We start from the raw sequence: 72,089 nt of genomic DNA, 5'->3' as shown, positions 1-72,089 counted from the left end.
TGATGAAATTATATCAGATTTCCAAGTTGTGCAATTGGGGTAAAGATAAATTAATTTTGAGTAGTTATCCCCAAGTTAAAGGGAGGTTTATGGTGTCTGTAAATTCTCAAATATTGGGATAAATTTACTTTTTTACATTTTTTAAATTAAGTACAGACACCATAAACCTTCCTTTAACTTGGGGATAACTACTCAAAATTAATTTATCTTTACCCCAATTGCACAACTTGGCAATCTGATATAATTTCATCATACTATGGTAGACAAATACCATTAACACGCACAATCCACTTGGTATTCACCACTCCATACAATTCAGACTGGTGGATATAAGCCAGTGAGAACTGATAATAAGCTTATGCTATAAAGGCCAGATTAATAATTAACAGATCTCACAGTTTATTTATCTCAGCAACATATGATAGAGTGATTTTAAATGTTTGTGTTTACCCATCTTTTAAAAGTTCAATAAAAGCTATATTTTAACAAAAATGTACCTTGCCTCTACAATCAGTCTGGGCAAAGAGTGCTATACAAGCATTTCCCTCTAGGGAACCAAATCCCAATTGTCTATACAAGTTTTGCACTAAATGCTAGCACCACATCTCACAAATAGATAACATATTGATACTGACATACAAGGTATCTTAAGTAATAAAGACAATTGAGGAGCTTGCCTTTATAGTGCCCTTGCTATTGTGTGTATAGTTCCTGATTCTGAGCTTTGTCCCAATGTCCCTATTTGCAGAATTCCCCTTAGCCACACCCAGGGAACACCCAGACACGCCCACAATCTGCAAAGACACACCCACAACCCTGCCACTAACCACCCCTCCAAATACAGCTACACCCACAAAACATAAGGTGCCCCATCAACTTTCTAAATATCTGATACCCAGCCACAAATGTTGTAACTTATGTGACCGTGAGGTAATGGAGCTGCTTCACTTTGGAAACAAATGTGCATACATTTAACTCTTTATTTTTAACCTCTTAATGCCTGTTTTATGAAGCAAAGAGGCAGGACATATATCCCTTCAAATGATACAGTTTAAGAAAAGACATTAAGAACCAATGTCAATGCAATGTTTAGAAGTGTGTGTATCTATAATCAATGGCATATAAATATAATGAATTATAATGCAGAGATGCAGCGAATATATCTCTCACAATTATGCATTTTAAGAAAAGACATTGGGCTAGATTACAAGTGAAGCAAAAAAATATAATACTGCTCAAGTTAAATCAATAGCGATTCCATTCTTGCGCTCATATTACAAGTTGAAAGTAAAATGTTAGCGTGCGAGCGAAAAACTCAGGTGCGCTAACATATGGAGGTCGTACAGCGTGGCCGCACTAACTCCCTTTTCCTAAATACTTCTATGAAAAATTATATTTATGCAATATTCATATTTAATAAAGTGTTTAACTATGTATTTACTGTAAATATTTCACATTCCAATGTTTCTGGACATAGCAGAATATGTTCTAAGTATTTTTAAATAGATATTCCTATATATATCTGTATATATTCGTGTGTGTGTATATATATACATTTGGACATTTGGTTTTGTACACCATTGACAAAGGCTCGTGCTTGAGCCGAACGGTCTGGCCTGAGAGTGCTGTCCCCTTTCGTGTTTTGTATATGTCTGGGGAGATTACATAAGCCCGCGCACCCTTCTTTTTCCCCCAGTTTGTTTGACTGTGAGCCTGCATTGTGTGGCTGTTTAGGGACCCAGGTTTTGGAAGAGACCTTGACGTGGTACCTGGGCTTGTCCCATATGGCCAGATGCGGTAACTAACTCTTCCATTGTTACTTTTAATCTTAGTTGTGAGCTTGTAAGTGAGTGCTGGACTTTTTCTGTGTGCTATATTATCGTATATATTTTTTGGGACGTGCACCCAGACCTGTCTGGGGTTAACTGACTGTGGCTCTGTGGACGGTGCAGCTTCCTGAGAGTGCTGTTTTTGGACCCAGGGCTGTGCATGTTGCAGGGTCATGGGATGTGTACCCGGTCTGGCCTGAGAGTGCTGTCCCCTTTCGTGTTTTGTATACACACATATAAATATATATTGTACCAAAAAACATATATATGTAGAAATATGTATTTATGAATAAATAGAACATATACTTGTATGTGAAGAACATTGAAATGTGGAATATTCATATTTTCATGTCGGGTTAGTGCACATGAGAATATGGGATCGGGTTTGCTTGAGAATGTGGTGTTTTTTTTCCCCCACTTTTTTTCACTCCATTGACTTCTATGGTGGAATACGTGAGCACGCACACAAAATTCTAACTTTGACTTTTTGTGCTCGTCGAGTTAGTGCTTGAAAAAAAATCAGTTTACTTTTACCTCATAATACAAGTGCAATCCAAAAAGTGCACTTCTAGTGCAAATAACGCTCGAGCATGAGCGATAATAAGCGCTCCACTTGTAATCTGGGCCACAATATGTTCTAAAATTTAAAATCCATTTGCAAGATTACATATATTTTTTTATATAAAAATAGACCTTTACTCAGACTGGAAGTTTTCAGCTGAAAGTCACCTAGGTAGTTTCTGATGTAATTGAATAGTTTAATTAGATACTACAGCTACTTTACTCTGATATTCTTTTTTTTATATACCCCCAGATCACTGAAGATGAAGGGCACCTTTGCCCTTTGCTGGTCGCTTTTGCTGCTGTTATCTCTTCTAACTCACAGTGTTGTTGCCAAGGGAGGCCGAGGAGGTGCTAGGGGCGGGGCTCGTGGATCCTCTTTAGGAGGATCTCGGTTGAGGTCCAAGACGTCCAAACGCTATGGCTCCTTCAGAGTAGCTGCAGGAGCAGCAGCAGGAGGGGCAGCTGCTGGGGCAGCAAGCAGGTTTGCAGGAAGAAGAAGATGGAATTATGACAGCTCTGAAGTAGACACGCAGGGGGGCAACAGAACCTACAATGGATACTACAGCTACAGGGCTTGGACTTCTGGAGGATGCAACATTCCAAAATGTTTGCCCCTTACCTTGGCCTCTTGTGCCACTGCCTTTCTCAGGTTTTATGTTTAACCATTACTGATGAAATATGGGGCTAAACAACCCAATCAGGATGAGTGTGAACCTTTGTGGCCCTGGAATTCTAATTTTGTTGTTAAATCCTTACTAATCAAATATGGGACCAAACCACCCCATCAGGATGAATGTCTCTGGTCATGGAATTCTCATTTCCTTAGGTTAGAACCACCTGCAGCTTGGATACCACATTGAAGCCTTCAGGAGCTATCACACAGATTCATTGTGTTGTTGTTCCTTTGGGGACGATAAGGATCTGTATCAATGGCTATCATTTAACCTGATTTATAACACATACAATTAACATCATTAAATGTTGACCCACTGTTAGAACTAATACTACATTTCAACAAACCACATGAAATGGTTGCAAATAATTTACTTAGTGTAAATTGCATGCATATCCTTTTGCTTAACATATTTTCTTTAAGTTCTTACTGCCCATATTTCCTTCCAATTATTGAGTGAAAACAGGTGCTGGTTATTACATTCAAAACACAGTTATGCAGAAGAAGCTCAGGATTCATCAATTTAATTAATTTTTCCATGTAACCTTATGTGTTTTCATTATTCTTTCATAAAATATTTGTATGATATTCTTTCTTTGTACCTCCCTTACAATCAAAAACATATTTTGTGGGTACTTCTGCTGCTATTAAAATCAAATATATGGTTTCTAAATGTAATAATAAAAATACATGGTATATGAAAATTCACTTATTCTTGAAGGCCTATCAACAAAACTAATACTAATGTAAGTAAGTTTATTCTTTGTAATGAATTATCCATAATGTAGTATAACGTTTATAAATATAACCCATGAACTAATATGTCCCTATGTTGCATAATATAGTCACTAAGGTATTTTAATATGAACTACATTCCTTAAAGGGCATATGCTTTCCAGTCTTTACAGCTGGGTCTGAAGACAATGTCCTTGCATACATGCCAACATTTTAGAATCTAAAACTGGGTTTAAGGAGTGTAGCCTAATTTCATATGATAGTGGAACTTGAAGGACTATTTAAAGGGGTTGGGTAGGGACCTGCTACAGTGATCACTGCTGCTGACAATACGCTAACTTCATCCAGCAGCCTGTATCTTCTAGCCAGACTACTAAAAGTAGTGAAGATATCTTCCTCTCTGCAATGCTAGGCATATGCAACATAAAGGGAACTGGACTGGACTAAGGTGCCAATATGGACAAACCTGCAAAATTTGGGACTGTTGCGACTCATAATGTTGTTTTCAAAAAGCCTTTTGGGGTTTCTCAGTTAAAGTTGCATAAAACTTGAAGGAAGAAAGTTTTAGTCTTGATAAATTAAAAATGGATATGGTAAAGGATAATGCAAGGGGCCTGTTACACTTTGCATATCATACTGTTATATTTTGCAAATATTACATATATCTTATATGTTGCTTCCATATGCTCTCTTAATAATGTATGCGAGCATTGTTTGGTTGTCACCTTAAAAATATTCTCAATGCACAGAGCAGACAATCATCATACGCAAGCCTCTAAAAATTTGAGTCAAACAATGCAGCAGCTCACAAGTAATAGTGATAGCTAATATCTTCTATTAGAACCACTATGACATAATAACTATTGGAAACAGTTGTCGCACTGCAAATATTTCTTAAAAACAAAAATATTATTCCAAAATGTTTAAAAATAGATACAGGAGGATAAATTTGGTATCTTACGCTTTTGCGCTAGTAACCAGCCCTTAATCATAGATCATAGTGCAAAGTGTGTAAGATGCCAAATATATCTTACTTTATCTGTTTTAGACATCCTGGAATAAAGTTTGTTTTTACAGAATATTTGGAGTAAAATACCAAATAAAGTTTTTGTTTTTAATTAATATTTGAAGTGCGACTCGTTTCTACTATTTGAATTTGATTGTGGTTCCGCCCCTGTAACAGCGAGGAAGTATTCCCTATGGTTCTCCCTCAGGGATATGTGGCAACAGATCTTGTTTGTTTATAATAACAACTGTACCCTTTATCTGCCTCTGGACCCTCTCTCTTTGTGAGTCTTAAATATAGTTGTACACCTGCTTTAGCTGTTGTCTCAAGGAGGTGGAGGCGTTCTGTGGTCCAGTTTTTCACTCAATTAGCACCACAGGGGTGGTTTTTAACCCTGTGCACCCCAGTAAAACTACCACACTAACCCTTTCGCTTTGAGTCAGTAGGTTAGACATATGCAAAAGAGGAAAACTCAACCAGGCCCAAGCATAGAATTTGTATAATCAATTCTGAATTATTCCAGATTTGCTCATTTCATAATTCAGTTTGTCAGAAATCTTTTAAACTAATTGGTGTGTAAACTAATTTTTGTCGCCATTTTTAAACCAGTTCCATTTAGAATTTTCTCTGGATTGATATTTCAAACAGTTCCTTCACTTTACAAGAAACTCTGCACACTGCAAGATACCCCCAGGGCAATCACACTTACAATTTAAGTAATTATAATTATGAAAACATATTTTTTTTTTAAGACAAGGAAAGATCCAAATAAAATGATAAACATGAGATAATTTAAGTACTAATATTAAACAATTGAATCCTCCATCTCTCTTGGAAAAATAAATGAATTATCTAATGCATTTGAATAAGCAAATCTGGAGAAAGTACAAATGAAAAAAGAACACTTACAAAAACAGGGATGTACAAACAACAGGTTAACAGCTGGCCAGTCTCCTAGATCAAGAAAAGCTGCATTTTAAACTCACAAAAAGAAAATGCTTCAGAGTTTTTAAAATTTAATTTTATCCTCTACAGAAGTAAACCAATTCTTAGTGCCAGCTATGATTGGTTAGTACTACCGGTTAGAGAAGGACAATGATCCTAAACCTCATTTGAAAAGTCGAATTGTGAAACAATCACTTTCCTTTTTGCTCTGTCCCTATGAAAATTGATGGAATAAACATATTGAATAATCTTGTTGATTGACAAGTTAAGGTTCTTACTTTGTTCATTCTTTTATTTGTTAAGTTGCAATTGTTGTTTAAAATGAATGCACATGTGTAAGATAGTATATTAAGGGACTTAGCAAAGCAGAGGCTGTATTTTTCAAAGAAACAAGGGGTCATGATGATCTCACGATGAATGGAAGTAGGTTCAGGAGTAATTTGCTGAAGTACTATTTTACAGAAAGGTAGTAAATGAGTACAGCACCTGTTGGTTCCTTAAAGTAGGTTTTAATTCTGTATGATGCCCGTGGAGAAAGGGCTACTGCCACCCTTACAGCAACATAGACAAATGGTATCCACAGCACCAATTAGGTAAAAGAAAATACCTTTATTTTCACATTAAATGCGACGTTTCGGCCTTCACAGCCTTAATCATGCATGATTAAGGCTGTGAAGGCCGAAACGTCGCATTTAATGTGAAAATAAAGGTATTTTCTTTTACCTAATTGGTGCTGTGGATACCATTTGTCTATTTTACAGAAAGGGTAATTGATTCATGGGGGACGATTTAGTAATGTGCCGGCGGACATGATCCGCTGTAGCAGATCATGCCTGTCCCACTTCAATAAATATGCTGTCGGCATTTATCATTGCACAAGCATTTCTAGTAAAAAGCTTGTGCAATGCTGTCCCCTGCACATTCGCAGCCAATCGGCAGATAGCAGGGGGTGTCAATCATCCCGATCGTATCTTAAGACCTCTGCTTCTTAACTTAGGTTGCCGGCGAGCCTGAAGGGTAGTTCAGAAACAGCTGCATTTGCAGCTTCGTAAATCGGCTCCATGGAATAAACTTCCATCAGAGGTGGTAATGACAAACACTGTGGGGGACTTTAAGAATGCCTGGTATAAGCATAAGGCTATCCTGTGAACTAGATTAGTTTATACTTTTAAGAAATGTTGGGCCTATGGTTCTTATCCGCCCTCAAAATCTATGCTTCAATGTTAAATAGGTGTAGTCATCATTCACGCTGTCATTGAGGAAGAAAATGAAAAAATCCCTGTGTCTAGCGGCTATGAAAGACAGTTTTTTTTATTGTTAATCTAGGACAAATGAAAAAAAAATTATGTTTTCTAACATGTATGTTATGTAATTACAAAAAAAGGGTATTTTTAACATCTTAGACAGTAGTGTTTCCTTAAGCCAACTGTGTTGTGAGATATCTTCTTTTACCCAAGTAAATGACGACTGTCTGACCTTTAAATGTTTGTACATGTGAAATTTCCTAATAAAAGTCTGATGGTAACTTTATCTTGTGACAATATAATTATGTGATGAGCACACTGTAAATGATTATTAGCTTTTCACAATGTATAACAGTTCTATTCTGGTTGCTGTTAAAGATGTACAGAACTAGTCGAAATTCAACTTATGTGAATCATAAAAAATGGTCAAATAAAATTTCAAGTTTACTTCCACTATCAATTTTATTTTTAAATACATACCTTGACAACTTTTTAAAAAAATCTAGGAGCCAGAAAATTGTGGCCATCCCTATGATATATATATATATATATATATATATATATATATATATATATATATATATATATATATATATATATATATATGTTTCCATGTTAAGTTAGCACTCTAACATCACTTCTTAGAGCCTAAGTCATAAGTGTGTCTAGGCATACAAAAAATACTCTTCTCTATATATATCTTGGGGGCTCTAAACCAAGGTGCCAGGGTCTAATTTTAAGGCGCCAGTGGTTCCCTGATTGAAAATAGTACAGACATATTACAAACAATTATGGACAAATTATACAAATGCAAATACAGATCATGTAAGACAAACAAATATCCATAGCACATCATATACCACTGATATAAATGCTTACAATTAAACACATTGGACGTTACTCAGTGTTTAGTATGATGTCTGTTAAGTTGACTAACAAAACATAGCAGCTTCTAGTTGAATTTTTAACAAAGACACCAAAGGGGAATACTAACATACTACATTTTACCTATGAAATATCAAAGGCATAAAGACATAATACAAGTGAATAATTAAAAACTTAGAGCCGTTTAATTAGTTCCCCATCTGACATGAGTTAACCTAGTGGCCAATTAAATATGCAATCCGAATACACACCCACAATACGTCCAATCGCTAGATGGGCAAGAAGTGTGGGAGGGGCTGTAGAATACCCGGAGCTCGGATTGGATAGCCACATTTATGTAGAAGTTTAAAAGGACTGAAAAACCGCAATTTCGACTTGTCAGTTTTAGTAAACATTGAGAAAGGCCAGTATTATGGCCGAAATGCATTTGTTTTAAAAGTCTTCATGCTCTACACCCCTGCACCTGAAGCCGACGTATACCAGTTATCGGCCAGGAAACAGCGAGGTGTATCACAATTTTTTATAGGTGGTGGGGTGGGTTAGCAGAGTAACCTGCTTTTATTATACAGATATTATTAAAAGTTAAGTTTTAGCCTATCATAATCCTGATATATGAGGGTGAGTGCTTTAAGCCCCTAGTCTTTCTGTCTCTCCTGTATATGGGAGTGTTTGTTGTTAACTCTCCATCTCACATAAATGGCCACTCTTAAACAAAGGCATTAAACAGTGCAGGAGAGAGGCAAATTATATAACCTTTATTTTAAACTATATTCAGAAAAATAGAAACCAAATTAATAACTTCTATATTAAAGAGATATCAAACCTAAACATTTATATATATATATATGGACCTTGCCCTTACCCAAGATGGCTGTTGTAATAGTTGTATTGAGGAAGAGAAATGCCATCTGGGAAGGGGGAGGAGTTGTTAGTTCTGAGGAGATTTTCTGAGGTGTTAAGAGAAGTGTGGAGTTTTGCACAGACTTGGAGATGGGGGAAGAAAATTTCTGTTTCCAAGCTGAAAAGTTATTCAGACTAATGCATGGATTCCAGAGACAGTTCAGACATTGCTACATGTGGCTGCTGCAGACATAAGTTGGAACCTTTTATTTGTACAGTGAGTGTGTCAGCCATTATCTGCTGTTTTAAGATCTCCATAACTTCATGTTAACTAAATGCAAGAGAAAAGATATACTAGTCATATCTGATGTGCTGCAGAGTTGTTGTATATTAAAGAGATAACCCAGAGAATATTCTAGAAGTTATTCTGCTTGAACAATTTGCATAAATACACTAAATGGATTGCACAGCTGCATTACATAAGGAAGTAACTGAGTGTGATGTGCTGCAGAGTTGCTGTATATTAAAGAGATAACCAAGAGAATATTCTAGAAGTCATTCTGCCTGAACAGTTTGCATAAATACACTAAATGGATTGCACAGCTGCATTACATAAGGAAGTAACTGAGTGTGATGTATATTAAAGAGATAACCCAGAGAATATTCTAGAAGTTATTCTGCCTAAACAGTTTGCATAAATACACTAAATGTATTGCACAGCTGCATTACATAAGGAAGTAACTGAGTGTGATGTATATTAAAGAGATAACCCAGAGAATATCCTATAAGTTATTCTGCCTGAACAGTTTGCACAAATACACTGACTGGATTTATAAAGCTACATTACATAAGGGCATAACTATGAGTTTTTTCTGCAGCTGTTTGTAGTAAAAGAGTGACTGACTTTGCAGTATAAGGCAAGTGGATTGCTGAAATTCAGTAATAAGGTAGAGACTTATGTTATTCAGTATTTCTGAGGAGTTTTTTTGAGCACTGCATCGATCACAAGCAGCGCTCTCTAGCTTCGTTCACAAGCAGCAAGGGATAATTACCTCAACTAAATTCTATTAAGTATATGAAATTGCATTGTACAGCACCGCCTCAAAGTATTTTACAACAACAGTTATGTTTATTATTTCATGAGCTCATGAAGGACTTCTGAGTTAAAAAAAAGGTATACTGATTTCATAAGAAGATATTGTGATTAATATTATTATTTGTATATGTTACACTGTATGTTATTGGTTAAACACTTTATAATAATCAAAGCAACATTTTATTTGAAGATTTCTTGTGTGGTTATTACTTGTTTTCTTTTTGTACTAAAATCTTATAGGACCCCACACCCTATTATTCTAGGGTGTCCCCTATAGGTGGAGGCACTGCGTCATACAGGCATCCCTTATATACCTGATTTCAACCCCCCTCCTACTCCCACTCTGCGGAGGCTTAGTTCTCATACACGAAACAGGTAGACAGCATTACACTATCACCCACCTCATGGAAGGTCAGGAAAGGGTGTTACAGATGGAGGCACTGCTGAGATCGAGAGGCGGGGCAAAATCAGAAGAGATGCATCTTTTAAAACTAGAAGAGGTGAGAGAGTGGGCAATGCAGAAAAAAGTACCAATTGAGCAGGCAGTATATGAAATTGCATTGTACAGCACCGCCTCAAAGTATTTTACAACAACAGTTATGTTTATTATTTCATGAGCTCATGAAGGACTTCTGAGTTAAAAAAAAGTATACTGATTTCATAAGAAGATATTGTGATTAATATTATTATTTGTATATGTTACACTGTATGTTATTGGTTAAACACTTTATAATAATCAAAGCAACATTTTATTTGAAGATTTCTTGTGTGGTTATTACTTGTTTTCTTTTTGTACTAAAATCTTATAGGACCCCACACCCTATTATTCTAGGGTGTCCCCTATAGGTGGAGGCACTGCGTCATACAGGCATCCCTTATATACCTGATTTCAACCCCCCTCCTACTCCCACTCTGCGGAGGCTTAGTTCTCATACACGAAACAGGTAGACAGCATTACACTATCACCCACCTCAGGGAAGGTCAGGAAAGGGTGTTACAGATGGAGGCACTGCTCAGATCGAGAGGCGGGGCAAAATCAGAAGAGATGCATCTTTTAAAACTAGAAGAGGTGAGAGAGTGGGCAATGCAGAAAAAAGTACCAATTGAGCAGGCAGTGGCTGTGACTTGGATACCAGTAGGAACCAGTCGAGATAAACTATGTGAGTCACTCCAGAGAGCACTTCAACTAAGAGAGTACCCTAAGGTAGTAGCATTCAAAAGAGTACCAGATGACACTTGGGGTAGCATATTAATAGACACCAACCAATGTTTCTTAGAAGTACCCAACCCCTCTGAGCTACAGCTACTAGGGCTACCTTCAGTCAGACTACCCCTCATTTATGCCATAAAATGAGAACTGCATATAGTCAAGGAAAATGAAGTTCAGGGTGTTAGAGGATCTCAAAATGAATCTAATATGGAGTCTAGTCTATCTGAAGTTCTGAAGATGTTGGCTACAAGGATCACAGACAGCTCACATACATACAGTTACCGGAAACTAAAGATATTTTCAGGAAACCTTCCTGTACCCTTAGGAGAGGAGGGTATTGCGGCATGGTGTGATCATGCTAACATGGTGCTGCAAGAATGGAGCTGCCCAGAGACAGTGAAGCGTGTCCGCCTCTTAGAAAGTGTTAGGCCACCAGCACAAGTATTGTTGCAACACCATAGAGAGGAACACCCTGAAGCTACTGCTGTAGAGTTAATCTCTTTCTTAAAGACCTTATATAGTCTATTTGAAGATCCAGAAGATCTCTTGTATAAGTTTCGGTTACTTAAGCAGCGAGAGACAGAGAAGATGTCTGACTTTCTATTAAGATTACATGAGCAGCTTGTATTATTGGTTCGAAAAGGGGTAGTGACCCGACAATATATGAATGAGGCAAGATCAGTTCCTTCGTGGCATTATACCAGACCACCCAATAGCCATCTTTCTTAGAGCCCAATTGCACTCTCAAGCACCAAAAGAATTGGAGGCCATTATGCCTATGATAAGGACTCAAGAAGAGGAAATGAGTTTCCACACTGTACGTAAGTCTGGCGAAGCTTGCATAGGTAAAAGTGAGACTAAAAAAAAATTAGAAGACTCCAGAAATGCAGATTCTTTGTTGAAAGAGCTTATGGAGAATGGACTGCCTGACCAAGTAAAGGCTGAGTTGGAGAGAGCAAAATTATCTGTAAAACTCCAAAATACTACTCGACCAAAAGGGAGTTGTTTCACTTGTGGAGAGATAGGCCATTTCTCAAAGGATTGCCCCAGCAAAATACACTCATATGCTGGTGATTTTTTGGGAAGCCTTACAGTCCCTCAGAAGAAGGGAATGACTGATATTTCCTTTGATTTATCTGAAGATGATGTAGCTGGGCCAAGGGCTTTTATTGGAGTAAAAGTTTGTAACATTTCTACACAGGCGCTGTTGGACACTGGATCTCAGTGCACCATAATCTATCGTAGTTTTTATGATACTTACCTTAAACATCTTAAAATCAAGCCTCCCTCTCAAATTGATTTAAGAGGTGTGGGTGGAAATAGGTGTGCTGTTGATGGAGTTGTCACTGTAGTCATTAGTATAGTCCAGTTACATACTAGTATGATATACCCCATGAAAGTGAAGGCTTTAATCTGCCCAGAAACCTGCAAAGATTCCGAAGCCCCTATAATTCTAGGGACCAACACAAAATATGTACAATCTTTGCTACGGAAATTCATGATGGAGGTTGGGGGGCAAGACATAGACAAGTCATTACACCCAACTTTACGTCAGGAGGTTGAAAAGATATCTTTGAGACAATATGCTGGTCACTGCTACAACCGTTCTGCCGGAGTGACTTACATTTCCCCAGGAGGGATGAAAGAGTTAAAATGTTTGGTGGTGTACCCTGACGGCAGACCCAAAGAGGACTGTTTTATTCTTGAAACGCCAGATGAAGAAGCAACCAAGCAGGGAGGATTTTGGTACCTGAAATCTTACACAGAAGAAAGGATGGCCTCCACCACAGTAGCTAAGTGTTAAGGTCCAAAATTTGGCCCCATACCCTGTTGGTATTGATTTTAATCAGACTTTGGGATATCTTTATCCAGTAGTAGACTCATCATTGGCTATTCGTAAATGTTTCTCTCTCTCAAAAACAGAAACAGAAAAACTACAATTTAACTTTGAAGGATCTACAATGCCTAAGGAGGCATGTGAGCGGTTGCAGAAGGCTATGAAGGCCCGTGCCGGAGTTTTTTCTGCCGCAGAAATGGATGTAGGACGTTCAAAACATATGCTTCATACCATTCGCCTAACAGATTCTGCCCATTTTAGGGAACGCTCTAGGAGATTGCCTCCTCGTGATGTTGAGGATGTTCGTGCCATTTTGGCTGAGATGGAAAAAGCTGGAATAATTGTTCTTTCTCGCAGTCCATGGGCTTCACCCATTGTAGTGGTTAGAAAGAAGAATGGGTCTATACGTTTGTGCATTGACTATCGGACTCTCAATCGAAGAACTATACCTGACCAATATGACCTACCTCGAATTGAAGAGATTTTACATTGTCTTAATGGCAGCCGCTGGTTCAGTGTTCTGGATCTGAGATCCGGCTATTTTCAGGTAGGGATGACTGAAGAAGACCAAGAGAAGACAGCTTTTATTTGTCCACTAGGATTCTATCAGTTTACACTGATGCCACAAGGGATCTGTGGAGCTCCAGCCACATTCCAAAGGCTAATGGAACGTACTGTTGGAGATATGAATGGACGTGAGTGTCTTGTCTATCTAGATGACCTTATTGTATTCGGTAGTACTTTGGAAGAACATGAGACAAGGTTGCTGAAAGTATTGGATCGTCTTCACGAAGAAGGCCTAAAGTTAAGTCCGGAGAAATGTAGATTTGGGCAATCATCTGTGACCTATGTAGGTCATGTGGTCTCGGCAGAAGGGGTGTCTACAGATCCTGCTAAGGTGGAAGCAGTAACCGCATGGCCACAGCCTAACAACATTGGTGAACTCCGATCATTTCTTGGATTTTGTGGATACTATCGAAGATTTGTGAAAGGATACTCCCAGTTAGCTCGACCCCTAAACGACTTGCTGAAACATAGTGAAGATGATCCTAAAAAGCCACTAAATGCAAAAACTCCTTTGGGAACTCGGTGGACACCAGAGTGCTCCAAAGCGTTTGAGAATTTAAAGAAAAATTTAACTGAGGCACCTGTCTTGGCCTATGCAGATCCGGAGAAACCTTATGTGCTACATATAGATGCTAGCTATGTGGGTTTGGGGGCAGTTTTACACCAAGAGTACCCTGGAGGGTTGAGACCTGTTGTTTATCTAAGTAGGAGTTTGTCTAAGAGTGAACAGAATTATCCAGTCCAAAAGCTTGAGTTCTTGGCTCTGAAATGGGCAGTAGTGGATAAACTCTACGATTACCTTTATGGAGTAGAATTTGAAGTTCGAACAGATAATAATCCACTTACCTACATCTTGACTACAGCAAAGTTGGATGCAACCAGTCATCGGTGGTTGGCTGCACTATGTAATTACACTTTTAAGTTACGTTACAAGCCAGGGCCTAAGAATATAGGGGCTGGTGCAATGTCCCGACGACCAGGACTACCAGAACAAACAGGTGATTCTCAATGGGAAGAAATTCCTTCACTTGGTGTGAGAGCATTCTGCCAAACCAGTGTCTTCAAAGACGAAACCTCTGTTTTTTCAGATTTGAGAGCAGTAGATTCATTAGGATGTCATCCACAAGCTCTGCCTGTATATTATTGTAAACCATCTGTAGTGGAATTAGCCAGATGGTCTCGAATACCTCCTGAAAAATTAATAAATGCACAGGAACAAGATCCTTTAATTGGACTACTTCGAAAAGCTGTTCAAACTGATAGCCCACACTTACTGAAGAGAATTCCTAGGGAATGATCTGGTCCACTAAATAGAGAGTGGGATAAGTTTCAAATTCAAGATGGACTTCTGTTTCGAGTAGTTAAATACCACAATCATCCAGATCGAAGACAATTGGTGTTACCTGCCAAACTAAGAAAACTTGTTCTGTCATCCTTGCATGATCAGCACGGACATCTTGGGATAGAAAAAACATTTGGCCTCTTGCAGGATAGATGTTATTGGCCAAAGATGAGAGAGTATGTAGAAGACTACATTCATAAATGTTTTAGATGTGTACAGAGGAAAACTCTTCCAACTCGAGCTGCCTCTATGGGTCATCTGAAAAGTGAAGGCCCCATGGATCTTGTTTGCATGGATTTTTTGTGCATTGAGCCAGATTCTCATGGCATTGGAAATGTTCTTATTGTAACAGATCACTATACCCGTTATGCTGAAGCCTTCCCAACAAAGGACCAGAAGGCTAGTACAGTGGCTAGAGTTCTTTGGGAAAGGTTTTTCATTCATTATGGTCTTCCTAAGAAACTGCATTCTGATCAAGGTAGAGACTTTGAGAGTCGCCTTATTAAAGAAATGATGAATGTTTTGGGAATTAAGAATACAAGAACTTCTCCCTATCATCCAGAAGGAGATGCTTTGCCTGAGAGGTTTAACAGAACTTTGCTAAATATGTTAGGGACCCTGCCAGAGTCTGAAAAGAGAACTTGGAGTCGTCAAGTAGAAGCACTAGTTCATGCCTACAACTGCACCCGACATGATTCCACAGGTTATTCACCATACTTCCTTATGTTTGGGAGAGAAGCGAGACTACCTATAGATCTCCAGTTAGGGGTGTCATCAGATGGAGTTTCTCATAAGAGTCACTATCAGTATGTCAGGCGATTGCAGGAGAGTTTACAAACAGCTTATAAGTTGGCTGAAGAAGCTACTGCTCGATTAAATGAGGCTAATAAGCAACGATATGACAAGAGAATAAAACATCAGGATTTGCAACCAGGAGACCGTGTCCTTTTACGGAATTTAGGGATACCAGGCAAGCACAAGTTAGCTCCTAGATGGAGGAATAGTATCTATAGAATAGTCAGACAATTGCCAGGTCTTCCAGTTTTTCAGATAGCAGATGAAAATGGTGTTGTGAAGACATGGCATCGGAATCATTTGTTGCCTATACCTCAATTCCAGCATGATGTTACATATCATGAGGACCAAGGCCCAAGCATGTCAATTAATAATGAATATAGTATCCCACATGAAGACTCATCAATTCAATCGGACCCTGAAATGAGATCTCCATTGCAAAGAGAGACCTATAATGATGAGCATGCCTCCTCTGTTGCCCCAACCTCTGAACATGATATGCCATCCTTCCCTAACAGTCCTATACCAGATAGGGAATCTCCAAACCCTATACATTATGATAGTAGAAGTCCCTATAGAGAGAAAAGACCAGCAAGAAAGAGACATCCCCCAAAGAAATTGACATATGATACACTAGGAAACCCTGGTTATAATGTTGAACCCTTGTTGCCTGCTCTAACATCTGCTGTACGATGTGTTTTGAAAGATGTATACCCTAACCATAATTTGACTCATGGTGAATATGTGATTTTGTTAGTAGACTTGCTAAAGAAAATGTATTGATGTGTTGCTCTTGTACCCCTTTTTTTTTGGGGGGGGGAGTATGTAAGGACCTTGCCCTTACCCAAGATGGCTGTTGTAATAGTTGTATTGAGGAAGAGAAATGCCATCTGGGAAGGGGGAGGAGTTGTTAGTTCTGAGGAGATTTTCTGAGGTGTTAAGAGAAGTGTGGAGTTTTGCACAGACTTGGAGATGGGGGAAGAAAGTTGCTGTTTCCCAGCTGAAAGAAGTTTTTCAGACTAATGCATGGATTCCAGAGACAGTTCAGACATTGCTACATGTGGCTGCTGCAGACAGAAGTTGGAACCTTTTATTTGTACAGTGAGTGTGTCAGCCATTATCTGCTGTTTTAAGATCTCCATAACTTCATGTTAACTAAATGCAAGAGAAAAGATATACTTGTCATGTCTGATGTGCTGCAGAGTTGTTGTATATTAAAGAGATAACCCAGAGAATATTCTAGAAGTTATTCTGCTTGAACAGTTTGCATAAATACACTAAATGGATTGCACAGCTGCATTACATAAGGAAGTAACTGAGTGTGATGTGCTGCAGAGTTGTTGTATATTAAAGAGATAACCCAGAGAATATTCTAGAAGTTATTCTGCCTGAACAGTTTGCATAAATACACTAAATGGATTGCACAGCTGCATTACATAAGGAAGTAACTGAGTGTGATGTATATTAAAGAGATAACCCAGAGAATATTCTAGAAGTTATTCTGCCTGAACAGTTTGCACAAATACACTGACTGGATTTATAAAGCGACATTACATAAAGGCATAACTGAGTTTTTTCTGCAGCTGTTTGTAGTAAAAGAGTGACTGACTTTGCAGTATAACGCAAGTGGATTGCTGAAATTCAGTAATAAGGTAGAGACTTATGTATTCAGTATTTCTGAGGAGAAGTTTTTTTGAGCACTGCATCGATCACAAGCAGCGCTCTATAGCTTTGTTCACAAGCAGCAAGGGATAATTACCTCAACTAAACAGCACCACCTCAAAGTATTTTACAACAACAGTTATGTTTATTATTTCATGAGCTCATGAAGGACTTCTGAGTTAAAAAAAAAGGTATACTGATTTCATAAGAAGATACTGTGATTAATATTATTATTTGTATATGTTACACTGTATGTTATTAGTTAAACACTTTATAATAATCAAAGCAACATTTTATTTGAAGATTTCTTGTGTGGTTATTACTTGTTTTCTTTTTGTACTAAAATTCTAGGGTGTCCCCTATAGGTGGAGGCACTGCGTCATACAGGCATCCCTTATATACCTGATTTCAACCCCCCTCCTACTCCCACTCTGCGGAGGCTTAGTTCTCATACACGAAACAGGTAGACAGCATTACACTATCACCCACCTCAGGGAAGGTCAGGAAAGGGTGTTACATATATATATATATATATATATATATATATATATATATATATATATATATATATATATATATATATATATATATATAGGTAATATTCCAAATACACACACGGCCTTAGTGTGTCTGGTATCCGGAAAAAAGCAGGCAACACAGGGAGTTCAATCAATAAGCCTTCTATTCCAATACAAGGAAAAAACAGCAGGGCCTTAACCCATAACGTTTCGGTCTACACTTAGACCTTTATCAAATGGAGCCCATGTGAGAGATACAGAGCCTAAAATGTGACCCAACATATATACACACAGTGATGACAATATTTACATAATTCGCGCCAAACCGTATACTAGCGATCCGCCCAGTTCAGTGGAAGTCCCAAATTCGGCAGAGACAACGTGATGATGTCATGCGTAACAAGGGCCAAAACAAGGCCATGTGGGAGTCATGGTTACGGTAAACATAAGACCGTGTACCAAGGGACAGAGTGAGGCGGAGTGCGAGGGGTATGTGCACAAGAGAGTATGCACATCGGGAAGGCAGGGAAACAAACATATAAAACTGGACATGTGAAAATGCAGAAACTTAAAAATATCAAAAAGATCCTAATCATAAATAAATTGAGAAACTAACGCAAGTGACAATGTCATACAGATGCTAGGCAGCATACATAATAAACCAAGTATATAGATGCTACCACAGACAGGTAGTCAATTACATGTTATAATTACACAACCAATCTATACAGTAAAAGTATCAATGGAAGACTACTAAAGATGCAAATAAGACATGAAATGCCAATACATTTAAACAGAGCTTGTTCTAAGTTTTGTGATCAAAGGAACCATGATGAAACGATAGGATTCACCCGATTTGATAGCCTGACGTATGGCTGATTTGTGATTGGCTAGTCTTTCCTTGAAGGTGGTGACTGTTTTGCCAATATAGTACAGAGAACACGGACAAATTATGGCATAAATCACAAACTCTGATGTACATGTCAATCTGTGATTGATCTTGTATCTCCTGTTTGTATGAGGGTGATGGAAGGTATTTGCAGTCATCAAGTGGTTACAAGTGACGCAATTTCCACATCTGTAGCATCCCAATTTGGCCTAAGGTAGCCAAGTCTGTCGTTAGTAGCAGTGCACCGGGTCGTTCAAGACCAGGAGGTCACGCAGATTTTTAGACCTTTTTTAGACCATACGTGGTGGCGGGAGGTCATAGAACGGAAGGCTAGTATCTTTAGCCACAATTTTCCAATTGTCTCTGATGGTGTTAGATATCACCTCTGAAAGTGGAGTGTATGTGGTAACAAAGTTCATTTGTAGATCTTCTTCTTTTTCCTTGTTCCGTACCATAAGATTATCACGGGTTTGATGCTCAGCAACCAGAAGCTGTTTTTTGATCAGTTGTGAGGGGTAACCACGTTGGAGAAACTTTTCTGCCATTTCGGTCAGTTGCACCTTTTTGTGATGCTCATCAGTGTTATTCCGAACTACTCTCAGGAGCTGCGAGGAGCTGACACCATTTTTCTTAGTGTGAGGATGGAAGCTGTTGTAGTGTAGTATGGAGTTTTTGTCAGTGTCTTTATGAAATAAGGTGGTATGTAAAATATCAGTACCCATAGAGTCGGTTTTGTAGATCTCTAGATCGAGAAAATTAATTTTCTCTACATTCCATTCAATTTTAAATTTGATTGTCAAGTCTAACTCGTTAAGGGCTTTAAACCAATCAATCAGTGATGCCGGGGTGCCTCTCCAAAAAAGGAACACGTCCTCTATGTAGAAACGGTAGAATCTGATGGAGCTGTGCTTAGGGTTGAATACATGATATTTTTCAAATTGAGCCATGTATAAATTGGTGTACACAGGTGCCATGCTTGACCCCATGGCCATACCAAGTATTTGCAGAAAAAATTCATTTTCCAAACGGAAATTTTTTTTTTCTAAGCACAGCCCCAACAGATTCATCAAAAATTCAATAGGTGGGCCCGTATAATGCTTACTGTTGATCAGACACTCTTGGATAATTTTTTTGCCATGGTCGTGTGGAATCACGGTGTAAAGGCTAACCACATCCATAGTTACCAATAAATCAAGTTGCTTATCCACCTCCAAAGTTTTTAGGAGGTTGATAAGCTCAAAGGAGTCTTTTAGATAGGAATTTGTGGCCTGAACAACAGGCTGCAGAAAAAAATCAATATATTCAGCCAAAGGCTGTAGCAAAGAACCCCTGGCAGAAACAATTGGTCTGCCAGGGGGGTTATCTAAGGACTTATGGATTTTAGGGAGCAGATACAAAATAGGACAAATAGGTTTGTCCACAGTCAGAAATAACCAAGTGTCATCATCAATTATGTTAGCAGTCTGTGCTAAACATAATAAGTCATCCACGTCCTTTTTGAACCCCATGGTTGGATTACCTATGAGTTTGGAATATGTCACACCATCATATAATTGTCTGCGTGCTTCAGTCCTATATGCCTCATAGTCAAGAATGACTATGGCCCCACCCTTGTCAGACGGCCTTATGACTATACTGGGGTCTTGAGAGAGTGTTTTTATGGCAATTCTCTCCTGTTTAGTGAAATTATCCCGAGTCTTATCAGTGGGTGGTTGGATTTCAGAAATACTGGAAAGGCACGCTTGATGGAAGTTTTGATGGAAGTATGGGTATTAGGTGGTTCAAATGTGCTATGTCCTCTAAATTGTTTCCTAGTGAAGTCACCTTTGTCCTTAAAAAAATCTTTAAGTTTTAATTGTCGTTGAAATCTACCAAAATCGACGTGAACATCAAACAAAGTGTTATGAAAGCATGGCACAAATGAAAGACCTTTGTTGAGGACACTATTTTCCTCGGGGCTCAAGGGGCGTGTACTTAAATTGAATACTATTGTTCCAATTTTTTGTTGGTGGCTTTCTTTCTTGTGTCGCCCCCCCCTCCTGAAGTGTCGGTGCCTGGGGCCTGTGATAAAGGGGGTTTCTGGGAAGATCTAGTACTGACGCCTTTTTGTCAGTTAGACTCGACAATCAAATTTAAAATTGAATGGAATGTAGAGAAAATTCATTTTCTCGATCTAGAGATCTACAAAACCGACTCTATGGGTACTGATATTTTACATACCACCTTATTTCATAAAGACACTGACAAAAACTCCATACTACACTACAACAGCTTCCATCCTCACACTCAGAAAAATGGTGTCAGCTCCTCGCAGCTCCTGAGAGTAGCTCGGAATAACACTGATGAGCATCACAAAAAGGTGCAACTGACCGAAATAGCAGAAAAGTTTCTCCAACGTGGTTACCCCTCACAACTGATCGAAAAACAGCATCTGGTTGCCGAGCATCAAACCCGTGATAATCTTATGGTACGGAACAAGGAAAAAGAAGAAGATCTACGAATGAACTTTGTTACCACATAAACTCCACTTTCAGAGGTGATATCTAACACCATCAGAGACAATTGGAAAATTGTGGCTAAAGATACTAGCCTTCCGTTCTATGACCTCCCGCCACCACGTATGGTCTATAGAAGGTCTAAAATTCTGCGAGACCTTCTGGTCTTGAACGACCCGGTGCACTGCTACGAACGACGGACTTGGCACCTAAGGCCAAATTGGGATGCTACAGATGTGGAAATTGCGTCACTTGTAACCACTTGATGACTGCAAATACCTTCCATCACCCTCATACAAACAGGAGATACAAGATCAATCACAGATTGACATGTACATCAGAGTTCCTGATTTATGCCATAATTTGTCCGTGTTCTCTGTACTATATTGGCAAAACAGTCACCACCTTCAAGGAAAGACTAGCCAATCACAAATCAGCCATATGTCAGGCTATCAAATCGGGTGAATCCGAGCAACCAGTTGCGAGACACTTTGCACAAGCAGGACATTCATTGTCCTCACTGAGGGTGATTCTGATTGACCATGTACCACGACCATGGCGTGGTGGGGACAGAGCATTGACTTTATTACGTCTGGAGGACAGGTGGATATTTAAACAACACCATGGCTCCTAAAAGGTCTTAATTCCACCATTGATTTTGGTTGTTGCTACAAATGACTGTTCAGATTATCCTTTTACCTATGTTATATTTATGCATAGGTATCTGTTTGCTAATTCCTACCTATGTCCCCTGTTTCTATCGTTTCATCATGGTTCCTATGATCACAAAACTTAGAACAGGCTCTGTTTAAATGTATTGGCATTTCATGTCTTATTTGCATCTTTAGTAGTCTTCCATTGATACTTTTACTGTATAGATTGGTTGTGTAATTATAGCATGTAATTGACTACCTGTCTTTGGTAGCATCTATATACTTGGTTTATTATGTATGCTGCCTAGCATCTGTATGACATTGTCACTTGCGTTAGTTTCTCAATTTATTTATGATTAGGATCTTTTTGATATTTTTAAGTTTCTGCATTTTCACATGTCAAGTTGTATATGTTTGCTTCCCTGCCTTCCCGATGTGCATACTCTCTTGTGCACGTACCCCCTAGCACTCCGCCTCGCTCTGTCCCTTGGTACACGGTCTTATGTTTACCGTTACCATGACTCCCACATGGCCTCGTTTTGGCCCTTGTTACGCGTGACGTCATCACGTTGTCTCTGCCGCATTTGGGACTTCCACTGAACCGGGCGGATCGCTAGTATACGGTTTTGCGAGAATTATGTAAATATTGTCATCACTGTGTGTATATATGTTGGGTCACATTTTAGGCTCTGTATCTCTCACATGGGCTCCATTTGATAAAGGTCTAAGTGTAGACCGAAACGTTATGGGTTAAGAACCTGCTGTTTTTTCCTTGTATTGGAATAAAAGGCTTGTTGATTGAACTCCCTGTGTTGCCTGCTTTTTTCCTGATACCAGACACACTAAGGCCGTGTGTGTATTTGGAATATTACCTCTATGCAATACTTTATCCTGAAGTGCACCGGGTAGCTGCTATATTGGTGTGTGCCACTGTACCTACATTTGTATATATATGTATATATATATATATTGGGTTCTCCGAAGAGAGAAGCGCTTTACCAGGAACGAACAACAGCTCATTAGCTAGTTCTATGGCGATTTACCACCCGGAAGTAGCCTCTTTTAGACCAGTGTGCTTTTCACAGAGGAAAACTTTCCTGAAGTATATCAGTCTGATCCCGCCATGCACGGTCAGTCCAGCCCCGAAATACCAGGCAATTCTCCTCTGAACAAGGAACATGACAACCCCAGACGAACGTTTCGGCCTCCTATGGGCCTCGTCAGTAAGGTGCAGCCACACTAATCTAGGCACACTGGGCAGGGAGTCCACGTGTGATTTCCCGCATCACCCATAAGGAGACCTCCCCAGGGTGATTTATAATTTGCATATTGGGTTCTCCGAAGAGAGAAGCACTCTACCAGGAACGAACAACAGCTCATTAGCTAGTTCTATGGCGATTTACCACTCGGAAGCAGCCTCTTTTAGACCAGTGTGCTTTTCACAGAGGAAAACTTTCCTGAAGTATATCAGTCTGATCCCGCCAAGCAAGGTCAGTCCAGCCCCGAAATACCAAGCAATTCTCCTCTGAACAAGGAACATAACAACCCCAGATGATCATTTCGTCCTTCTATGGGCCTCATCAGTGAGGTGCAGCCACACTCCTCTAGGCACACTGGGCAGGGAGTCCACGTCTGGTTTCCCCCATCACCCATAGGGAGACCTCCCCAGGGTGATTTATAATTTGCATATTGGGTTCTATGAAGAGAGAAGCGCTCTACCAGGAACGAACAACAGCTCATTAGCTAGTTCTATGGCGATTTACCACCCGGAAGCAGCCTCTTTTAGACCAGTGTGCTTTTCACAGAGGAAAACTTTCCTGAAGTATATCAGTCTGATCCCGCAATGCAAGGTCAGTCCAGCCCCGAAATACCAGGCAATTCTCCTCTGAACAAGGAACAGGACAACCCCAGATGATCATTTCGGCCTCCTATGGGCCTCGTCAGTGAGGTGCAGCCACACTCCTCTAGGCACACTGGGCAGGGAGTCCACGTCTGGTTTCCCCCATCACCCATAGGGAGACCTCCCCAGGGTGATTTATAATTTGCATATTGGGTTCTCCGAAGAGAGAAGCGCTCTACCGGAACGAACAACAGCCCATTAGCTAGATCTATGGCGATTTACTACCCGGAAGCAGCCTCTTTTAGACCAGTGTGCTTTTCACAGAGGAAAACTTTCCTGAAGTATATCAGTCCAGCCCCGAAATACCAGGCAATTCTCCTCTGAACAAGGAACATGACAACCCCAGACGATCGTTTCAGCCTCCTATGGGCCTCGTCAGTGAGGTGCAGCCACACTCCTCTAGGCACACTGCGCAGGGAGTCCACGTCTGGTTTCCCCCATCACCCATAGGGAGACCTCCCCAGGGTGATTTATAATTTGCATATAGGGTTCTCCGAAGAGAGAAGCGCTCTACCAGGAACGAACAACAGCTCATTAGCTAGTTCTATGGCGATTTACCACCCGGAAGCAGCCTCTTTTAGACCAGTGTGCTTTTCACAGAGGAAAACTTTCCTGAGGTATATCAGTCCAGCCCCAAAATACCAGGCAATTCTCCTCTGAACAAGGAACATGACAACCCCAGACGAACGTTTCGGCCTCCTATGGGCCTCGTCAGTAAGGTGCAGCCACACTAATCTAGGCACACTGGGCAGGGAGTCCACGTGTGATTTCCCGCATCACCCATAAGGAGACCTCCCCAGGGTGATTTATAATTTGCATATTGGGTTCTCCGAAGAGAGAAGCACTCTACCAGGAACGAACAACAGCTCATTAGCTAGTTCTATGGCGATTTACCACTCGGAAGCAGCCTCTTTTAGACCAGTGTGCTTTTCACAGAGGAAAACTTTCCTGAAGTATATCAGTCTGATCCCGCCAAGCAAGGTCAGTCCAGCCCCGAAATACCAAGCAATTCTCCTCTGAACAAGGAACATAACAACCCCAGATGATCATTTCGTCCTTCTATGGGCCTCATCAGTGAGGTGCAGCCACACTCCTCTAGGCACACTGGGCAGGGAGTCCACGTCTGGTTTCCCCCATCACCCATAGGGAGACCTCCCCAGGGTGATTTATAATTTGCATATTGGGTTCTATGAAGAGAGAAGCGCTCTACCAGGAACGAACAACAGCTCATTAGCTAGTTCTATGGCGATTTACCACCCGGAAGCAGCCTCTTTTAGACCAGTGTGCTTTTCACAGAGGAAAACTTTCCTGAAGTATATCAGTCTGATCCCGCAATGCAAGGTCAGTCCAGCCCCGAAATACCAGGCAATTCTCCTCTGAACAAGGAACAGGACAACCCCAGATGATCATTTCGGCCTCCTATGGGCCTCGTCAGTGAGGTGCAGCCACACTCCTCTAGGCACACTGGGCAGGGAGTCCACGTCTGGTTTCCCCCATCACCCATAGGGAGACCTCCCCAGGGTGATTTATAATTTGCATATTGGGTTCTCCGAAGAGAGAAGCGCTCTACCGGAACGAACAACAGCCCATTAGCTAGATCTATGGCGATTTACTACCCGGAAGCAGCCTCTTTTAGACCAGTGTGCTTTTCACAGAGGAAAACTTTCCTGAAGTATATCAGTCCAGCCCCGAAATACCAGGCAATTCTCCTCTGAACAAGGAACATGACAACCCCAGACGATCGTTTCAGCCTCCTATGGGCCTCGTCAGTGAGGTGCAGCCACACTCCTCTAGGCACACTGCGCAGGGAGTCCACGTCTGGTTTCCCCCATCACCCATAGGGAGACCTCCCCAGGGTGATTTATAATTTGCATATAGGGTTCTCCGAAGAGAGAAGCGCTCTACCAGGAACGAACAACAGCTCATTAGCTAGTTCTATGGCGATTTACCACCCGAAAGCAGCCTCTTTTAGACCAGTGTGCTTTTCACAGAGGAAAAAACTTTCCTGAAGTATATCAGTCTGATCCCTCCATGCAAGGTCAGTCCAGCCCCGAAATACCAGGCAATTCTCTTCTGAACAAGGAACATGACAACCCCAGACGATCGTTTCGGCCTCCTATGGGCCTCGTCAGTGAGGTGCAGCCACACTCCTCTAGGCACACTGGGCATGGAGTCCACGTCTGGTTTCCCCCATAACCCATAGGGAGACCTCCCCAAGCTGATTTATAATTTGCATATTGGGTTCTCCGAAGAGAGAAGCGCTCTACCAGGAACGAACAACAGCCCATTAGCTAGTTCTATGGCGATTTACTACCCGGAAGCAGCCTCTTTTAGACCAGTGTGCTTTTCACAGAGGAAAACTTTCCTGAAGTATATCAGTCTGATCCCGCCATGCAAGGTCAGTCCAGCCCAGAAATACCATGCAATTCTCCTCTGAACAAGGAACATGACAACCCCAGACGATTGTTTCGGCCTCCTATGGGCCTCGTCAGTGAGGTGCAGCCACACTCCTCTAGGCACACTGGGCAGGGAGTCCACGTCTGGTTTCCCCCATAACCCATAGTGAGACCTCCCCAAGCTGATTTATAATTTGCATATTGGGTTCTCCGAAGAGAGAAGCGCTCTACCAGGAACGAACAACAGCTCATTAGCTAGTTCTATGGCGATTTACCACCCGGAAGCAGCCTCTTTTAGACCAGTGTGCTTTTCACAGAAGAAAACTTTCCTGAAGTATATCAGTCTGATCCCGCCATGCACGGTCAGTCCAGCCCCAAAATACCAGGTAATTCTCCTCTGAACAAGGAACATGACAACCCCAGACGATCGTATCGGCCTCCTATGGGCCTCGTCAGTGAGGTGCAACCACACTCCTCTAGGCACACTGGGCAGGGAGTCCACATCTGATTTCCTGCATCACCCATAGGGAGACCTCCCCAGGGTGATTTATAATTTGCATATTGGGTTCTCCGAAGAGAGAAGCGCTCTACCGGAACGAACAACAGCCCACTAGCTAGTTCTATGGCGATTTACTACCCGGAAGCAGCCTCTTTTAGACCAGTGTGCTTTTCACAGAGGAAAACATTCCTGAAGTATATCAGTCTGATCCCGCCATGCAAGGTCAGTCCAGCCCAGAAATACCATGCAATTCTCCTCTGAACAAGGAACATGACAACCCCAGACAATCGTTTTGGCCTCCTATGGGCCTCGTCAGTGAGGTGCAGCCACACTCCTCTAGGCACACTGGGCAGGGAGTCCACGTCTGGTTTCCCCCATCACCCATAGGGAGACCTCCCCAGGGTGATTTATAATTTGCATATTGGGTTCTCCGAAGAGAGAAGCGCTCTACCAGGAACGAACAACAGCTCATTAGCTAGTTCTATGGCGATTTACCACCCGGAAGCAGCCTCTTTTAGACCAGTGTGCTCTTCACAGAGGAAAACTTTCCTGAAGTATATCAGTCCAGCCCGAAATACCAGGCAATTCTCCTCTGAACAAGGAACATGACAACCCCAGACGATCATTTCGGATTCCTATGGGCCTCATCAGTGAGGTGCAGCCACACTCCTCTAGGCACACTGGGCAGGGAGTCCACGTCTGGTTTCCCCCATCACCCATAGGGAGACCTCCCCAGGGTGATTTATAATTTGCATATTGGGTTCTATGAAGAGAGAAGCGCTCTACCAGGAACGAACAACAGCTCATTAGCTAGTTCTATGGCGATTTACCACCCGGAAGCAGCCTCTTTTAGACCAGTGTGCTTTTCACAGAGGAAAACTTTCCTGAGGTATATCAGTCCAGCCCCAAAATACCAGGCAATTCTCCTCTGAACAAGGAACATGACAACCCCAGACGATCGTATCGGCCTCCTATGGGCCTCGTCAGTGAGGTGCAACCACACTCCTCTAGGCACACTGGGCAGGGAGTCCACATCTGATTTCCTGCATCACCCATAGGGAGACCTCCCCAGGGTGATTTATAATTTGCATATTGGGTTCTCCGAAGAGAGAAGCGCTCTACCGGAACGAACAACAGCCCACTAGCTAGTTCTATGGCGATTTACTACCCGGAAGCAGCCTCTTTTAGACCAGTGTGCTTTTCACAGAGGAAAACTTTCCTGAAGTATATCAGTCTGATCCCGCCATGCAAGGTCAGTCCAGCACCTAAATACCAGGCAATTCTCCTCTGAACAAGGAACATGACAACCCCAGACGATCGTTTCGGCCTCCTATGGGCCTCGTTAGTGAGGTGTTGTTCGTTCCTGGTAGAGCGCTTCTCTCTTCGGAGAACCCAATATGCAAATTATAAATCACCCTGGGGAGGTCTCCCTATGTGTGATGGGGGAAACCAGACGTGGACTCCCTGCCCAGTGTGCCTAGAGGAATGTGGCTGCACCTCAATGATGAGGCCGAAACGATCGTCTGGGGTTGTCATGTTTTCTTGTTCAGAGAAGAATTGCCTGGTATTTCGGGGCTGGACTGACCTTGGATGGCGGGATCAGACTGATGTACTTCAGGAAAGTTTTCCTCTGTGAAAAGCACACTGGTCTAAAAGAGGCTGCTTCCGGGTGGTAAATCGCCATAGAACAAGCTAATGAGATGTTGTTCGTTCCTGGTAGAGCGCTTCCCTCTTCGGAGAACCCAATATGCAAATTATAAATCACCCTGGGGAGGTCTCCCTGTATTATATTGGCAAAACAGTCACCACCTTCAAGGAAAGACTAGCCAATCACAAATCAGCCATACGTCAGGCTATCAAATCGGGTGAATCCGAGCAACCAGTTGCGAGACACTTTGTACAAGCAGGAGATTCATTGTCCTCACTGAGGGTGATTCTGATTGACCATGTACCACGACTACGGCGTGGTGGGGACAGAACATTGACCTTATTACGTCTGAAGGCCAGGTGGATATTTAACCTCAACACCATGGCTCCTAAAAGGTCGTAATTCCACCATTGATTTTGGTTGTTGCTACAAATGACTGTTCAGATTATCCTTTTACCTATGTTATATTTATGCATAGGTATCTGTTTGCTAATTCCTACCTATGTCCCCTGTTTCTATCGTTTGATCATGGTTCCTATGATCACAAAACTTAGAACAAGCTCTGTTTAAATGTATTGGCATTTCATGTCTTATTTGCATCTTTAGTAGTCTTCCATTGATACTTTTACTGTATAGATTGGTTGTGTAATTATAACATGTAATTGACTACCTGTCTTGGTAGCATCTATATACTTGTTTTATTATGTATGCTGCCTAGCATCTGTATGACATTGTCACTTGCGTTAGTTTCTCAATTTATTTATGATTAGGATCTTTTTGATTTTTTTAAGTTTCTGCATTTTCACATGTCCAGTTTTATATGTTTGTTTCCCTGCCTTCCCGATGTGCATACTCTCTTATGCACGTACCCCCTAGCACTCCACCTCGCTCTGTCCCTTGGTATACGGTCTTATGTTTACCGTTACCATGACTCCCACATGGCCTCGTTTTGGCCCTTGTTACGCGTGACGTCATCACATTGTCTCTGCCGCATTTGGGACTTCCACTGAACCGGGCGGATCGCTAGTATACGGTTTGGCGCAAATTATGTAAATATTGTCATCACTGTGTGTATATATGTTGGGTCACATTTTAGGCTCTGTATCTCTCACATTGGCTCCATTTGATAAAGGTCTAAGTGTAGACCGAAACTTTATGGGTAAAGGCCCTGCTGTTTTTTCCTTGTATTGGAATAAAAGGCTTGTTAATTGAACTCCCTGTGTTGCCTGTTTTTTTCCGGATACCAGACACATTAAGGCCGTGTGTGTATTTGGAATATTACCTCTATGCAATACTTTATCCTGCAGTGCACCGGGTAGCTGCTATATTGGTGTGTGCCACTTTACCTACATTTGTATATATATATATATATATATATATATATATATATATATATATATATATATATATATATATATATATATATATATATATATATATATATATTGGGTTCTCTGAAGAGAGAAGCGATCTACCAGGAACGAACAACAGCTCATTAGCTAGTTCTATGGCGATTTACCACCCGGAAGAAGCCTCTTTTAGACCAGTGTGCTTTTCACAGAGGAAAACTTTCCTGAAGTATATCAGTCTGATCCCGAAATACCAGGCAATTCTCCTCTGAACAAGGAACATGACAACCCCAAACAATCGTTTCAGCCTCCTATGGGCCTCGTCAGTGAGGTGCAGCCACACTCCTCTAGGCACACTGGGCAGGGAGTCCACGTCTGGTTTCCCCCATCACCCATAGGGAGACCTCCCCAAGGTGATTTATAATTTGCATATTGGGTTCTCAGTCTGGAACCAAAAATGGGCTGAATTTAAATGGCCGGCTTTTATGCTTACATTCCTGCTTTTTCAAACAAAGATAGCCAGAGAATGAAGAAAAATTTAAAATAGGAGTAAAATAGAAAGTTGCTTAAAATTGCATGCTCTATCTGAATCATGAAAGAAAAAAAATTGGGTTTTGTATCCCTTTAAATTCAGTTTTCAAATTTTCAAAAGTTCTAATATTTCTGTCCTGTAGACTTATTAACTGAGAAATTAAGGTTAACCCCTTCTTTTCCCAGACCTTAAAATGATTTGAAATTAACCCTTCAGAGAATTCTGGGTTACCTCTGATTGGTAAATAATGAGAAACTGCATAATTTTCCTGCAGTTTCAAGAATAACTTTTGCCAAGCTTTTATCGTGTGGAAAACAGTCCAGAGGTGCTTAATTTTCTGCAACAATGTCTTAGCCTGTATATGTACAACTGCTGAAACAGAGAAGATGGATCATATTCTCTTCTATCTCCAGTAGAGAGTAATAAGGTAATTTTAGAAGCCATTTTACTACGCATTTAGATAAACATATTAAGTTATAAGATTCCATGCACAGGAGGCCAAAACCCTGAAACTCTACTGGGAGGGAGAGGTTCCTCAAGGTTATTCATGATTTTTTACCTCTCCATAAAAAATTACCAATTATTCAGTTAAAACTAATAATTTCTTTTTTTTTATAAAAGTTGGGAAATTCTGCATTAAATAAAGCATCTTAGGTAGGACAATCATTTTAATTAAGTTCACCTTAGTTCACTCTCTTAAATCTTCTGAAAGCTTGTTAATCAAGGGGATATAATTAAATTCATACATTTTCTCCATTGTTGTTGCTATCTGAATGCATGAATGTATCTAATCAATTTGGTTACTGCTTTGAAAGTCTCTTTCTTATAAGAGTCTACTGTTTTTACTATCTATATAATCTCAGACTTATTAGTATTTATCTTGTAACCATAAAAAGAACTAAACTATATAATCTTCAAGATAATGGGGATATTATATGTAGTGCCACTCACAAACAATAAAAGTTCATCTGCATACAGTGATACTTTTAGTTCAACGTTACCTATTCTAATCTTCTCAATTATTCCTCTTAAAATGATAGCCAGGGATTCTCAAGCCAGATCAAACAACATGTGAGATTGGGGACAACCCTGCCTTGTTTCCCTGCCCAGAGTAAGATTATCTGTTCAATTCCCATTGAATATTAATGCCATAGTGGGATAGTTATAGATATTTTTTACTGCATGCAATATGTTTCTCTTGAAGCCAAACTCCTCTAGGGATGTAAAAAGATGGTCCCAAGACAAGGAGTCGAAGGCTTTTTCCCCATGAAGTGAGATGATTGCCTTATCTAAACTATCATCAACTTCTCCTTTCAATAGGTTAAGATTATCTGTGACCCACTAGGTATCAATCACATGTCAACCACGTGATATGCGTAGCAGGCAGGCGGAAAGTCGGAAACCAAAACAAAATTTTAAAAAAATCATTTTAAATTCAAAACAATTTGTGCTGAAGCAGGGACACACCTACATACTGCCGCCGACAATCTAACATGTCACGACACACAGTTTGGAAAGCACTGTCTTAGAGCTTATCCAGTGGAGGATGCCATGTAACCTCCTGTTGTCAGATATATGAAGAGTAGGAACTTAAAGGACCACTCAATGCAGTAGAATTGTATAATTAAGAAGTGCATAATAAAAAGACAATATAATAACACTCTGAATTTAAATAAGCAGTAGATTTTTTTTTCTTACAAATTCATTTTTTCTCCCATTTTCCGGCCCCCTGTATTATGTGACAGACATCAGCCAATCACAGACTAATATACGTATACCCTGTGAGCTTGTGCACCTGCTCAGTATGATCTTGTTCCCCAGAAAGTGTGTAGATAAAAAGACTATGCAAAATTTGATAAATGGAAGTAAATTGGAAAGTATCTTAACACTACTGCTCTATTTGAATTATAAAAGTTTATTTTGACTTGAGTGTCCCTTTAACACTCCAAGAATCTTAATTATCCCATAATAAGGAATATTGTATTTCAGCTTAATTGGTCATCCCATCGTTACTATTAGTTTATGACTTATAAAATATTAAATATTCTCAAAATTTTCTACAGTTTGATTGCTCTTACCATAAATAAATGTTTACGTTGCTGGAGATTAAATGTCCTTTCCACTAGCCTTAAAGGGACAGTCAACACAAAGATTGTTTTTGTTTAAAGAGATAGATAATGTCTTTACTACCCATTCCCCAACTTTGCACAACCAACATTGTTATATTAATATACTTTATAACTTTTAAACCTCTAATGTTCTTCCTGTTTCTAAGCAACTAAAGACAGCCTCTTATCACATGCTTTTTTATTAGCTTTTCACAACAGGAGACTGCTAGTTCTTGTAAGCCATATAGATAACATTGTGCGGACACCTGTGGTTTGTGCACAATACAGCACTAATTAGCTTAAATGCAAGTCAGTAGATAATAAATAAAAAGTAATGTGATCAGGGGGCAGTCAGAAGAGGCTTGCGATGGTGCTGATCGCTGGTGGGTGGGAGCCATAGCAGGGAGGCGGGTGGGCGGCCCATTGCTGTATCACTTCCTGATACGGCGTACGCAAGTGGTTGGGAGCGCGCAGGGGGTGCATGCGCGCTTACACTTTAAAAGAAAATAAATTAATTGAAGGTGATGGGATGGAGGGAGAGAGAAAGGGAGGTTAATAAATGTTAAGAAAGTGATCTGGGAGGGAGAGGGGTAGGCTATTAAAGGAGGGGGCAGCTACATTACAGAAAATTAGCTTTTTTGCCAAAAAAAACCCAAAAAACTAAACTTTGTTTTTTTTTTAGCAAACTGGGTACTGGCAAACAATTGTGAGATGGGGAGGGAAGAGAGCTGTTTGAGGGGAGTCAAGGAGGGATCAGGAGGTGGGATATGTCAGGTGGGAGGCTGATCTCTACACTAAAGCTAAAATTAATCTTACAAGCTACCTAATTAACCCCTTAACTGCTGGGCTTAATACAAGTGTGGTGTGCAGCAGCATTTAGCGACCTTCTAATTACCAAAAAGCAACACCAAAGCCATATATGTCTGTTATTTCTGAACAAAAGGGATCCCAAAGAAGCATTTACAACCATTTGTGCCATAATTGCACAAGCTGTTTGTAAATAATTTCAGTGAGAAACCAAAAGTTAGTGAAAAAGTTAACGATTTTTTTTATTTGATCGCATTTGGAGGTGAAATGGTGGCATGACATATACCAAAATAGGCCTAGATCAATACTGTGGGTTGTCTACTTCCCTAAAGCTAAAATTAACCATACAAGCTCCCTACAAGCTACCTAATTAACCACTTCACTGCTGGGCATAATAAGAGTGTGGTGCGCAGCTGCATTTATCAGCCTTCTAATTACCAAAAAGTAATGCCAAAGCCATAAATGTCTGCTATTTCTGAACAAAGGGGATTCCAGAGAAGCATTTACAACCATTTGTGCCATAATTGCACAAGCTGTTTGTAAATAAAGTTTGTGAAAAAGTTAACTATTTATTTTTATTTAATCGCATTTAGCGGTGAAATGGTTGCATGAAATATACCAAAATGGGCCTAGATCAACAGTTTGGCTTGTCTACTAAAAAAAATATATACATGTGATGGGATATTCAGGGATTCCTGACAGATATCAGTGTTATAATGCAACTATTATAAATTCACCCTTAAGTCCTACAGCTCTGCGCTCAGCCTGGCCAAACAAGTCTATTTCTCCTCCCTTGTGTCATCTCACGCATCCAACCCCAGAAAACTGTTCTCAACCTTTAACTCCCTTCTACGTCCGCCTGCCCCCCTGCCCACTACCAACCTCACTGCTCAAATTATTGCTGATCACTTCAAAAATAAAATTGACACCATTAGAAAAGAGATCTGCACCTCGCACCCCGCAAACCCAGCGATCCTACCCACCCCTTCTATTAACAAAAATCTATGGTACTTCCCTCCTGTAACAGAGGAAGAAGTCTCTGCACTCCTATCCTTGGCTCATCTCACAACCTGCCCACTTGACCCTATTCCTTCACGACTTATTCCCTCTCTCTCTGCTTCACTAACCCCTACCCTAACTCATCTCTTTAACCAATCTCTCACTGCTGGCACATTTCCTGACACATTCAAGCATGCGTCAATCATACCAATCCTAAAAAAGCCCTCGCTTGACCCCTCCACGCCTTCTAACTATCGACCGGTCTCCTTACTTCCCTTTGCTTCAAAATTATTGGAACGACTAGTCTATAATCGGCTAACTCAATTTCTCACAACTAACTCCTTACTTGATCCACTACAATCTGGTTTCCACCCTAAACACTCAACAGAAACCGCTCTTGCTAAAGTAACAAATGACATGTTATCAGCTAAAGCAAAAGGCCATTACTCCTTACTAATTCTTCTTGATCTGTCTGCAGCTTTTGACACAGTTGACCATCCTCTCCTCCTAAAAATACTACATTCATTTGGCATCCGAGACACAGCCCTCTCCTGGTTTGCATCATATCTTTCAAACCGCTTGTTTTCAGTTTCCTTTAACAACATATCTTGTGATCCTACGCCTCTCTCAGTTGGAGTACCGCAAGGCTCTGTCTTGGGCCCCTTGCTTTTCTCTCTTTACACATCCTGCCTTGGAAAACTTATAGCCTCCTTTGGATTCCAGTACCACCTATATGCTGATGATACCCAAATCTATCTTTCCTCTCCTGATATCTCTCCCTCTTTACTCAACCAGATTTCTGACTGCCTCTCTGCAATTTTCTCTTGGATGTCTTCACACTACCTCCAACTCAATCTGTCCAAAACTGAGCTGCTTCTAATCCCCCCCTCTTCGAGACATCCAACACCTGACATTTCTCTGATGATTGGAGACTCTATTCTCAACACCTCACCCCAGGTCCGCTGCCTTGGGGTCACACTAGACTTAGAGCTCACATTCAACCCACATATACAAGCGCTTACCAAATCCTGCCGTTAACACCTACGCAACATTTCCAGAATTCGTCCCTTCCTTACTCAAAAAACTACAAAAATACTTATTCATTCCCTCATTTTGTCACGCATTGATTATTGCAATTTTACTCCTAAATGGCCTTCCAAAACTCTGCCTCTCCTCCCTCCAATCTATTATGAATGCTTCTGCTAGACTCATCCACCTAAGTCGACGATCTACATCAGCTGCTCCGCTCTGCCAGTCTCTACACTGGCTCCCAATACACTCCTGAATACAATTTAATGTATTAGCCTTAACCTACAAAGCACTCAACAGTCTAACTCCCAACTATATTTCCTCTCTCATCGTGAAATATTCCCCATCACATCCTCTTCGATCAACCACTGACCTACGTCTCTACACTCCTATTATGTCTACGTCCCACTCCCGCCACCAAGACTTCGTACGTGCTGATCCTTTCCTCTGGAACTCTCTACCCCGCTCCATTAGACTGTCTCCAACCTTGTATAGCTTCAGACGATCCTTGAAAACCCACCTATTCAGAGAGGCTTACCATCTCTCCTCCATCCCGCATCCGAACCAAACTAATACATGAACTGCCTGACTCACTTCTGCAAATACAACCGATGTAACAAGCTACCCCAACCTTATGTCTCTGCACCCTAAACCTATAGACTGTGAGCTCTCCGGAGCAGGGCCCTCTTCCTCCTGTACTAGATATGTTTTGTTTTGTATTTTATCACAAATCTTTGTCATTGTATACCCCTATCACTGTACCCAGCTCTACGGAATTTGGCGGCGCTATACAGATAAATGATAATAATAATAATAATAATAATAATAATAACTATCGCTAATTTTGAGAAAAAAAATGGTTTCGAAATAGCAAAGTGCTACTTGTACTTATTAGCCTATAACTTGCAAAAAAAGCAAACAACAAGTAAACATTGGGTATTTCTAAACTCAGGACAAAATTTAGAAACTATTTAGCATGGGTGTTTTTGGTGGTTGTAGATATGTAACAGATTTTGGGGGTCAAAGTTAGAAAAAAGTGTGTTTTTTTCAATTTTTTCATCATATTTTGTAATTTTTTTATAGTAAATTATAAGATATGAGGAAAATAATGGCATCATTAGAAAGTCCATTTAATGGCGAGGAAAACTGTATATAATATGTGTGGGTACAGTAAACGAGTAAGAGGAAAATTACAGTTAAACACAAACACTGCAGAAATGTAAATATAGCCCTGGTCCCAAACGGTAAGAAACTTGAAAAGTGCTGTGGTCACAAAGGGGTTAAACAATATTTTTTTGAGTTAACTGTCGCTTTAAATTGTTTATGGGCCTTGAATATATGTATACATATTACATTTCAAGCGCCTTTTTTCTAGAGTAAGCAGACCCAATTTGGCTAACCTAAACTCAAAGCTTAAATTATTCATTGCCCTTGTTAGTTTTGTTCTGAACTTTTTTTAATTGTGCAATATCCCTTTTTAAAATTGGTCCCCAGGACTGTACTTTCGCATAGATTAGATTTGTTTAACATAATCTCTTACTCATAAAACCATGCTGATTTTAATTTATAATCTTGTTTTCCTGAATACAATCCTTTATAATCCTTTCCAGTATCTTCCCCACTACTAATGTCAGGCTTACTGATCTACAGCTTCCTGGATCAGCTCTGCTTCCCTTTTTAAAAAGTGGCATCACATCAACTTTACGCCAGTACTGAGGTACTATGCCTGAGGATGAGTCTTGACAGGATGAGTCTATGACAGTGCCAAGTTCCCTTAAAACCCTTGGGTGTATTCCCTCTGGGCCTAAAGCTTTATTTACATTGATATTATCCATTTTTTTCCTGATGCCATCTAGAGAAAATCCTGTTATTGTTATGGGCCTGTATGTTCTAGTTTGTTTCAATGTCTCTGCCATTGGTTCCTCTCTTATGTATGCTGAAGAAAAGAAAAGGTTTAGCACCTCAGCCTTTTCACAGTCTCTGTCAAAGTGAAAGTCAGCCCTAGCATTTCACAAACACTATGATTGACTAATGAAATAAATAATGGGCACTTTAATTTATAAAGTATAAAATACTTCATGAAGAAAGCTCCTTTATATGTTTCAAGCGATCGCTTCTCTGAGCTACTACGGCAGCCCATGGCTTGCCTCTTAGCCAATAGCCGTGCAATAAATCCGGCTTGATGCCTGTGGGCGGCAGATTTCCCGCAGGCTATTTGCTAAGAGGTGAAAATGTCACCTCTCAACAAAACAGTGATCTGCCGTGGGCTGCCGTAGCAGCTCAAAGAAGCGATCGCATGAAACAAATAAAGGAGCTTTCTTCATGAAGTATTTTATACTTCATGAATGAAAGTCCCCTTTATTTGTATCAATAGTCAATCCTAGCCTTTGTGAAACGCTAGGGTTGACTTTTACTTTAATCATGCTACCCTTCAGACATTTTAATCCTATACTATAAAAAGCCAGGTATGTTTGTCCGATGCAGTCATGCAGCCCGAGACAAACATACCTGACCATAAGGAAGGATCAGTCAGTGAGGATTGGACAGCAGAGAGGGGGTCACGCAGGGGGGGGGGGCGGGAGCGGGAAACCATGAGGGGGGTGGGAGCGGGTCACGAGCGGGGGGGGTGGTGGCGCTGCATTACAGAAAAAAAAAGTTGAGAGCGGCAGGGAGGAGGGAGAGGGGATCAGAGTGGATGGGGATTTTGGCCTGTGTACACGAGCTTTAGGACTAATCTAACTATGTTTTCCTTCTTAGAAATCTGAAAGTAAACTCATGAATCATATACAAGATTCAATTTTAATAAATGTTACAATTGAATTTTTTTCATACTGCTTTGTTCACACCCAATTGTGTTTTCAACCATAAAGAACCTTAGGCTCTCTGAGCAAGTGCTGGTGCACGTTGCATAATTAAATACAATTTTAAAACATTAATAGCTTTTATTAGAAGCATTTTTGCTAACACACGTATATATTACAAAAAAGCTTCTATTCAAAACTGAAATGCATCCATTTAGTAACATTTATAAGTGACAGAAAATGTTATAATATTACAAAGTATTACACTGCCCCCACACGGCTACTTCACAATGTAACCGGACTGGCAACATTTTCTGTGGAGAACACTGATAATAATAATGTCCCTCTCCTCCTAACATTAACCCTTTCCTGCTGAGGATAAAGTGTCTACATCGGAACAACTGTTCCGATGTAGACAAATTGAAATAATTTCAATTAATGGATCGGGTCTGGGGGGCGTCCCTATAATGCTAGCAACGCCCTCCAGACCGAGATCAAATCCAGGAAGCTCAGAAGGCTTCAGGACAGCCGTTAGCTATGACATTGTATTCCGTCATAACGGCGCTAAAGCCCAACGCTGTTTGGACGAAATACAACGGCATAACGGCAGCAAAAGGTTAATAACCTCATATTACTTTTGAGTCAGACAGTTTAAAAATATTTGTCAGGTGGCTGCTTCCAATTTGTTTCATTGTTCAATTGGTGAGCTTTTTCATCATCTTATACTGACATCTAGTGGTATTACTCAAGATTACAGCAGGTTATTTTTGCCTTCATATACCATTTCTAAAAGGCTTATCGAGTCAAAACCAAAACTGTATTGGCATCCAGTTAAAGGACCACTAATCACAGAATAACATAAAATAAATGCATAAAATAGACAATGCAAAAGCACTTAGGTTGAATAGTAGATTTATATATATATATATATATATATATATATATATATATATATATATATATATATATATATATATATATAGGCACCACATTTATAGACATATATCTATATCTTTTTTTTTTTTTTTTTAAAGCAGGAATGTAAGCTTAGGAGCCAGTCAATTTTTATTTCTGCACCCTGGGTAACGCTTGATGATTGTGGCTACATTTAGCCACCAAAGGGGTTAAAGGGTTTTTCCTACAATTAATTCTTATCTGCTGCTTGTCTGAGAAGACTGTCCCTTTAACTAGGAAAAGTTCTAAAAAAGACTACAATAATAAAAACATTTCACTTTCTGTTTTTAAAAAATCATGAAACAATGCCAAAACCACCTAAAAAGAATGCAAACTCCTCTTTGTCCAATCGCAAAAAAAATCAATCTGTATAATACATTTATGTAATACAAAAAACAAAATGTACCTTTTATAGGGCATAAAACGTACTAGGTCATTGCTATTTGTATTTGCGCGAGTCTGTGTATGTTTTACCTCTACGCATGCGCGAACGGTTTGTACTGCTGACTTCTCAGATCTACGCGTGCGTGTAAAGGTCAAGATGGCGGCGCTGTGCAGGAACATAATTCGGGTTTCTCTGCCAATATGTCATATTCGTCCTCAACTTTATCGGGGCTACAGCGCCGGTATAGTGAAAAGAGGGGATAACGGGGAAACAGCACTCACGTACAGAGTAATACGGGTTATGTAGCTAGAACACGTACAATACCCGTCTGGCTGCCTCATAGTCTTTCGGTATGCGTTGTGACAGACAAAAGGGGGTTCTGTGGTTATAGTCCACCATGGCAGCCAAGTGGTTAATTGGAGGCATTACTCTGTCAGCTGTGTTTGGCAATTGTTTAATTAATAAGTATATTGTTGTGGTTTTAACCTGGGAATTAATATTGTAGCCCACGATGACACCGAAAGGGTTAAGGCAAAGGCAATGCAGATAATATATTATATCATTGCTGCTGTGTATTACAGACAGGGACATTCAGCTGTGCAGTGCATTTTAGAAACCATCAAAACAATTACATTTTAATGACTAGCACATTGTAGAAACCATCAAAACAAACACAATTTAATGACCAAAATAATTAAACATAATATTTCTGTTTAGACACTTAGAAGGCATAAAATTGCAACATAAAAAAAGCAAACCTTAAAAGTTAGTGGTCTTGACTAATCAGACATTATTCGATTTTTAAGCAAGAGGAAGGTGGTAAAGTTCATGATACTAGAGTTGGAAATGTTTCTTAGGTCCAGTTGTTAGGATATGGACCGAGACCCAGTTTAAATGATTTATTGTTAGGCAGAGCTGTTCTTAAAACCTTGCCTCTTGGTTGTGTCATCACAACTAAAGTAAAGAAATGCTGCTATTTCCCCCCAACCACCAGAAATAAACACACACTCTCACAAATTGTAACCTAGACACTTTGGCAGCATTACATTTCTTTACTGTAGCTAACTCCACTGATTTGTCTTTGGAAATTCAGGGTTTCTACCAACCTTGAATATGTTAGCACTCTTGTGACATATTTAGTGCTATTGATTTTTTTCTTTTTCAAAATAAAGCTTTATTGAGTGACCAGCATTGTAAAACAAACATTGAAAAATCAACAGTAACTTCAAAGCAAGCATCATGAAGACATTAAACTGTATACATAGTGCAATTATAGTATATCTCTAACAGCGCTTAAAGATTATATTTCTGGTACACTGTTTACATTCAGGAGCGTGATAATATACAGCATGGCTGCATATCATCAAAGTATTACATTTTCATGGGTATTAAGGCATACCCTATATGGGTGGTGGAAAATAAGAAGAAACAGGAAGAAGAGTTAAAGTAAGTATAGGAAGGAGAAAAGGCCGGTTGGGGAGTGGAGAGAGGGAAGGGTGAGAGAAAAAAAAAAAAGGGGGGGGGGGTGGGGGTTCAGAAGGAGAGAGGGTGGTGGAGGGAGTTTTGAAGGGGGGGCTTGAGGGGGCTAAGGTAAACAAGGGTAGAGGGGCAGTGATCAGCACTGTAGGCGATCAGTTTTCAAAACTGGGGTAAATCCAGGGTTATAGTCTAAACGGTCTCTCTAATCTCATTTCCCCTCCTGAACGGCTTATTATGTGCACCCCCAGGACACGCCATCCCAGGTAATCCAGATTGGTTTAGATCCTTTTAGGCTTTCATACATTTTTACCTTCCCAGATCATTAACATATGTTCATGTATTGCAAGTTTTCCAGTCTTGAGGTAGTGAAACCCCTCCAAACCAAGCAGGTCCCTGACCCCATGTTTCCATTCATTCAGGCTCGGCACATTGACAGATTTCCAATATTTTGGTATTAAGCTCTTGGCACCGTTTAACATTAGTAAGAACAGCCTATGCTTCGCTTCCACCAACATTCTGGGAAGAGCATGATATATCAGATTGTTTGGGTTTGGAGGCAATATTATCTCGAGAAGCCGGCTGCATTCGGCATAAATTCTTATCCAAAATTCCTGAATCCGCGGACACGTCCACCAGATATGCATTATTGAGCCGGACTCTCCACAGCCCCTCCAACAGTCCCCACTCATTTGTGGGTAGATTTTACTTAGCCTTTGTGGAGTCATGTACCATCGGCTCAGAAATTTAAAGTGCATTTCTTGTAATCTCATCGAGACTGAGGTTTTTTTTGCTTTATTGAAAATCTGTAACCAATCTTTTGAGGTAATGTCTAGGTTAAGGTCTGTACTCCACGCTTTCGTATAAGAGGGCAGGAGTTCATCACTGCTTGTGAGCAATAATTTGTACAGGCGTGATATTAAATGACCAGGCACCTGGGACATAGTGCAGATGTGCTCCAGAGGTGTTTTTTCTCTCATAAAGAGGGATTTATCCTTATGCCCATTTACATAATGATGAAACTGCGCTACTCTAAACCAAGAGGAGAATAGCCATGCATCCCACTCTTGTAGTTTTTCCTGGTTCTGTATCTTGCCTTGATGAAAAGCATTAGATATGGCGGCTTCTGCCAGCGTATATGTATATCTCTGGGGCTGTATTCTGTTTGCTAAGGCATTTTCTGCGTTATCAAACACTGGTGTCACCGGTGAAGGAATAGAAGAGATATATTTGTCCTGCTTGATCGATGAGTCCCATACGCAGAACACATCTTTTAATAATGGGTATTGCTCGATCAGGGGTGTTCGGTGTTCTGCTAACATCCAGGCAAGAGCGCCTACATTTCTTCTCTGCAGAAGTTCTCGGTCCAGTTCTACCCAAGCTTTATCTGATTGATTGTGGCACCAATGGACCAATCTCTGTACTATAATTGCTTTAAAGTATGTTTTAAGTAAGGGAACTCCAGCTCCTCCCCTATCTCTGGGTAGGTACATTGTTTGTTTCCTGACTCTCGGTTTTATATCTTTCCAGATGTATGTCTCTATTTCTGATTGTATCTGATGGATGAAGGGTAGTGCTGATGTGAGAGGGAGTGCTTGCATGATATAGAGAATCCTTGGTAGGACATTCATTTTAACCGCATGGATACGACCCATCCATGAGATGGATTTGTTCCTCCATCTGGCCATATCATCTGTCACTGCGTCTCTAATCAGCTTATAATTCATATCAACCATATCAGGGATCTTCGGGTTCAGAAAGATCCCGAGATACTTTAAACGATGTTTCGCGACGCTAAGTGGGCAATTATCACATGCTTCTCTAAAGTCGTCTGTCGGTATAGAGATGTTCATGATTTCAGACTTGGAAAGGTTAAGCTGGAAATTCGAAGCCCGTCCAAACTCTGCGAATTCAGTCAATAGGGCTGGAAGCGAGGTAGATAAATCTGACAACGTCACTAGAACGTCGTCCGCATACATGGCCAACTTATGTTCTTTGTGCCCGACAACCAGTCCCATTATGTTAGGATTACTACGTATCCTACAAGCTAAAGTCTCGATTACTAAGGCGAATAGCAGGGGTGACAATGGGCACCCCTGTCTCGTCCCGTTAGAGATCCGGAAAGGTCTCGAGAGCATTCCATTAACGCGCACCTTAGCACTAGGCGTCGAGTATAGCGCGAAGATCGTTCTTATAATACTGTCACCGAATCCCAGTTTTGTCAGGGTATGTCGCATAAATAACCAATTCACCCGGTCAAATGCTTTCTCAGCATCCGTGGACACAAGTGCCAACGGAGCCGAGTTATATCCTACGTGAGAAATCAATTGTAATATTCTAAGGGTATTATCCCGGGCTTCTCTGCCCGGAACAAATCCCACTTGATCTGTAGAGATCAATTGCGGCAACAGTCTGGCAAGGCGGTTAGCTATCATTTTTGCTAAGATTTTTACGTCCGAGTTAAGAAGCGAGATAGGTCTGTAGCTGCTGGGTAGATTCTCAGGTTTCGGGGGTTTATGTATGACCGTGATATGTGCTTCAAGCATGGAACTTGGTAGGTTGGTGCCGTCTGATAATTGGTTAAACATCGTAAGCAAATGAGGCACCAGTCTGTCTCGGAATGTTTTGTAATAACGCATGCCAAAGCCATCTGGCCCAGGACTTTTACCTCCTGGCAGGCGCTTAATCGTCTCGAGACAGACAAGGCATATTAATACCTTGTAGGTAGTTTACGATATCATTTCCCTGGTCATTATTATGAATTTTGTCCCGTTCCTCCGGTTCCCTAGGACGAAGATTGTATAGGGCTTCGTAGAAGCCACAAAACGTGTCTGCTACAGCCGGTCCTTCTCTGTGTGTCTCCCCATGGTGATCCTTGATTTCGTATACATAAGTTCTAAGTCTCTGGCGTGCCAGAGCTCGTGCAAGGAATTTCCCTGCCCTGTTGCTCTGTTCAAAGTAATATTGTCGTATCCGAAGAGCTTTAATTTGTTGCTCTTTCTGGAGATGTTGCAATAGAGCCGATCTTGCTTCAGCAAGATCAGCTTGCAATGCTCTGTCAGTCGGCTGTTCTTTATGAACGGCTTCGGCTTGTGCCACTTTTTCAAGTAGTGCAGCGTAGCGAGATTTCTGTTCCCGACGGAGCGCGGATACATGTCTAATCAACTCTCCTCTCAGAACACACTTATGTGCTTCCCATACCGTCGTTTCTGCTAGTCCGTCTTCTGAATTATTGCGAAAATATTCCTGGATGGTACTATCCAGTTTCTGTCTTAGTAAGGGCTCATCCAGCAGGGACTCATCCAGGCGCCATATAAATGGGGTAATTGGCATCTCAGGCCATTCAATGGTACACCTCACTGGGGCATGGTCAGACCAGGTGATCTGACCTATGTTGCTGCCAGTGATGCTAGAGAGCCCCGCTGAGTCTGTAAATATATAATCGATTCTGGTGTATTTCCCATGGGGGTGGGAGTAAAAGGAATAGTTTTTAGTGTTTGGGTGCAATGTGCGCCAAACATCGTGTATGACCAAATCTCTAAGACATTTAGACATCTGTTTGACTATCTTGTGTTTAGTGCTAGATAGCCCATCTGAGGTGTCTAACATGGGGCAGAATGAAACATTGAAATCACCACCAATAAAGAGTACTCCCTTTTGTGTCTCTAAAATTTCGTTCGTTAATTTTTTTAAAAAGATATCTTGTGCTGTATTCGGGAAGTACGCGCTAACAAGTGTTACATAGTTGCCATATAAAGTGCCAATTAAGATTAAGTACCTGCCTTCTGGGTCTCTTATGACCTGCTCCACCCGGAGAGGCACACCAGCCCCAATAAGGATCCCTACCCCATTTTTTTTAATGGGGCCGGATGCAAAGTAAGCTGTTGGGAATTGCTTATTATACCATTTGGGTTCTCTGAATTTAGAGAAGTGCGTCTCCTGGAGGCACACAACGTCTCCCCCCACTCTATGTAAATCTCTGGTGACAATCGATCTCTTTCCGGGGCTATTAAATCCCTTAACATTTATTGTGATTAAATCTATGGTGTGATCCCGTATGCCCCTCATTGTGCTAGCTGGTAGCTTCAAAAATAGGAGAGGGTGAGTGGTATAGGGAAGCTATATGAGGAGAGAGAAAAAAAAAAAAAAAAGGGGGGGGAAGAGGGAGAGAGGGGAGTAGGGTTTGTGGAAGGGAGGATACAAAGAAAGGGGGAGGGGAAGGTGGCGAAGGTAGGTAAGTGGGAGGAGAAAAGACTAGATTATAAGGATAACTTTATGTGGCTAGTGCCAAGAAAAAGCAGGATACGGGGGGGGGGAGAAAAGTAGATAAGAAGAGGGGGGAAACAGAGTTCTCTAGTATATGAAAATATACAAGATAAGGTGAGGAAATGTGAAAAGAAAAAGAGAATAGTAAGTATAGAGTCCAACTCTATCAGACTAGAGTAAAGATAATCTAACAATGGGGGTAGTAACCCCTACACTCTCAGCAAATGAATTATCTCTATTAACATTATAACTTGTAGGCAAACACAGCAATCAATATACATAACTTATAACATTGACTTTGATTTACTCAGTAATTTATCTAACATTGAGTTATATTTAAATAGATTTGGTTGACACATGAGAGAGCTACATCTTTCTATAGGGTTGCGGTGAGTTTCAGTTAGCGTCACAGAGTGACTTCTCTTAGTGTGAGTAATGATGTGTATCATGGTGTATCTTTGTTTGATTTAAAGAGTCTTTAGTGTGACATGGGGGTTTTAATTGTCTCCGCCACGTGACTATATGGTAATGTTTCTATGGGGGCTAAGGTGTCCTATAATAGGGTAGAAGTATTGCCTAAGTATGAGCCAGCAGCTCTACGTTTATGGGTAGTGCTTGTGTAAAGTAGTTTAATCCTAGGGGCTGTCATGTATGTATCGTGAGCTGTAGTGTATCCAGTAGGACGCTGAACTCAAATATCATATAACAATTTAGCTTAAACACTAGCAGCAAGCGTGGCAGTGGCGTAGTAATCTCAGTAGTGCTTGCCACCTCAGTGTAACCTTAGCATTATCGCAGTTTCTAGATCCCTGAACTCATCAATAACCCTTGTTTGAGTGGTATGTGTATCTAGTCATACCAGGGTGATACCTGGCTCATCTTTGTTTTTAATTTACGTTGCTAATCATGAGTACAACCATAATATTTTACATCCCAACAGTAGACTCCTCAAAACAGGTCTAAAATATGAGCAATCACTAACAACTGATAGACAATAGTGAATAAACTTTTCATGAACTGAACTGTAATAAAATAAGAACATTTCCCCAGTATAAGCTGCCATGTATATTTCCCCAGCAGTAACTGAAGAAAAACAGTAACAGAAATTGTTTTAACTTTGCAGTCCGTAGTATGAGTATTGCCGCTACTGTATAGCTCCAATAGTCTCTAGTCCACTGGAATTCCAGGCTTATTTATCTCCCGCCTACAAATGGCAGGTGTATTAATTTATCCCAATAAGGGGTATTACATATTTTCTTACATCTGGTTCTAATGTTTATAGATAAACCTGGCTGCAGTAAGTTAGACTTTTGGACTGTGAGGCCTTTAAACAGACCTTGAACTTAAGTCACATCCAGAAGTGTGCGAACTAAAGAATTAAAGGAAAAAAGGCAAATAACACAGTATATTTCCATGTACTTATCTGTCTTGTATGGGAAGCATGATCCTGGATGTGGTATCAGCTGTACATAGATCACAGCAAATTTAGCAGTTCTGCTCAAGTACAAACGGTGTATCTCCTCAGTGAAGAGATGATGGGCTCAAATGGGCCCTCTACCATGAGGGTCTTCATTTGCTCTGCGATTTTCTCTCACGGGTATTGGGTCCGCTGCAGGGCCCAATGGCCTGATCTGTGTTCCAAGGGTTTGATTGAAGGCTGGAAGATCAGCTATCGTGCGGTACGTGGCCGTGGCTCCATCTTTTGATGCTATTAGGCAGGTTGGAAAGCCCCATCTATAAGGGATCCTTTGATCTTTGAGGTTCATTGTAATAAAGCGCATCTCCCTTCGCTTTTGCAGGGTTGCAGGGCATAAATCTGTGTATATTTGAATCTCTACTCCTTCATGCGTTAGTGGTTGTTTGTTTCTGGCGTGTCGGAGTATATCTTCCCTGTCCCTGTAAGACAAGAGCTTAATAATAATGTCTCTGGGTGGGGCCCTGGCCGGTGGTTTTGGCCTTAAGGCTCTGTGGGCCCTCTCAACATGTATATCATCATCCCCAGGGCTGTTTTTGATGCATTTAAAGAGCCTCTGTATGTAGTCATTTAGTTCTGTTGGGGTTACTGTTTCGGGGACACCCCGCACCCTTAGGTTGTTCCGACGACTCCTATTTTCTAGATCTTCAATTCTTTCATTTAGATTGAGGATAGTTGCTTCCTGCGATTGCATGCAGCTAGAATTTTGTTGCACATCTGAGCGCAGAGCCTCTTGTGACTCCTCCACTAATGTAACCCTATGATCTATATTGGCAATATCTTTTTTGAGTTCTCCAAACATATTTCTCATTTCTAATATGGCTGCTTTTATGTCATTTTTAGAGGACAGGTGCCTAATATCTTCTTTTGTGACATATCCAGATTGTTTAGGGTCATAGTTAGAAGGGAGGATAGCTTCTTGCGTGTTGGCTATATCTGGAGGATCTTTTTGTGCGCCCTGTCCTGAATCCGTTGATATTAAATAGCTTTCCATGCTTGCTGATTGTAAAGCTTTTGGTGGTTTGGGTCCCCTTTTAGTTGACATATTTTACAGTTCACAGTGTGTGCTTTGCTAGCAGCTCTGGGTGCTGCCAGGTCACAAGTAGTTGTGAGGGTTGCTACAGGGAGAGAGGCTCAATGACCATGTATAGGGGAAAGTAAAAATGAGGTGAGGTAAAGTACAGGCCTATTTGTATCTGTTGTTTCTTGCCCTTTTGGTAATCTCTGGAATGTCTCAATGTTCCTATTCAGCCTGACAGATATATCTTGTGTATTATGTCTTTGACCTCCGGCCACCTAAATATGTGTCTTAACACTGACGTTACAGGGTTTTTGAAATGTAAGGCCCAAGTGTATATCGCGCTTATTGGCGCCACTCACCGCTTATCAGGTCTGTGTCCCACTATCCAAGCGGATCGCCTCTTCTTGTGATGGCCTGAGTCTGGGCCTGGCTTGTCCTTACTGGCGGGCGGTATCCGTATGCCCCTTCAGTATCTGGATGTCAGCGTTCTCTGTTGATCGTTTTGGACTGTGGGCCTTCTCGGTCAGTATGTGGGTCAATGGGTACCAATAGCCTCACGGCTGTCCGGTATGTCTGCTTCGGCCGAGGTATTGAGATATACTGCTCCGTATTGTGTCGGAAGCGCAAGGCTTGATAGGCCGGGGTTCCGGTTGTCTTTACTTACAGGCCTCACCCTGCGCCGCTCCTCTCGTTCGGTGCTCACGCTTATCAGGTCTGTGTCCCACTATCCAAGCGGATCGCCTCTTCTTGTGATGGCCTGAGTCTGGGCCTGGCTTGTCCTTACTGGCGAGCGGTATCCGTATGCCCCTTCAGTATCTGGATGTCAGCGTTCTCTGTCGATCGTTTTGGACTGTGGGCCTTCTCGGTCAGTATGTGGGTCAATGGGTACCAATAGCCTCACGGCTGTCCGGTATGTCTGCTTCAGCCGAGGTATTGAGGTATACTGCTCCGTATTGTGTCGGAAGCGCAAGGCTTGATAGGCCGGGGTTCCGGTTGTCTTAACTTACAGGCCTCACCCTGCGCCGCTCCTCTCATTCGGTGCTCACTGCAGAATAAGTTGAAACCGTGAAGCAGTCTAATATCCTGAGTCAGAGGATCTTATTTATATATAAATTAGTGCTGTATGCTGCATTTAGCCTTATGCTGAGAGTGCATGGGTGTCAGAGCACTTTCAGTGTGCAGCCATCAGCGTTCGTGGCTAGGCTCCGCCCCCCAGTGCTATTGATTTTTTTATATATTGGCTCTTCTACAGTTTTGATTATTGTTTTAAAATTAAATAAATCTAACTAAGAAAGGGTTTGACAAATGTGTTCAAAATGTAGGAGCCAGCTCATTAAATGATTAGTAAAGTATGTTTAAATGTTTGTTTGTTTTTAAAATCAAATGTTTCTCTGTCATTCTACTTACAATTTTTAAAAAATGAAGTTTAGATCAGGTAATAAAAGTATAATTTTTTTTTTTTTATTCTTACGTCACTTTTTCCAGCCCCCTTCAAAGGGCGGTCTAGAAAGCTCTTCTTCACACATAAATTAGCTTCCCTAATTATCATATTAAAATGCGTGCGCATTTAAAAGCATTTTGACACACATGGGCAATGCACTAATTGAAGACTTTTGCCAGGTCTTGTCGCAAATTGTATGCATGCGCAATCTTAGAACTCCGTTTCCTGTCATTGCTATGCTAATCTTGACTGCGGTCACATGACAGCTAGATCACTTACGTAAGAGATTGTATTAGAGAAAATAAAATGCGCATGCGTTAGACACGATCCCTGTACCCGGAACTGCAGGGAAGACAGAACACAGGTTGCCCACTGTGATTGGCTAATGCAAATTAGCCTCACGGTGGGTTTGGAAATTTACATATTTTGGGACCGAAATAGCTTCTGAATGGCAAATAAAGTGCAGCACAAGGTATTTGGAGACGTATAATTATATCTAAAGTTTATAATAACGAAAAGAAAATTTCTGACCTTACCATTCCTTTAAATTTAGGAGCCATAAACTTTTGGCCATCTCTGTAATATACAGTGTTCTCGGTTGAAAATTGTGCCAGCGGGGGAGCGTTTTGAAATAGCTAGGAGGGGACAGTGTAGTGAAGTGCTTGTCACTTAAGTTATCCAAAACACAAATTAGTTACATAATTTAACATAAATTGATTTAATTATAATTTGTGCAACAAAGATTGAAATAATGTAATATTAGACCATTTTAGCTTAATATTGGCTTCAATTTTAGTTGAGAGGTCCGTAAAATCAGCCAGGTGTGCTCATTAAAAAGGTTTGGGGAGAACACTGATTTATTTATTTATATATATATATAATTTTAATTATGGTGGAGATAAAAGCATGAGATTAAAATCCTCCATATCGCTAAAGTAAATTAATAGAAATTATTGCATAGACAATTAGCACATCTAGGCAAGTATCCCCACTTGCCCTCACCCAAAAACAACTCCATATACATTGTTACCAATACACCAGAGGATTCTGGGTAAGATATGCAAATTAGATATCCAATATCTCAGGCTTTTTGCTTCAAATACTGAGTTAACACACAGCGGTCCCCTAATGGGCTAAGTGCAGCAAATACAAAAATCACTACTGGGCAGCTGTTTTGTTCCTATTAGAACTCATCAGCAGTAGATAGACTTTTGATTGCTGCTAGGTAAAGCTCATTCCAGGGCAAAATCAAAATTCATTATTATATTATTATTATTATTATTATATATATATATATATATATATATATATATAAACTGGCAGTAGCCAGCCAGGGGAAATAGGGGCCACCCATGGGTTTCTTGGGAACTTTAACCCCTTAACGACCGAGGAGGTGCCAGGTACGTCCTCCAAAAAACTACCCTTAACGACCAAGGACGTTTGATCGCTTCCAGCCGCTTCCAGGGTATTGTAGTGATGCCTCGATATTGAGGCATCACTGCAATCCCCTATTTTAGCCACCGATGCCCTCTCTGCATCGGCCATCGATGCTAACGTTCGTTAGTGGGTGGGAGCTGCTCCAAATATGCACTCAATAAAAAAACAAATATATGACCAATGCAGATGGAGGGGGAAATCTCTGATGTTTTGTAAGGAATCTGGGAGGGATGTAGATTGAGTGAGGGCAGCTACACTACAGAAAACAATTGTTTGATATAAAAAAAATTTTTTGGGGGGGCAAATTGGGTACTGGCAGACAGCTGCCAGTACCCAAGATGGCGGCAAATAGGTAGAGGTGGGAGGGTTAGAGAGATGTATGGGGGGGTCATGGAGGTTGGGGGCTAAGGGAGGTCCATCACTGCAGACTGTATGTAAAAAAAAATATATATATTAAATGCTCTTTTTTTCAGTACTGGCAAACTTTCTGCCAGTACTTAAGATGGCGGTGACAATTGTGAGGTGGGGGAGGGAAGAGAGCTGTTTGAGGGGGATCAGGGAGTGATCAGGGGATGGGATGTGTCTTGTGGGAGGCTGATCTCTACACTAAAGCTAAAAATGAACCCTACAAGCTACCTAATTAACCCCTTAACTGTTGGGCATATTACAAGTGTGGTGCGCAGCAGCATTTAGTAGCCTTCTTATTACCAAAAAGCAATGCCAAAGCCATATGTGTCTGCTATTTCTGAACAAAGGGGATCCTAGAGAAGCATTTACAACCATTTGTGCTATAATTGCACAAGCTGTTTGTAAATAATTTCAGTGAGAAACCTAAAATTGTGAAAAATTTAACCTTTTTATATTTGATCGCATTTGGCGGTGATATGGGGGCATGAAATAGACCAAAATGGGCCTAGATCAATACTTTGGGTTGTCTACTACACTACATTAAAGCTGAAATTAATCCTACAAGCTTCCTAATTAACCCCTTCACTGCTGGGCATAATACACGTGTGGTGCGCAGTGGCATTTAGCGGCCTAATTACCAAAAAGCAACGCCAAAGCCATATATGTCTACTATTTCTGAACAAAGGGGATCCCAGAAAAGCATTTACAACCATTTATGCCATAATTGCACAAGTTGTTTGTAAATAATTTCAGTAAGAAACCTAAAGTTTGTGAAAAAGGGAATTTTTTTTTTTTTATTTGATCGCATTTGGTGGTGAAATAATGGCATGAAATATACCAAAATGGGCCTAGATCAATACTTTGGGATGTCTTCTAAAAAAAAAAAATATACGTGTCAAGGGATATTCAGGGATTCCTGAAATATATCAGTGTTCCAATGTAACTAGAGCTTCAGTGTTTTGGAAATAGCAAAGTGCTACTTGTATTTATTGCCCTATAAATTGCAAAAAAAACCAAAAAACATGTAAACATTGGGTATTTCTAAACTCAGGACAAAATTTAGAAACTATTTAGCATGTGTGTTTTTTGGTGGTTGTAGATGTGTAACAGATTTTGGGGGTCAAAGTTAGAAAAAGTGTTTTTTTCCATTTTTTAATGGCGAGAAAAACGGTATATAATGTGTGGGTACAGTAAATGAGTAAGAGGAAAATTACAGCTAAACACAAATACCGCAGAAATGTAAAAAATAGCCTTGGTCCCAGACGGTCAGAAAATGGAAAAGTGATCTGGTCACTAAGGGGTTAAGCTGTTCTTTTGTCATTGACAAGGTGATAACACTTTAAATATGCTTTTCAAAAGATTATTAAAGGAACATTGTAATATAAAAAATATCATGCTCTATTTCACTATAGCATGCAGTTTTTCCATTACTGACCCTAGATAACTGTTACACCCCTACAAAAAAGGTTAAACACATAAGTAATGTTGTGTGTTAGAAACATGGCCATTCAGACAATCAGGATCAGCGGTTGCACAACCTCACCAATAATCGGCTGTATACATGACTTTACTTATGTGTTTAATCCATTTGTGGGTGTTAAGTAGATATTTAGGGTCAGTCATGAAAAAATGTAATTTTTGTATTAGGATGTCCATTTAATGATACAAATACCATTGTAAGGATAGGGTGGTATAAAAACACAATAGGATTTAGTAAATAAACCTTGGTATGTCCTTCGACAGGTTCAGCCTTCCAGTACATCCTTGTAGAAAAGAGAGGACAGAATCAAAATGTAGGTCTGATCCAGCTGAACCGTCCCAAGGCTCTAAATGCCCTTTGTGATGGGCTAATGACTGAGATCAACCAGGCTCTTGACTCATTTGAGGAAGACCCCCAGGTCGGGGCTATTGTCATTACCGGGAGTGAGAAGGCATTTGCTGGTGAGTGTTAAACAGCAGGGCAATTCTAAAGTTGCTAAACCTGTGTTAGTGCATTTGTCCCTGAAATACTGAATCCAAGAATTCAACTCACAATTAAAACATATTCATGTAATAATTATTTCTGGACATTCAGTCCTTTTATATGGAAGAGCACTAGTTCAAATCCTTTTTTTTTTTTCTTTTCATAAAAAGGGTTATGTTTATGTTGCTTTTGAAGCTAACAGGAAGCACAACCTGTTGTTTTTAATTAAAATTATTTTAATTCAAAGTGATAGTAAACTTTCCCCTTTGTATATACAGATTCGGAATGATAGCAGTATTTTAGAAGGAGTTTAATTAATTAGTTGTAATAAAGATGCGCTAAAACTTACTTTTTAAAGTAGCACTGAAATTCAAATACCCTGCGCTCCGCCCACCCCCTTAAAAAGTAATTTTGTCTTTTGTGGTTTTAACTGTTCACCAATCCGTGCTCTAGCCACACAAAAAAAATTGTGTAAGTGTCGTATGCATAGAGCACCTACTGGAAAACAGTTCAGCCTGTTAGCTCACCAAAAAAATAAATCAACTACTTATGAAGGGGGCAGCCGGAGTGCAGGGTATTTGAATTTCATTAACTTACATTAAAAAGTTACAGTGTATCTGCATTATAACTGATAAATTAAACTCCATCTAAAATATTGCTCACATTCCGGATCTGTTTATACAATGGTGACGTTTACCATCACTTCAAAATTTTACATACAATAATTTTATTTATTTTTTAGCATGTTGAATGCTGTGCTCTATTGTGTGCATAGCAGAACATTTTTTGGTTTAATGCCTTTTATCAGGACATGAAACCCACATTTTTATTTTCATACTTTAGAAAGAGCATGCCATTTAACTTCTATTATCTAATTTGCTTCTTTTTCTTGATATCCTTTGTTGAACAGCCTATCTAAATAGGATCAGTAGCTGCTGATTGGTGGCTGCACATATATGCCTCGTTATTGGCTTACCCATGTGCATTGCTATTTCTTCAACAAAGGATATCTGAAGAATGAAGCAAATTAAATAACAAAAGTAAATTGGAATGTTGTTTAAAAATCTATTCTCTATCATGGATATTCCACCCCTGATTGTGTTACCAGCTGTTTCTTGCTCAGGAGCTGCAGTGTGTTGAAAGTCCCAAATCGGACTTTAGCTATGTGTTTATCCATAGGTTAAACATCTAGTAAGAAAGTAATACCACTGAAAAAAAATTGCCTGCTCCAACGAATTAGAGCATATAACATTTGCTCTGTAATGCCCTTTTAACTTCCCTTTAAGTATTTTTTAATATGTATATTATATTTCTTGATTTTATTAAAACATTTAATATACTTTATGTATGGTTGAACTTATTGGCTTATTGTTGGTTTTTATTTGTATTTTTGATAAATGAACAGCTGACCACTAGAACATGTTTAGTCTTATAAAAAAGTAATATCTATGGTCATCACTTATTTCACTGCAAATTGTCTTTGATTTGCCAGCGGGAGCTGACATTAAGGAAATGCAGAATAGGTCATTTCAGGAGTGCTATGGCGGTAGCTTCCTTTCCCACTGGAATCGCGTGTCCACTGTCAAAAAGCCAGTAATTGCTGCAGTTAATGGATATGCGGTGAGTTATGTGCACACTACAGAAAGTATCTCTTGCCCTAACTATTCTCCTTCAAAGTACCATGTGGTTATTTTTTTTTTAAAAGCTAAAGTTTTAAGTCGTTTTCAGTACAGTTGGCCCTCGTTTTACAACGGTTCAATTTACTCAGTTTCAGAATAACAACCTTTTTTTCCAGTCATGTGACTGCTATTGAAAAGCATTGAGAAGCAGTGCATTTATTAAAATAGCCAGTAGGTGGAGCTGTCCGCTTGTGTTGCAGCAAAGCCAAGCAAGCTGAAATTAATCAGTTTAACCAAACCTGAGCTATTGAGCAGATTTCAAAGGAACAAGATATTCCTGTCTATAAATCACTCCAGATTGGAATGCATAGAAAGAACTGTTTGCAGAAAAATGCAAGTGAAGTCTGTGCTGTGTGATTATTTTATTAGGTTTATAATGCTGTTTAGCAATTTTTTTTGTTCATTTAACTTAGTTTAATTATATATTCTGTGTTGTGTGATGTTTTTATTAGGTTTATAATGTTGTTAAGCATTTAAAGTCTTCATTTCAAAGCTTTAAAAATAATGTATTAGGTGTTACTTATGACAATTTTGAAAGGGGCCTGGAACCTATCTCCCTCACTTCCCATTGACTTACATTATAAACTGGGTTTCAATTTACAACGGTTTCGATTTCCAACCATTCCTTCAGGAACCTAACCCCGGCGTAAACTGAGGGCTACCTGTATATATGTTTTTGCTGTAACAATTTTTTATTTATATATATATATATATATATATATATATATATATATATATATATATATATATATATATATTATAAAAGATAAACTATTCAGCAGATCTGTATACTTAAAAGGACATGGAAAAGGGACACTAAACTTTTTCTTACCCCTTATTTTATTAAATGGTTAATATAACAGTTTCTGTCCCTATCCGTGACCTAAACACATTTTATGATCTTTATTTAAAGATCTGTTCCAGCTTGCCCCTTTTTTATGTGGTTTAGTAAGATTGAAGCTACGTAAACAATTTTGTATTGTATTAAGTGACTATTGTCTTTCCTTTCAGCTTGGAGGAGGGTGTGAGCTGGCCATGATGTGCGACATCATATATGCTGGAGAGAAGGCTCAGTTTGCGCAACCGGAAATCCTGCTTGGCACTATCCCAGGTATGGGCACAGGGATCTGCAGCTTCAGAGAACTTCTTAATGCTTGTTATAGGACATTTTCAGAAGATGCCCACAATATGCCAATCAGGGTAAATATTAAAAGCTGATTTGTCATTTGATGGAGTTGAGGTTCATAATAGTGGTCCTTCACTCCCTCTCTTTTCTTCTCCACCCATCCACTTCCTTACCATTTCTATATATTTAGTCTCAAACTGAAGCAACGCTACCTCTCAGCTTAAAATAGTTACTGAGGACCAGGAACAGCGATTGATTGATCATCTTGCTCAAGGAAGACAATGTATTATTGTATAAATAGTTACTTGAATTTTTAACACTATTAAAATCAGTATCTTGGAGATGTTTGCAGTGTAACAAAAGTAACACATTTCTGTTGGGAGTTATACACTTTACACCCTTCTTCCAAAAACAAAACAAGATGTTTTAAAGTAAAATTAACCTAAACATTTCTTCAGGAAATGTTTAATTATGCAAAGTATATTTTAAACTATGGAGTAATTGGTTAAGCACTATCATATGACTCATCATATGATCACAAATAAGTGCTGCTCAGATCAAAGACTTATGTAATGCTCAAACAAGAGTAATATTGGCAAATCTTACATAATCCTGTTTGGTTTCATACCATACTTTAGAACTAATATTGGTGGAATCTAAATAAGTGCTATGGCTTCATGTTGCAAATATTAATTTTAACTTAATTTTTGTGTTTATATGTATTCAATACTGAGTTTAAAGGGCCTTTAAAGTCAAAATTAAAGTGATGGCAAACTCTCCCAGATCCGGAATGTTAGTGATATTTTAGAGTTTCATTTACCAGATGTAATGAAGATGCACTATAATTTTCTTTTTAATATAGATAATGAATTCCACCGTGGACTTCAAAAGTAAATTTTTCTGTACACTAAGGGTGTGAATTATACTCCATCTAAAATATCACTAACATTCCGGATCTGATTTTAAAAAGAGAATTTACTATGACTTTAAACTGAATGCTCTATCTGATTTATGACAGTTTAATCTTGACTTTTAATTTATAGTTTCTAAAGTGGTTTTGTATAACTTTGGCATTAAACACAACGCTTTGTGATGGAGCTTCAATATAATGGGCAGTTACCATGTTATAAATAAGAGCGCAGTACTTTTCATACATTTTCTCAGATATTTTGTGTGTTCTTAAAGAGACATTCTAGTGTAAAATTAAAGTATGCATTTTGCTAGAGCATTTTAATAAAAAAAACAAAAAATCTTTTGCTATGCGTTTTACCCCTGCAGAGGGTTAAAGACATAGGGGACGATTTTATTAATGTGCGAGCGGACATGATACGATTTAGCGTATCATGTCGGCTGCACATCGATAAATGCTGACAACATACGCTGTCGGCATTTATCATTACACAAGCAGTTCTGCTTGGGCAATGCCACCCCCTGCAGATTTGCGGCCAATCTGCCGCTAGCAGGGGGTGTCAATCAAACCGATCATATTTGATCGGGTTGATTTCTGTCTGCTGCCTCAGAGCAGGCGGACAAGTTATGGAGCAGCGGTCTTTACGGAGCTTGATAATTCAGCCCCTTAGTCAAAGTTCTGTACCGCTCTCAAGATGAGAATAGAGCTGAACAAATGAAAATCATGCCTACATGTGTATTCTCCAACCACTAGTGGCAGCCTCATATAAAGCACAATTTGGTGTTCCACTAGTGCAACTTTAAATAGATGCTTAATCCTTTTTTAGAAATTTAAAGTGCTCTCTTCTGACTACAATGTGTCTGTCATTCTTTCACTGTCTAATAAAATTAGAACAACCCTGTACATAAATCCCTATCATTCAACTGATAGTGAATCTGCAGCTTCCTGACAACTTTACTTTTTCCTCTCCAGGTGCAGGTGGCACTCAGAGACTTACAAGAGCTGTAGGCAAATCCCTGGCCATGGAAATGGTACTTACAGGTGACCGTATTTCAGCAAAGGAGGCCCAACAAGCAGGTACAAGAAAAGGAGGGCTGTTGCTGAAGAGTAAAAATAATGTTTCTGCAATAAATATATTAATGCTACCTGTGCTACTAAATAACTGTTATTTATTTAAAGGGACATAAAACCCAAAATATTTATTTCGAGATTCAGAGTATACAACTTTAAACAACTTTCCAATTTACGTCTATTTATCAAATTTTCTTAATTTTCTTCTTTCTTCCTTTGTTAAAAAAGCAGAAAGGTAAGTTCAGGAGCGTGCATGTGTCTGCAGCACTACAGTATATGGCAGTAGATTTGCAACAATGTTATACATTAGCAAGAACACTAGATGGCAGCACTATGTCCTATTGTGTCGTGCATAAACCTATATAGATATCTCTTCAACAAAGAATTACATGAGAACAGGCGGGCGTGTCTCTGGCAGCATCTTGAATGGATGCAATATTGGAAGCTGCGTGCAGACTGCTGTTAAAATTCGCTATTTGTCAGCAGTATTTCTTTTCTATTATCCCTAAAACCTTAAGTTTGTTCCTCAGGAGACTGAGCACAGCTGAGTGTTGTCAAGTATATTGTGAGACTGCATCATCTTACCGATCCGGAGGGTTGAGGCCTACAGCGGCCCTTTCTAGGAGAGGTCTCAACACCCCCCCCCCCCCCCCCCCTAAACGGGGTGTAGCAGTGTTACACCACTGTCATTCTGTAATAGCTGGTAACACATCGCACAATAACAGAACTTCTGTTTCTTTGGTGACGAGGGTCATATATCTGCCTTGTATTCCCACACTACCCTATTCAATATGGCGCTGGACTCTAAACTACTACTGAGGGAAATCAGAGCTCTGCTGGAGGAACACCATAATAAGCTCCACGCAGTACTCAATGAGGAATTCAGTTCTCTAAAAGTGCTATGTATCAAAAGGAAAGAGACAGCCTTTGCAGGAGCGGCAGAACAAGTCTTTATTACATCCGATTCAACTATCTCCTATAAAAGTGGCTAGTGAACCCCCACAACCTCCACCTAAGGGCGAAACTCACACAAATAGGGACTCCGATTCTGACAGATCTAGCCCTGAGAAGCTAGGGACTGAAGCTTGGATTCCGGCTCAAACTGCTCACCATGCTAAATTAGAAGACAAGCTCTGTACAGCTTTTGGGACCAAAGGCACTGGCTCGTCCAACGAACCCGCACAGATTGATGCCTGCATGATGGTGAAAGGGGGTGAGGGTGCTTTGGGGCCCCGGCATCCATTTCCTACCGTTACCATTCCAGGAGGAGCCAGAGAGCCTGAAGTTGCGAGACCGCCAGCACGGCAAACCTCTAAGCTGACAGATGAGGAGAACATTGTTACGGGCTCTGCTAATTTGTCCCATACTCATTGCACCACAGTAAAAGTGCCCTGCACAGAGGCTCTGCACACTTGGAAGAAAATGGGACATACTTTGCAAACCTCCCCACTGCGGCAACAAAAGCATAAAGATCCCCCTTTGTTGATGCTCGCTCCTTATTCTCCTCTAACCACAATGGGGCTATATCTGTTACCCCGCGCTGCAGCTCAGCCTTTACTGTCCCTGCGGCGGCTGTATCCACATCTCTGCATTTCCTGGGACCCAGGAGGCCTGCTATCCCTTATGACTCTCTCGCACTGGACTGTTTCTTGAGAACATGGTGTCACAAGTGAGGGTGATTCAAACCTAGTATCAGCATGAGCTTGCTAAAAGTTAAGCTGGGACATCGACTTTTTCTCCTTATGTGCCGAACTGCCCTTGGAGCTTACTGTAATTTTGGTAAGGGGGATTAAACACCAATATCAGCATGCGGTTGCTGGAGCTAAGTTGGGACATTGTCATTCTTTTTCCTTTTTAACACCGGACTGCTCTTTGAACATACAGAGGTTAAGTTGTACAGTCATTACTCTTTATATTTCCTGCGTGTTTCCAGTGCAGTTCGATTCAATTATTATGTATATTTGTCATTTTGATATTAGTATTGCTTGGTTAACTTTCATGAAGCTGTATTCCTACCAAGATGATGCGCTCTGAAATATTACTATAAGTAGATTCATAGATACCAGACTTCTCCACTAGAGGGGAGTAAAGGCACACATAACGATTTTGTAAGAGTTTCATTGCTCTCCCAGCCTCAGGATTAATCGTTTTATGCAGCTGAGATTTAAGCCTTCAGTTACACACACAGAGTTTCTCCCATCATCGGCCCTGGCATTTATTAGAATGTGCATGAACTGGTAAGAATTTGTGCCCACAACTAAGTGAACTATAAGCCCATTGATTGTGTGGGTTAATTGCTGGGACAGTTCCTTTTGCTAGACCCCAACTTATTAATAGATTTCTGTAACTGTGGGGGCTATAAATATGTGCACACATGATTTTCTATATAAACCCCAATAGCAGCATTTCTTACTATTTCTTGCTATTCTTACTATGGGGCAAAGTCAACCTTTTATGTACATTTATATGCATTTCTTGGTCATCACACCCTTTATTAGATCTGTATGTTTAGAAGTTAAGTGTTTTGGAGATATGGCCCCATTGCACCACGAGCTGCTAAGCTGTTAGTCTCACTATTACATGTCCTCCACACAACTCAGACTCTCAGGTTGCTAAATAGTCACTCCTTTATATACAGCCTAAATGCTTAGTTTGGTCTAGTATAATATATGGAGGTATGGTAGGTTTGCTATGTACACAGTGATCATGATGCTTTCTTTTTTGTTTGTCATTTATCTGCTTTACATATCATATGCATCTGTATTATATTTCCATATCCCCTTTCAGTTATAACTGTTTTGAGTTGAAATTAAATTTTAAAAGCTGAGGTTTGGCTGCTGAGACCCACAAGTGGTCTCTTAGATTAGACACCCCCTATACTATTATTAATACTTACTGTTGGGGTCCAAAAGTGACCTCCCTGAGCCATTTGGAGGTGTACAGTACATAAGGCAGATCATATATACGGTACTATTTGCTCTTTCATTTTACAAAATGTGCCCTTTATTTTATTGTTGCTATGTACTTTGGAATTCGTATAATATGTATGCCTTTTTATGTGTTTATGTCAAACCTCAAATAAAAAAAAAAATAAAAAAAAAAAAAGAATTACATGAGAACAAAGCAAATTTGATAATAGACGTAAAATGGAAACTTTTTTAAAACTATAATAGCTGAATAGCGAAATAACAAAATTATGTTTCATGTCCCTTTAAACATCTACAGCTTTGTATGTTGAATTAGTCCGTCCTGGAGCTTATAACCGAAGCGTCAGTGTTTAAAGGGACATGAAAGTCAAAACTGAACATTCATGGTTCAGACATATAATGCAATACACTTTTTCACTTTACTAATATGAACTTTGTCTAGTTCTCTTGGTATCATTTGTTAAAAGTAAGAATGTGATGATCCAAAGGCGGCCGCTCGTGGCTTTCGGCTCTTTCGGAGCCAGATTTATTATTGTGAAAGCTCAACACACTAAGATCTGTGTAAATCCAGATCTTAAAGGGACAGTCTACTTGAAAATGTTTACTATTTAAAAAGAAAGATAAATCCTTTATTACCCATTCCCCAGTTTTGCATAACCAACACTGTTATATTAATATACTTTTTACCTCTGTGATTACCTTGTATCTAAGCGTATGCAGACTGCCCCTTATCTCAGTTCTTTTGACAGACTTGCATTTTAGCCAATCAGTGTAGAATCATAAATAACTCCATGGGAGTGAAACACAATGTTATCTATATGGCAAACCTAAACTATCAGTTTCTAATTTTAAAAAACTGTCAAAATGCACTGAGATAAGAGGCGGCCTTCAAGGGCTTAGAAATTAGCATATGAGCCTACCTAGGTTTAGCTTTCAACAAAGAATACAAAGTGAACAAAGCTATTTTTATGATAAAAGTAAAAGTTGTTAAAAATTCAGATTTTCCTAATTCTGTGAAGGTATAATCTAGATTTTATTAAAGACACAGAGACGAGTATTTTGCATTATCTTTCTTTACTACTCAAATGCAGTCTTTTAAAGAAATATAAGAAATAACAGAACATATATTGAAATAACAATTATAAGCTAAATGGAGCTTATTATAATGCAGAAACAAGTAGCCAATCAGAGAAGGTAATAGACTATAAACTGACTCATAAGCTGACAATCCTCCTCTTTCTTAACTGATGCTCACAAAGAACAAAATCTTGAGAACCATAAAAAGTCCAAAACCACATAAAATTATAAAAGCCAACTACTTGAAGAATTGCTTGAAGACACTCCAGGAATTGATGATTTTGATTGAAGACAGGAAAGAAATCCAGGATCCATTTGATGATTGGGGAATTACTTGGCTTGAGGGTATGAATCCAGATAGCAGAAAAGGATTGTATTCAGATGGAAACTGTTAAAGATAAAAAATATTAATAATATACACCAACAAGAAAGGGTGGGAAAATACTCGTCTCTGTGTCTTTAATAAAATCTAGATTATACCTTCACAGAATTAGGATAATCGGAATTTTATTACAAGACCAGAGAATCCTATTTTGCAAGTTTAAAGCATATTAAGAGAGGCGTGTTGAATGGGTCTGAAGACCAATCTGCCGCACTCAAAATTTGTTGGAGTGGGGCAGATTTTAAAAAGGCCTTCGAGGCAGCTGAACCTCTAACAGAATGAGCTGTAAAAGAAATATCAATACCGGCTTCTTTCATGACCCATTTAACCCACCTAGCAATGGAAGTAGAAGTGATAGGAGCGTAAGGAGGAACGAAAGAAATCAGAAGTTGATTAGCAGATGGTTTTCTAAAAACCATAGTTCTAGACTCATAAGATTTTAAGCATTCAACCACACATAGTGAAGGTTCGGAAGGAAGATAAGGATAGAAAATGGAGGTAGAAAGAGTCTTAGTTCTGCAGGAAATAAAAAAGGTAACTCCTTCAGGAGAGAAACGTTTAGAATTCCAGTCTAAAGCTTTTACATCGGAAACTCTTCTAAAAGAGATTAAACAGAGAAGAGTAGCAAGCTTAGCAGAAAGTTGTTTTAGAGATAAAGAAGTATTATCAGGCCAAGATTTTAAGAGAGAAAAAAATTAGATCCACATCCCAGAAAAATAATTTTTTTTAATCTGATGGCTTTGAGAACCCTACAAATTAAAGGGTGTTTACCGACGGGAAGGTTATTAATTAAATTATGTCTAGCGGAAATAGCAGACCGATGGACGTTAATAGTTCTGTAGGCAAGACCAGAATCAAAAAGTTGAGACAGGTAATTAATAATTTCCGTTAAATCTGAAGAAACGGGATCCAAGTCTCTCCGCAAGCACCAGCAAGACCATTTAGACCATGCGGCGAAGTAGCATCCACGAGTACCTGGGGCCCAGGAATCTTGAATGAGGGACTTAGCTTCCTCGGAGAGACCAGGGTCCCCTGAAATCGTCCATGCCACTAGGAGAAAAGAGCCTTGGAGAACTAGGTTGTGATAGTTGCCCTCGGATTCATGAGAAGATGGGGTAGGGGAGGAAACAAAATCGGGAAGTTGATGGACATTTCTAGGAGAGAGGGGTACCATGATTGAGTCAGCCAAAGAGGGGTCACAATCGTTAGGCTTAGAAGATCCCTGCGAACAGTTCTCGGAATCATCGAAAAAGGATGGAACGCATAAGCTCTCTGAAGAGGCCATGGATGAAGAAAAGCATCTATGGCCGCTGCCTCTAGCTATTCAAACTTGGAACGCGTTTCTACTGTCCGGATTGGTCGAACCAGTCAGGTGACGAAGACACGTACACGCCGACAGTGAAGACGCTGAAGCCACGCTTGGGAGTGTAGGAATACTCAGCGTGAAGTGCCCACAGCTGATTGCTCTGTCGAGAGCGTACACACAGCACCGGAGCCGCTTGCAGCCTTTAAGTCTGTCAGGTACATCCCAGCTTTTTATCCATCATCTCAGCATTTGTTTTCAAAACTGACCGGTCAGTGACTATTGTAATCTTCTTACTGGGGACTTAAAGGAACTTTTATGATCAGACTAAGGATTCGACATTAAAAAGATATATACGGCTCACATGTGCAGTGACAGTTTGCTTTTTACATCAGTTGGCCGCAGACTGCAATCATCTATCCACTTCTGTTATTGGCCTGTTAAAACAGGGTTACACTGACCACCTTATACCTGTATGGATTTCTTAGGCTGATATTTATTGGGTCTACGTTTTCTAAACAGTCTTTTTCAGTAGCCTTTATTCTGGTTTATATGAATTGTTTTTAGTATTGATGTAATGTATGTGTGATTTTTTTTTTAGCGATTAATTATTAATCCTATGAGTGACTTTTTAGCGATTAACTATTTCAGTTCTTTTAGATGTGGCCACATCTTTTCTTATATTTGTATGAACTTGTTATTTATGTAGGAATCGATTAAGCATTTTAGGAATTGTATATTTTTCTTTTTGCCTGCTTGGTAATAAATTATTAATATTCTGATAGCATTTATGGTATTTTATCTACACTTTTTATGATATCTTATTCCATCACCTAGTCTATTGATTTTTGTATATGTATTTATTATCCTGAATCTATCAGTGCATTTTTATATTTTTATTTATATTTTTTATATTTATATATTATATATTTTAAACTCAGCCTAGTGCGCCACTCTTATCTTTTATTTTCCATTTTGAAATGATGGTATACAACATAAGCATTTAGGGATTTTAGATTTATAACTGGTCTGAATTGATTGTTTTTCTTTTTTACTAAAAATAGATTGCTTAAATAAATATTGTGAGGCTGATGTACGGGGAGAATTGCTTTTTTTGGAAAAAAGGGTTGAAATTTTGTTTTGGACCAAAATACTGTCTTCTTGAGAAAAATGAATGGGCTGAGGGAGTTTGATTTGGATTGGAAGAGAAATAAACTCTATGTGAATACCTGACACTGCTTGAAGGACCCAGGGATCTGAGGTGATAGAAACCCAGTTTTGGGCAAACAGGGCGAGTCTGCCACCAATTTTTTCTGGGGAAGAAAGAACAAGGGGAGGAAATAGCAATCTTACCTGGAGCTTGTCTTGCTCTCGCTCTGTTCCTAAATCCTCTTTGAGTCCATGGACGTCCTCTCGATGGGAAGAAAGAAGAGGTAGAGGGTTCTTGAAAATTTCTTTGATATTGAGAGGGGTATTGGGAAGGGTATTGGGTTTGGTAGGATTGGAAATATTGAGACCTGGATAGGAAAGGTTGACAGCCTGGAAAGCGGCCTCTCCCGGCCCTGTCGGAGAAACCCTGGTTGGGATAAAAGATTTTCCTGACAGATGATTTAACTTTATTCAGGTTAGAGAAAGTATTAACATATTGATTTAGATCTTTCAAGTAAGAGTCTCCAAACAAGAGACCATTTTCATCAGAAGCAAAATTGTTAGAGGAAAAATCTGAAATTTTAGGGTCAATCTTGCGCAAAATGTTGCGCCGTCTTTCAAAAGACATGGCAGAGTTGGCATTTCCCACAAAACAGAGGAGTCTCTGAACCCACTCACGGACAATGTAGGGATCTAGGGGAGAGTTTTCTGCCACTCCTTGTTCAGATAATTCAAATAATTTTGTGATAGGGCCAACAGAATCTAGTAATTTGTCTTGACAGATCTTCCATGATCTGTCAACGCCTTTCTTTAATTTATAGCCAGGTGAACCAATAAATTTCAGAATTTTGGGATCAACTTCTGGAGTAGTGGAAGAATTTTTAGGGAGAAGGGGACGAGGACACTCTGCCCTCATTTTATTACGTGTTTGCTTTTTTAAAGGTTTACGGAGTTGGTAGTCAATAAACTTTGCCAACTTAATAGGTGAACATCATTCGGCAGAGCAAGGGTGATGTAAGTCATCAGGCTTAAATCTGGGGTTACCCAAACAATCAATAAACTCCTTCCTCCTCATTACAATCTTTACATTTTTTAGACCTCTTTTTGTGTTTTTTTAGCCACTGGTACATCATAAGAGTTATCAGAGTCATTATATAAATCTGAATTGATATCTGTATAATCACTCTCATCTGAGTTATCAGAGTTAGAGGATGACATTTTTTCATTATATTTAGTTTTTGATTTTGACTTTACAAAAGTACTAGTATTAGTATTCCCCATTTGGTTACCCTTGGGGTGCAGGGTCCTTTTTACAGCTGTTTTTGTTCCTTTGCTGTGAGGAATATTTGAGTCAGACAGAAGCTGACGAGACTTTGAAGTAAGTTTTTTTACTCGCCTTCATGGCAATAGAAGGATTTTTCCTTTTCAAAGATTTTTTTAGTCTCTTTAATGCCCATTAATGATGACATCTTATTGTATAAATTATTCATTGATGAGTCAATCATGGATTGTACAGTTTGGATTGACAAATTAGATGAGCTTTCTGGATAACAGAATAATCTAATAATATCAAATTAATAATATTAACTATATTAGTAAAGGTTAATTATAATAAAGTAATTAGGTAATCTAAGCTTATGAAAACCACTCCTAAAAATTTTCTGACAGGAAAAAGTTAATAAATTATTCAACAAATTGTTGTCTTATTTAACAATATAAAACCGTATTACAATAAGTTAAGCCACAAGATGGCAATATAGCACTGAACGATATCGTAATTATGAAGCTTTAGAGTAAATTAGCCCCTGACAACTCGCAACAAAGTATAGAGCAGCTGGAGAGTTGCGATGCCTGACTGAGGTAACAGCACTTCAGGAAGAGGGGGGGAAGACGGCCCACAAGATGGCGACGGCCAGGATAGAAAACGAAACGGCAGATGAATGCGAAGGTAATCGGAAAGTAAAGGAAGGGTTTAGAAACAAAAAACGGGAAGCGGATAAGAGTGAAAACAAAGCGGTTATTCTGTAAACATGATATAAATAACAGGAGAGTAAATTTTGACAAAAAACGGAGGCAAATTTATATCTGAAAAACAGAAAATTGGAAACAGTAAAATAAACCTTAGAGAGTAACAATAATATAAATTAAATAGGAGTAAATTTATTAGTGAAAAATGGTAGAGCAATATTTTTAACTACTTATCTTGTAATAAAATTGCATGTCCTATTTGAATCATGAAAGTTTAATTTTGACTTGACCGTCTCTTTAATGTGTTGCACTTTCACAAGAAGAAATCCGACTCCGAAAAAAGCTGAAAGTCACAAGCTGTGACCTTCCTCATTGTATCATCACAAATGATCCGAATGCACATGCCTGTTGAAAATCATAACTAGGTAGTCTCAGGAGCAGCAGTGCACTACTGGGAGCTAGATGGTGATTTGTGCTTATACACATGCGGCTCACCAAGCTCCCAACAACGAATTGCTGCTCCTGCTCTTAAACAAAGGACACCAAGAGAACAAACCAAATGTGATAATAGAAAAAATTGGAAAGTTGTTGAAAATTGCAATTGCTATCTGAATCATGAAAGTTTAATTTTGCAGGAGTTAAACATTGTTTTATTGCACTGTTGCTTTCTTATAACATAACATATTTGAGCATTATATTTTGGTACTTTTATGTCCCAGTGTCTTGAGAAGTTTAGATTATCTTAAGGGCCACTATATTAGAAAAATAACATGCTCTAGTTTGAGTATGTAACTTTAAGACTAGCAACCCTGCTCCTCTGTGTTTAATCCCTGAAAAGTGCTCTGCAGATTTTGTGCATCACTTTAACTATGTTGCAAGAAAAGACAGCGCCTCATTGTGCAAGTAGGTTTCGTAAGAAGAAATCACAGTGAAAGTGAAGACAAGTGAAAATATACTCACAAGGGTATTAGCACCCTTATTGAAAGTGGTGCGAATAGGCAGACTGACGTTTTAACAGCTGTCAGTACGCTGTGCCAGGTAAGCGTCCGAGTTCCTGAACAAACGGCTGTGGGCTCTCCTCCACAGATCGAGTCGGAATCTTCTATAGCTGTGCTGTGGGAAGTAACAGCGTGCAGCTGCTCTCCGTGTATAATCCACGCTGGTAGCTAGAAAGCCGTCCTCGACAAAGCTACACTCGGTGAAAAAGTCTACTAGTAGTAGAAAACTTGGCAGACAAGGATAAAAAAGCCAAATAATACAAGGCTTGGTATATAAAAAAGTAAAAACACTTTATTTGGGGTGAGCTTTAACGCGTTTCTCGGCCACAAGCTCCTGGCCGTTTCATCAGAAAAGGTGTATGATACAAATAGTATAGAAGCACATTTAAAAAGCCTGCCAAGAGAATAGATTGGTCAATGTCAGACCAATCACAAGCTAGATGATTGGAAACAAAAGTTTATACAAGTAAACAGAGTACAAAATCAATGCAAACAGTATATAGAATACAATACATAAGATACAAATTGTGTCTGATATCTGCATAGTTGTTACAAATCGTGTTTTGACCCTAAATTACAATGTATTTGTCCTAAGAAATGGTTTTTAAAACGCCGTAGAGAATAATATTTGACCTTAGATTGCAATGTATTTATCCTGAGGAATAGATTTTTTAAAAAAAGCCCTAGAAGATACACAAAATTTTATGAGATTTATTCTAGCAATTAGGATATGAATAATAATAAAAATTGACGATTCCAGTCACTTATTTCCAGCACCACTTCTGGGACTCATATCACGATAAGCCTTTTTTTCTCTATTTTATTTTATTTTTTGGTTACATTGCATATTTTGTATCACTTCAGTTGTTTCAGCTGTTTGGCAATTATTATCGATCTAACAACCTCATTTACGGCGACACACACAAAGGTTCACACATACACATCTTATAATTGTAATATAATATAATTTAATATTGTATTTAGACTTTAAAGTTCCTTTTATACACATTTTCAAATATACACCTCTTTACACCTAGAAGCACACTTTTATTGGTATTGTATTCTTGCAATTGCACTTTTTAATACCTTAGGAGGATTAACCAATCACTCTGAGTTCACTACCTACTGGTCTTTGGCGCATGCTATTACCATTTTTTATATTTGGTATTATACTTTAACTATGTGTTTAACCCATATGAGGGCGTTAAACAAACATATAGAGGTGCAAGATTGATAGTCTTAAAATGACGAATTATAGCACATTATATTTTTTTTACTATAATGGCCTTTTATGGTGCATGTTTTATTTTCTAATATCAGCATTTACTTCTAGTTCAGGGTCTCTAAGGTAATACATTCTGATCATTAGCAAATTAAAAACAGTGATCTTGTTTAGTGAGGGAAATATATGCCAAAGCCATCATTGTCTTTGGCTTACCAATTTGTTCAGCTAACTCCCTAAAGGTACATTGCTGTTCCTTCAAAAAAGGATACCGAGAGAATGAAACAAAATTGATAATAGAAGTAAATTGGATTGCTGCTTAAAATTATATGCTGTATCTGAATCATGAAAGAGAAAAAAATGGGGTTTAATGTGCCTTTAATATAGAGCAGTTTTGGAAAATCACTCCATAAGATGGTAATTATTTAAAAAAAATATGCTTAGAAATTTAGAAACTAATTAAACTTTCTGACGCTTGTCATTACGGACCTGTTTGATTACCACAGTCTGTGAATGGCTGCAATGTGAACTATATCATTGTCTGAGCTCACTATGCAGAGAGCTGTCTGCTGCTGTCATAGCTGTGTGCATTTGTGAACATTTTTATTACAGATTAACCACATATATCATAACATACATTAGCAGTTTTTTTGTTTGTAATCAGTAGAAAAATGTAGGGGCCCATGTGTATCGGCTTTTGGAAAAAGTCCACTGAGACAAAGAATTAATTTTCATATGATTCTCACTAACTGGAGAATTAATCTTGGTATGTTTATTGACCATTTTGTTCTTTATTATTCAAATTCTGAGCTGGTTTATGAGACATTACCCATAGAGTAGAGCTGGCTTCTCCTTACCTACTAACTAGCCAACCCTTCTTCTTGCAGGGCTTGTAAGCAAAGTATTTCCTGTGGACAAAGTTGTAGAAGAGGCTATTGACTGTGGAGAAAAGATAGCCAGAAACTCCAAGCTCATTGTAGCCATGGCAAAAGAGGCTGTTAACGGCGGTGAGAAAAGATACAGTCTCAAAATATAGATGGTTTTTGCACAGAATAAGCCTATGTGGCCTGAACTTTTTTTTAATATATATAATATCTATATATTAAATCATATAATGAAACTTTTTATATTACAAAAATTTAAAAAAATGTATAATCCATTTCTTTAAAGCTTTTCTACTCCCCCCGGAAAGAGGCTGGTGGGAAATCCATGGATTATATATATACATACATACACACACACACACACACACATATGCTGCAGGTTGATTGGCTGATATGTTGATACTCATTTAGATATGTCTTTTCAAAAGCTATGTCCCAGGCCAGAAAAACAATTTATATTTTATCACAATGAATCAAATTCTTTCAAAACCTTTATTTTGATATCAGATCTTTCACAAAGCAGTGAATATTTTTTATACATAAATAAGTGTGGTTAAAACACAGCTAGGTGCTAATGCTTTTTGTGTTGTTTTCAGCTTTTGAACTGTCATTGTCGGAAGGCAACAGACTCGAGAAACGACTCTTTCATTCAACATTTGCTACAGTAAGTTGTTGAGGAGGGATGTGTGGAGTTATCGGTTTGTTTCAAGGAAAAGTAAACTACAGAAATGTTGCTAAGTTTACAAGCAGAAACACCTGTCTCTCAGCTTGATATTCAGAGTAGCGTATTCACTAAAGCTCACTCTCCTTGGTGAATAGATCCACTAGAAAAAGTTAAGAGTTGGAGAGACTCAAGGTGCTGTTTTGTGAATTTAATCAACACTATATCTGTTACCTAAAGCATTATATATATATATATATATATATATATATATATATATATATATATATATATATATATATATATATATATATATATATATATATATATATATATATTTATTGGTGGAAAAATATTACTATTGTTTATTTGTCATGGGTTAAAAGCTACTAACCCAGAGGGAAAATGTTACTAGTCCATTTATATATGATTTCTTATATGTTAAAATATGCCTCTCAATCTTTTCTAGGATGACCGCAAGGAAGGAATGACTGCTTTTGTAGACAAGAGAAAGGCCAACTTCACAGACAACTAGAAAATTGGTTATGGTTAAACAATCAAATGTTTGTGCTCTTGAAACCTAAATCAGAGGTGGCAAACCTTTTTCAGACCGTGTCCCCAAATTGGCATTCATCTCCTAGAAAAAAACCAAAACAAATATTATCAGTGCCCATGTTACCACTTTTAAAATTGAAAGGGACATTGACGTTTTTGGATATATAGGATGGATTTGTATAAAAAGAATGTATTAAGCACTGTAATTGTAACCAAGTGGTATGGTGGTAGCCAAGAGGCAGAATGCCAGCAAATGTGTTATAAGTGCCACCTTAGCTATTCATGTCTTACGATCCCTAGTTTGCCATCCTTACCCTAAATTATGTTACAGTAAAGCACTTAGAGAGCAAATGGTTAATGTCTTCCAAATCTGAATGCAGAAATCCCATTATTTGGAGCTACAGATTTGCTGTCTCTGAATTAAAATTTCAGCTCAGATAATCTGAAGTGGAACATAAATTTCTTTTTGAACCTAAAGATTTGTACATGTGAACTTCATCTGAGAAGGGGAATCAATATGTTTAATTTTACACTAATTACAAATAAATATATCTATTTCAGTAAATGATTTGCTATTTTTTTGGGATCATTACCAGAGAGTAGCAGCATCTTTTCTCTGTCTGTTTGGCACTTATGACTTTTTAAACTAGAAAAACATCAGTTTGTGCCAGAGTTTTAAGTGCTTACTCAAATGCAAGAGATTTGACAACTTTCTAATTTACTCCTATTATACATTTTTCTTGGTTCTCTTTGTATCTCTATTTGAAAAGCAGGAATGTAAACTTAGGAGCCGGACCATTTTTAGTTTGGCACCTAGGTAGCGCTTGCTGTCCCTTTAATTTTTTCCTACCACCCTATTTCCCCATCTTCTTATTTTCTCTTCACAGCAGCGGCCATCTTTTTTAATACAAGATGTCTATATGTGCTATCTAAAAAAGATGTTACAGGACAGGATAAGTTACCTTTATGTATCAGTAGCTGGGTGTTTTATTTAAGCTTGATTTTGTTTAGCATTTGTTCATAAATAGGTCCTCATTTAGCCACCCATCAGCAAGCGCTGCCCAGGTATTGAACCAAAAATGGGCCAGCTCCTAACCTTACATTCATGCTTTATCAAATAAAGATCGTAAGAGAACGAAGAAAAAATGATAATAGGAGTAAATTAGAAAGTTGCTTAAGAATGCATGCTCTATCTGAATCATGAAAGAAAAAAATTTGGGTTAGTATCCCTTTAATGTTGTCCCGGTAAAGAGATGGGTACAGCAGCGTCTATGGGTTATCTGTTATCCCAGAAGATACTTGGCAGGTGTAAGTAGATAGAAAGAATTCTATTCCCCTGACTGCTTCCACACTCCATTGCTGGAAAATCAGTTACCAGAGTTAAGCGGAACGAGCAGAACAAGAGAGCGACTGGATATTTGTGAGAGGAGGAGCCTATACCGGCGATATTCTGGGAATTGGACTTACCGTGCTATGACAGGGACAGGTTTTTTTATCAC

The 72,089-nt window shown here is 39.4% G+C and overlaps 1 protein-coding gene across 1 annotated transcript; it reads left to right on the top strand.

Annotated features, from left to right (window-relative positions):
- Positions 1-39,323: 39,323 nt before the first annotated feature.
- On the top strand, positions 39,324-71,155 carry ECHS1 (enoyl-CoA hydratase, short chain 1). Its single transcript, XM_053692170.1, has 8 exons — positions 39,324-39,433; positions 52,459-52,656; positions 54,171-54,298; positions 55,369-55,468; positions 57,366-57,470; positions 69,378-69,497; positions 69,971-70,038; positions 70,505-71,155. The coding sequence occupies exons 1-8, from the start codon at positions 39,349-39,351 to the stop codon at positions 70,568-70,570; spliced, it is 870 nt and encodes a 289-aa protein (XP_053548145.1). The 5' UTR covers positions 39,324-39,348; the 3' UTR covers positions 70,571-71,155.
- Positions 71,156-72,089: the final 934 nt, after the last annotated feature.

This window comes from Bombina bombina, chromosome 9 (assembly GCF_027579735.1).
Source record: "Bombina bombina isolate aBomBom1 chromosome 9, aBomBom1.pri, whole genome shotgun sequence".
In the NCBI taxonomy this organism is placed as follows: domain Eukaryota; kingdom Metazoa; phylum Chordata; class Amphibia; order Anura; family Bombinatoridae; genus Bombina; species Bombina bombina.
Note: the sequence above shows the minus strand (reverse complement) of the source record. Positions and strands in the feature narration are given on the sequence as shown.

Coding starts and splice junctions, on each gene's coding strand:
- ECHS1 (XM_053692170.1), top strand. CDS start 39,349: ATGGCGGCGCTGTGCAGGAACATAATTCGGGTTTCTCTGCCAATATGT. Junction 39,434..52,458: donor TTATCGGGGCTACAGCGCCG/GTATAGTGAAAA, acceptor GTCCTTCGACAG/GTTCAGCCTTCCAGTACATC. Junction 52,657..54,170: donor GAGTGAGAAGGCATTTGCTG/GTGAGTGTTAAA, acceptor TTGATTTGCCAG/CGGGAGCTGACATTAAGGAA.